At 39.9% G+C, this 72,089-nt stretch overlaps 4 protein-coding genes across 4 annotated transcripts; 1 reads left to right on the top strand and 3 right to left on the bottom strand.

Moving 5' to 3' along the window:
- Positions 1-7,784: 7,784 nt before the first annotated feature.
- LOC104091613 (beta-galactosidase 8) lies at positions 7,785-15,079 on the top strand. Its single transcript, XM_009596989.4, has 19 exons — positions 7,785-8,214; positions 8,403-8,498; positions 8,962-9,074; positions 9,194-9,260; positions 9,341-9,433; positions 9,540-9,689; positions 9,832-9,920; positions 10,047-10,152; positions 10,256-10,343; positions 10,488-10,606; positions 10,694-10,855; positions 11,473-11,669; positions 11,831-11,940; positions 12,316-12,425; positions 12,585-12,698; positions 12,832-12,933; positions 13,929-14,140; positions 14,265-14,601; positions 14,712-15,079. Exons 1-19 carry the CDS (start codon positions 8,047-8,049, stop codon positions 14,817-14,819), a joined length of 2,541 nt encoding a protein of 846 aa, XP_009595284.1. The 5' UTR covers positions 7,785-8,046; the 3' UTR covers positions 14,820-15,079.
- Positions 15,027-16,679, bottom strand: LOC104091612 (uncharacterized). The gene is made up of 2 exons (XM_009596988.4): positions 16,322-16,679; positions 15,027-15,961 (listed from the first exon to the last, which is right to left on the bottom strand). The coding sequence occupies exons 1-2, from the start codon at positions 16,626-16,628 to the stop codon at positions 15,243-15,245; spliced, it is 1,026 nt and encodes a 341-aa protein (XP_009595283.1). The 5' UTR covers positions 16,629-16,679; the 3' UTR covers positions 15,027-15,242.
- A 4,680-nt stretch (positions 16,680-21,359) lies between these two features.
- Positions 21,360-30,915, bottom strand: LOC104100375 (probable pyridoxal 5'-phosphate synthase subunit PDX2). The gene is made up of 7 exons (XM_070188228.1): positions 30,746-30,915; positions 30,513-30,640; positions 29,471-29,558; positions 26,655-26,728; positions 25,910-26,101; positions 21,842-21,939; positions 21,360-21,729 (listed from the first exon to the last, which is right to left on the bottom strand). Exons 1-7 carry the CDS (start codon positions 30,795-30,797, stop codon positions 21,606-21,608), a joined length of 756 nt encoding a protein of 251 aa, XP_070044329.1. The 5' UTR covers positions 30,798-30,915; the 3' UTR covers positions 21,360-21,605.
- A 31,009-nt stretch (positions 30,916-61,924) lies between these two features.
- On the bottom strand, positions 61,925-62,344 carry LOC138902010 (uncharacterized). Its single transcript, XM_070189814.1, has one exon. It carries the CDS (start codon positions 62,342-62,344, stop codon positions 61,925-61,927), a length of 420 nt encoding a protein of 139 aa, XP_070045915.1.
- Positions 62,345-72,089: the final 9,745 nt, after the last annotated feature.

Raw genomic sequence — 72,089 nt, forward strand, 5'->3', positions numbered from 1 at the left:
GAGGTACCACAACCGAAGAGCTAACCTTCGACATTACAAGTCAGGGGCTTGGTGTTAAGGAAAGTAACGCTATACACCAAGAAACTAAAAGACGGGAAACTAGGACCGAACTAGGAAGGACCGTATAGAGTGACTAGAATAGCCGAGAAATGTTCATATAAACTTGAGTCGAGAAACGGTGTACAACTACCGAATAATTGGAAAGTAGCACACTTAAAGCGATACTACTGCTAAGGTACGAGCACAATTCCCTTTTGAAATTTGTTATACTATGGACTAACTTATGCAGGTACTTGGTCGAGGACAAATGTGACAATTAGGTCTGAAAGCACGTATTATACTCTTTTTCCCTTGAAGCATTTTTTCCCGAAGTGGGTTTTATAGCAAGGTTTCTAACAAGGCAACAGTAAATCGTGCTACCTTAGTTTCGAAAGCCGGCCTAAAGCCGGAGTTGCTGATCAAATATACCAGACCAACAATATTCGAGCCCTCACAAGTTCGGTCTCAAATACTGAGGGGCATTACCCTCCAAATTAGGATCCTTAGAAGGTGTTATTATTTAATATTAAAAGTCAAGGCTTCATGATTAGGATTCCTTGTGAGGGTGAAACAATCAAAGGAACCGTACCCATATAGCCACTCTTGCCATGACATAAAGCTTATGCACCTCCGATTATGTACTCTACATGCAAAACAATGAAAGAAATTGGCCCTCTATAATTTATCACTACGCATTTTGCCCCATCGATAAATTCGTTGAGTTAATTAGAACAAATAATGGATCCTAAATCCTAGAGCCTGCGGGCCACCCCGACTCAGGGACTGTCGTCCGATAAAAAGATCGGATAGCTCAGGCTATCGAATCCCGGAGGCACCGAGCCTATTAGGCAAGGCCCGAACATGAAAGGTTACTACCAACTTAAAACGGCTCGGAGATGTCCAAGTCCGTACTCAGAAAGTAAGGCCCTTACATTTGATTAAAACCTATGAAAAAGTTACCCTCGGCAAAACACCGTCGTGTACGACTAAAACAATCAAGTATCTTAGAGGTCTTCATTTTTATCGAGATTTCGAAGCCTAAACAACTCAGAGTTATTATCGAAACCGGGCCTCATTCGGGCTTCCGGAGAACGAGTACTCTAGATTATGTCCAATTCTATGCTAAGGCATTAATGACGATCTTCAAATAAAAAATTGCAAACAAATACTGAAAAAATAAAAGGCACAGTGTTACCGAAGGAAAATTTTTATATATCCCAAAAATATTTACAAAGGAACGATAAATCAGCCTCAAAATAAAAAAAAAAAAATATATACAAAAGAAAACAAAAAAAGAAGCTAAGGCATCTCCGCCTAATCTTCACCAGAGCCCTACTAAGCACTGGAACATTCGGGCTCATATAGCTTTTTTGCCTCGTCCTCAAGCCTCTTGGCCTCTAAAATTTCGGCCGACAGAACAAACCCCCGGTCATGAATCTCCTTGAGGGTGTCCCTCTGGGATAACCACTTTACATACTCGTCCTTTATTATTAAACGGGCCTCGACTATTTCCACATCAGTTTTGTATTGGCATGTATTTCCTCGACCTCAAAGGAATCAATCGAGGCTGCCTCTAACTTGTACTTCAGCACAATATATTCCTAGTCGAGGTCGTCCTGTTCCGAGATGGCTCATTCCAGTTGTGCCCCGAAGCTCGTCATTTAGCCGAGACCAATTGTCAGTCTTATCCTTCGCCACCCGAAGATGGTTCTTGACCGATGCCAACTCCTCTTTTGTAGCCTCCTTTTCCGAGGCCAAAAGGTCCATCCTGCTCCTCAGCGTCTCGACCGATCGGCGCGGAGTTGGTCAATCAGGTCTATCTTCTCTTGGACCCGCGAGGTTGCGTCGTTAGTCACTACGCGTAACCTCTCATTTTTTATCTCAAATATCCTTACCTTCTCGACCAGATCGATAAGATCACGAGGATACACTGAAGTTAAATACGATGCACGAAGGGTACAAGGAAAGGGAAACTTACCCAATTCAGTGTTTATTGTGCCTCGTTGAAGAGGCTTGGTGTGCTCACCTCGTTCATCTTTGCCTGGTCCTCTCCAGTCACCAGGCAACGAAGATAGTTGGCCACGCCCACCAAAGCGGATAGCACCCGGCCTCCATGTTGGAGATCCTTTAGAAATTAAGGGCAAAAATAAAACTTTTTCGTGACGACGGGGATAACATCAAACCAAAAGTTTAATAGGAAATGTTTCTCAATTTCAAATAATATACAACAAATTTTTATCCTTTTTCTAAAAAGAAATTTGACTACTCATTTTAAAACTAGCATCGACGACATATAGTATATTCTTTTGGAAGGATGGGCAGTAAACAAAGGGTATATGGCCAGATTTTAAGACAAAAATTAGTTCAACCGTCACTATATTTATGACAATACTTGCGTTTCGATTTAGTATGAATATACATATTAAAATTTTACAAATATATGTAGATTAAACCTGTCTGCTGCCTTCTATATGCATTTATCATAGCTAGCTGTAAGCCTGTAACTAAAATAAATGGAAGTGAAGAGAGAAGAAATTATTCTTGGCGTAATTTACTATACTAAATTTGTGTGGAGTTAAAAGTTGCAATCCTACGACAAGCTTCATGTCACGGGCCGACTTCCTTACGCTCGCCAGCGGCACCGACTCGCCCGTGCGGCGCCCGTAATTCCCCTCGCTGCGGGCCAGCCTATTTCCTTTCCCAGGTTTTCAAGCACAATCCTGTGCCTGTTGGTGGAACTCGCCCATGAGGCTCGCCCCAACTTGTGCCGCCCGTAAGATGTCTAGGCAGTTGGCCTTAGACATATTGTGGCGCTTCATCTTAGGATCACAATCCATGCGCGCCCTGGGGGATTGGCTTAGGACATGTCTTGTCCCTCACCCAAGACTAAGCATCGTTCCCGCGTGCACAACCCAATCCTCAAGCTTGACACTCGCCTAGTGCATCCGCAACTAGCTCGTGCCTCGCCCGAGTAAGGCAACCTTTAGTCCTTGACCATTTTCATGCACGTCTTTCGTGCCATGCCCATACATAGCCCTCGTGACACGCTTCTATCCCGAATAGTGCAGTGTCGCCCCACAACTGCATATTTAGGCCAACGGACCCTTGCTTGCATGGTTGAACCCAAGCCATGCTCACAAGTCGACACATGATGCCCCTAAGATAGGTGCGTCAAGTATCCAATCGGCACAGAGGTCTTCTTCCAACATTCGGCAGCCCGCGGGACTGGCCGTCCCACACATCGCGTCTCCAGCGCCTACTTGATGCCCAACGCTAGCCCGAAGGCGTTGCGCCGTCCATAGAGTTCCCTAACTCGTATGGATACCTAGGACACTCCTTAGAGTCATCCAGGCAGGCCCTTGAGGTCGCCCCCATGGTAGTTCGTTTGCCCCCAAGGTAACTCGTTCGATACGGCTTGGTGGCGGCATGTATGGGGGAGGCAGGTCGGAGCTTTCATCACCTATACCCCCCATATATATGCTTAAAATTAAAAATCCCAAGTTGCCCGAGTAGACAGATCTACGTCAAACAATCAGAAGAGCCTTTTCTCACTAGTTCTTGGCCGAAGTCACAACCCCAAAGTGCGGGTTGTGACATCCTCCCACACTCATAATATCATCGTCCCCGATGACGCATCATGGCCTAAGACATCCCGGAGTCTGCCCCCTCAGGTATGCCCATTTCGGCTCCCTTTGTCCTGTGGGTTGGACATCCTCGAAGTCCTGTCTCAAAAGGAGTCGTGCCCCATGCACTTCTCCCCCAAGTATCTTCCAAGCATGCCTCTGCACTTCACCTCCTTTCGGTGTTCACTTGGAAAATGCCTCCGCACTTGCACCCTCTGGTGTCTAACTTTGTAGTTGACCCACACTAGTCAACTACACCATAACTCTCGCGGCCTTTATGTCCGTCTGAAGCTTTTCCTTCAAGGGTTAGCACCTCAATGTGCTTTCTGGCGCAGCTCCCGTAGCCTTTCGCTCCCGTAGCCTTAAGATGCCCTCTGGCATGGCTCCCGTAGCCTTTCGCTCCCGTTACTTTCAAACGCCTTTTGGCATAGCTCCCGTAGCCTTTCGCTCCCGTAGCTTTTCCTTGCCCTCAATACCTTTGAAGATGTGTTTGCTTCCAGACCCATGACTTCATCCATATGACTCTTGCATAGGCGGGATCCTCCCACACTTAATGTGGAGGATACATCTTAGTGTTGTCTTCCCACTCGGCATTTGGCCAGCTCTTGGGACGACTCTTGGTGAGTACTACATTCTCAAAGTTATAGCATCGCCACATTTCCGAACAAAGCTCTTTGTTTTCCAATTGTCACTTCCTCAACAAGTACCCAATGCTCCCGGTAGTACTTCAATACTCTCCCTATAGCTAGGTACTCTCTTGGTCATGCTAGCACAACTTCCCGGTTTGGTGTGCCTCGCACTTGGACCCTCAAAGGTCCCCGATCATTCGGCGTACCCCTTTCCAGAATGATGACACCTTCTAACTTGGAAACTAACCCAATTCCGAAGTTTCGCTATACTCTTGAATTCGTCTCCTTACCTTGGCAATGCCCTCAGGCAGCTCACAAGTCTATCCCGAAGGAAAGGCACTCAACTGATGCGTTGCACCCATCCTTGGCAAGATCTCCGCTATGATCATGCCCCAAAGTTTATAGTCCACGGCTCCCACTCTTTTGCAATATGGTTGCACGACCTGGCAAACATGGCCTTCTCTTGACCATCCGACTCATCGGCATATCACCTCATTCAGTAGCGACCTAGACTTTCGAAAGACAATGGAATCACCTATTTCTTTCTTCGACCAGTAGTATCGGGTTCTCGATATCTGGTTGCATATGAACATCAATCTCTGCTTTGACAAGATCTCCGCACTGACATCCAAAATGCACTCGCCATATCCACCCTTGCCGTGACCTTGTGCCATGGCATAGTATGGCCTTAATCAGCTCTGATACCACGAGTCACGGGCCGACTTCCTTACGCTCGCCAGCGGCATCGACTCGCCCGTGCGGTGCCTGCAGTTCCCCTCGCTGCGGGCCAACCTATTTCCTTTCCCAGGTTTTCAAGCACGATCTTGTGCCTGTTGGTGGGACTCACCCATGAGGCTCGCCCCAACTTGTGCCGCCCGTAAAATGTCTAGGCACTTGTCCCTAGACATGTCGTGGCACTTCATCTTAGGATCACAATCCATGCGCGTCCTAGGGGATTGGGCTTAGGACATGTCTTGTCTCTCGCCCAAGACTGAGCTTCGCTCCCGCGTGCACAACCCAATCCTCAAGCTTGACACTCGCCTAGTGCATCCGCAACTAGCTCGTGCCTTGCCCGAGTAAGGCAACCTTTAGTCCTTGGCCATTGTCATACGCATCTTTCGTGCCATGCCCATACATAGCCCTCGCGACACGCTTCCATCCTGAATAGTGCAGTGTCGCCCCACAACTGCACGTTTAGGCCAACAGACCCTTGCTTGCATGGTTGAACCCAAGCCATGCTCACAAGTCGACACATGATGCCCCTAAGATAGGTGCGTCAAGTATCCAATCGGCACGGAGGTCTCCTTCCAACATTCGGCAGCCCGCGGGGCTGGCCGTCCCACACATCTAGCCTCCAGCGCCTACTTGATGCCCAACGCGCCCGAAGGCGTTGCGCCGTCCATAGAGTTCCTTAACTCGTATGAATACCTAGGACACTCCTTAGAGTCATCCAGGCAGGCCCTTGAGGTCGCCCCTAAGGTAGCTCGTTCGATACGGCTTGGTGGCATCACGTATGGGGGAGGCAGGTCAGAGCTTTCATCATCTATACCCCCTTATATATGCTTAAAATTAAAAAGCCCAAGTTGCCCGAGTAGACAGATCTACGTCAGACAATCAGAAGAACCTTTTCTCACCAGTTCTTGGCCGAAGTCACAACCCTCAAGGTTCGGGCTGTGACATTCAGGTCCATAAGTGGGATATAACACTACTATGATTGAAAATGTCAAAAGAGGATGAAGTAATTTAAAATTATTATATAGAGAAAAGTTATCTCAAAAGATATATGATCTGATTGATTTTAGCTAAGGACAAGATACAAGAAAGATAAATGATTTACATGGACGATACTAATTAGTTTAAGTTGATGTTTAGGTAGAATATCATATTTGCAAAATTTGGTGGTGTTTGCAATGAGATTTTTAATCTTGTTAGACACTTGCATGACTGTATGATTTTGAAAACATCTAGGCTCTATGTAAAACGTCTAATATGCCTATTACATTATATTTATAAGTAGATTAGGGTAAATCATATAATATATTCATATAGCCAACTTTAACTTACTAAGCCGTAGAGGATATGATTGATCCAAAATTCATTAAAATCCACAAGTTGCAAAACTTTTTATGTAATTTTATTCAAAACACATGATTTCGACATAGTTCTAATGATTGGAATGCCGATAAGAAAATAACGTAGTTCCCGTGATCAAGGTTCATAGATTAATTAATCTTTTAAATATAAAATTAAGATTCCATTTATATACTTAAGATACTGTTAGTCTGAAGTTTCACATCAAATAATAGAATATAGAGAAGTATTCTCTGTTTTAATACGCAAATTTCGATGTTGCACATTAATCTTTTACTAATATAATAGCTATCTCCATCTGAGTATTTCGAGGATTATATAGTGTAAGGGACATTCACATGTCAATAGAAATTAATGTTGCAAAATGCAAATTTCTAATCTGCCATCTACCCAGTAAAATTTCATTATCTTAGGATTGGAGAGTGTAATTAATGAGATAATTTGAATCTACCTTAACAAGAGGTACCGAGAACAAATCATTGTCCTTTTCACACGTGTCTACCGGTCCCAGAAATGTCAGTCCTGAATTCTCGTCGAATAACCGAAGTGAATTCAAGATTTAAATTTTATATTTAAATTTTATGATTTTTTAGTATTAAAATTATTATATTTTTAAAGTTATAGGTTTGTATCTACTATTTATTATAACTTTAATAGATTTTATACATAAATTTTTGCTCCGCACGAAAATTTATAAATTCAATTGAACCCGTCACTTTAATACTATATACGCCTAACCAATAGTTGGGCAACATTATAGCCAAAGGGTCGCCTTCACCAAAAAAAAAAAATACGATGTAGGTAGGTGAAATTTTTTTGTATTTATGCATATTACTATATGCTGATAGCGGGTTGCTAGTGCACTGTACTACCCTTTTATAATATTATTATTATATACTTAATCCCCTTAATTTTTATAATGTTTATTTTTTTATTTATTATTACCCTTAATAAAAGTCTTGGACTAGTCATTCTGTCGGCACTATCAGCGGTAACATAATTTCCACTTTTCATGCAAAACATTCAGTAATATTATTTCCTAAATAATACCCAGAAATCTAAACGGCAAAAATGCCTACTGTTATAGTGTTTCGAGCCAACGATATTAATAGGAGTACTGTTTTGTATTGAATAAAAAAACAAAAATCTTATCTCTCTAGCCAAATAATGCCATTTTGCATTGAAAGAATTGATATAAGCTCATCCTCTGTGATAATGCTAACTGCTTAAAGCCGTCCCATTTACAGAGAATGATGAACAACACGACGATATTACAACGTCATTATTAATTATATCACAAAACAAATCTTAACGTTAACAGTGTACAGGTGTCGTGTCGTCTCCGGCCTATAATAACTTCATCCTCTTCTCTATATTTTGATTCCCTTTTCAGTTTTCATATAAATTCTTTAAGCAAACTACTACAGTAATAATATACTACTTGAAAAGTGCCTGCTTTTATTTTCTTTTTTCTGTAAGTAAGAAAGAATTTTGATTAAAAGCTTAGTCTGAAGCAACCGTAAAAGCTGCAAAAGCAAAACCCCAAAAATTCTGCTTCTAAGAAACAACTTTTAATACTTACATTGTTAGTTATATATTACGAGTTTGGTTCAGGTGATAAATGAGTTGATCGGAAAACCAATAATTTGGTCGGAAAATCAAGAATGATGGGTTTATCAGTAATGCTAGTATTTGGAGTCGTTTTCTTTCATTGTTTGGTGATGATGTCATTTGCCGCTAATGTGACGTATGATCACCGGGCATTGGTCATCGACGGCCAGCGTAGAGTTCTGATCTCCGGCTCTATACATTACCCTCGCAGTACTCCTGATGTGAGCCTTTCTAGATACTTTTTCTCTCTCCTCTGTGTGTGTGTGGGGGGGGGGGGGGGGGGGGGGGTTAGTTTTCATCTATTGTTTGTGTTTAGAGGTTGCTTTTTCACCAATGTGCATTTTTTTCTTTAAAAAGATTAATTTTTTCCTTAAAAAAGATTCATGTTTTCTTTTGAAATAATATGCAGATGTGGCCAGACCTTATACAGAAATCTAAAGATGGAGGCTTGGATGTAATAGAGACATATGTTTTCTGGAACATACATGAACCTGTTAGAAATCAGGTAATTTAATTTCAGCTTTAGTCTTTATTCTGTTTGCTATTCTTTGCTTCAATATGGACCAACAAGAAAAGAATGAAAGTTCCTACCTTTTCTTACTGTTTCTTTATCTTGAGTGCCAAGTACTTGATTTCATTGAACAAATAAAGTAGTGAATTGTTTTCCTCAGGTTTCTTTTCTTTTTAATAAAATTAGAAATTTTGAACAAAATAATATCTATGTTGCTCGGACTCTTCAAAAATTTTGTCGAACCCGTTGGGTCCTTCCCGAAATGCACTACTCTTGGAGGATCCGACACATATCCCGCGGCATTTTTGAAGAGTCCGAGCAACATAAGACAAAATTGATTGAAAACTTGAGAATTCCATTTTGAGTATCAAGGGGTGTAGCCTAAGATTTTCCTTTTGAAGAAAAGAACATAAAAGGATGGAAAATGGAAGAACTGATAAGATGAGCAAATTTGCAGTATGATTTTGAAGGAAGGAAAGATTTGGTTAAATTTGTGAAGTTGGTGGGTAAAGCTGGCTTATATGCTCATATAAGGATAGGGCCTTATGTTTGTGCAGAATGGAACTATGGGTAACTACTCTTTTTTTTCTATTTTTCAAAACAATGATTGCATTTTTTGTAATTTATTGATTTTGCTTTTTTGTTCTACCTTTACTGATAATCAGTGGTTTTAATCTATTTTGAGACAGTGGGTTTCCTCTTTGGTTGCATTTCATTCCTGGAGTTGAATTTCGAACTGACAATGAACCGTTCAAGGTTTTCCCTTGTACTTATTAATTAATTTCCCTGGGATACTGGTTTGCTAAGTTCATTAACATGAAGGCTTCCTGTTGCAGGCAGAAATGAAGCGATTCACGGCCAAAATTGTTGACATGATCAAGCAAGAAAATCTTTATGCATCCCAAGGGGGACCGGTTATTTTGTCTCAGGTTAGTTTACCATAGTGATTTAGTACACTTCGGAGTACTTAGAAACGATTCGATATTGGTTGCTCTTTGCTATTGTGTGAGTAAAGATGTTTCATGAACCAAGCAGATAGAAAATGAATATGGCAATGGCGATATTGAGTCTCGTTATGGTCCTCGTGCCAAACCTTATGTCAACTGGGCAGCAAAAATGGCTACATCGTTGGATACAGGAGTGCCATGGGTTATGTGCCAGCAACCAGATGCTCCTGATCCAATAGTGAGTTTCCCGTCCTTCACCTTGTAGTTTATTCATAGAAAAAGCACCTCGAGAACCTTTGATGGACTACCAAATAATTTTGAGAATTTGTACAGATCGCCAATAAGGTAAATTAACTTTGTGCATGCTTTGATCATGACAGATAAACACTTGCAATGGATTTTATTGTGACCAATTCAAGCAGAATTCTGATAAGACACCCAAGATGTGGACGGAGAATTGGACTGGATGGTAAGGCATTTGGTTTTTTAGTCCTTTAACATGCAGGCCCAGTACTTGCTGATACTAATTTAAAATGTATCTGAAATTGCCACTTACTGAGTGAGACCTCTCTTTTTGAATTGTTTGGAACATTAGGTTTCTTTCTTTTGGTGGTGCTGTCCCTTATAGACCTGTGGAAGACATTGCTTTTGCCGTGGCTCGATTTTTCCAGAGAGGTGGAACCTTTCAGAATTATTACATGGTATCAGTTTCTAACCAAGTGACTCCGGCTTCTTGATCTGTAGCACTTTGCTGCAATGACAGCTGAACTAAATCTTAAAATGATATTTGTTGCCGTTGAACAGTACCACGGGGGAACTAACTTTGGCCGGACCAGTGGTGGACCCTTTATTTCAACTAGCTATGACTATGATGCTCCTTTAGATGAGTACGGTATGTTTCCTCTCTCTCTTGATGGCTTATCACTTCACTTGCATATGTTCAAGTGTATTCTCCATCGCTTATATCACGATGTCAGACCATTCCATTCATTGATTTTGACACATAGCTAAGGTAAAGATTCATTGAGAAATGCAGGGCTTATAAGACAACCAAAGTGGGGTCACTTGAAAGATCTCCACAAAGCCATAAAGCTGTGTGAGGCTGCAATGGTGGCAACTGATCCAACTATCACTTCTCCAGGCTCTAACTTAGAGGTATATTTAGAATGAGTTGTACAGATAACATTACATTTTCAGGAGAGCTTCACATTATATTTTTACAAACTTCTTTTCCTCTTTCAGGTCAGTGTTTATAAAACTGGATCAGTGTGTGCTGCATTTCTTGCCAACGTGGGTACGCAGTCTGATGCAGCCGTGACGTTCAATGGAAATTCATATCATTTGCCTCCGTGGTCTGTGAGCATCTTACCCGATTGCAAGAATGTGGCATTTAGTACTGCAAAGGTTTGGCTCATAATCTTGTCCACTTTGAAACTTTGAATCTTAGCTATGTGCTTGTTGCCGGTCAATCTGCTACCATGAGTTGTCTTCTTTGCTTCTCGATTTCTTATTGGTGTCCACATGTGAAAGTTGATAAAGTTGCACTTCCCTTCAATTTCTTTCGATATGTTAAAATTAAAGCAAGTACATTCTTTCCTTCCACGTCCTATTGTAAAGTCTTTGTATTCTTTCATTTACTCTTTTCTTTTTAACAGGATATATTAAGGAATTAGAGTGCTTTCCCTCTTAAAAATATTTGACACACATCTTGAATTAAATGAAAAACCATCTCTTTACGATTAGTAATAAGTTGATTGTATTAGGAATTGACTCTGTGCGACATTAAGTGGGAAGAGCAAAAACATAAGACCTTTATCATTATTCAATCAAACCAAGTGTCCTCTGTAAATCTGCAACTAATATGCTACTAATGAGACCTGGTTAATCTCTCAAATGACAAAGAGAAAAATGATACTACGATTATTGGTACAAACCTTATCATTGATAGGGGAAATTCGAATTAGAGAATTACCTTTACGTGTGCTCTTCTAAGCTGATGGTTTTACATTTCTTGGTGACAGATTAACTCGATGTCAACAATCTCAAAGTTTGTTACTCAGTCTACGGAAGCTGACGGTTCTGGCGCATCCTTGTCAGGTTGGACTTGGGTTAATGAGCCTGTAGGTATCTCAAGTGATAACGCGTTCACAAAAATGGGTTTGATGGAGCAGATAAATACTACAGCCGATAAAAGTGATTATCTTTGGTACTCTCTGAGGTAAAAGCAGATAAATACTACAGCTAATTACATCAGATCCACTTTCTTAGTTTCTAGTCAGTAGCATTTCTAGAGAATATCTGGTGTTCTTTGTTTGCACGCATGGTTGTGATCTGCTCTGAAGTTCGCCATTCTTAAATCATTTCCAACTTTACTTCCAGTGTTAATGTAAAAAATGATGAGCCTTTCCTCCAAGATGGATCTCAAACGGTGCTTCACGTGGAATCACTTGGCCATGTTCTTCATGCTTTCATTAATGGAAAGTTATCAGGTAACGAGAATGAATGATGTTTGATGAATATGTACTAGTTACCTAAAACAAAGAAAAGATACTGTAATGAGCTATTTTTATGGACTGATATATGGAGTTCCATACATCCATAAAGAAGCTATTTTAAGTTTGTTGTAACGATTTATAGTAGATTATTCAAGGTACCAAAGTAAAAAATTTGCTGAAGCATATTAGGCGGTGATATCGTATTTAGCATGTGGTTTGTTGAACGTGACAGATGAGTCGTTCTTGTTGCTACTATAGATAGTAGAATAGACACTATAAAAGATTTTCACTGCCCTTAATGTAAGATTTACTTGACCAAGTTGTTTTACAATGCTTAACATTTTGCATGCACTTTCTGATTGTTTGTAGGAAGTGGAAAAGGCAACAGTGGAAATTCTAGAGTTACAATTGATGTTCCTGTCACCCTTGCACCTGGAGAAAACAAAATTGACCTGTTGAGTGTGACTGTGGGTCTTCAGGTGTGAATTTTGGTTTCTCCAATCAGATTGAGTGGAAGATTTGTTATCTGCCACATTTTATTTGCTATTTTGTCCATGATTATTCTATGAATAACTTCACATTGTCGTATGTTCCATTTAAGAAGCATGATCTAATACACACCTGGTATTTGACTCCAGAACTATGGAGCATTCTTTGATCTTAAGGGAGCAGGTATTACCGGTCCTGTGCAATTGAAAGGTTTCAAAAATGGCTCTACTATTGATCTTTCGTCAAAGCAGTGGACATATCAGGTTGAGTTAACTTTCTAAATACCTTAAGATAGGCTCAATAGTATGTTTTCGACAAATCTCTGGTACCATTAGGTTTTGATTCTGAAGGATAATTGCATTGACTTTGCGTGTCATGTTGTACTGTGTTGGTCAGGTTGGATTGAAAGGAGAAGAACTGGGCTTATCTGATGGAAGTTCTTCCCTTTGGAAGTCACAATCTGCATTGCCTACAAACCAACCATTAATATGGTACAAGGTAATATTGTCTTTTATGTGTTTCAGTATTATGCAATTTAAGGATAAATGTGAACATTTGCGACTTAGGCACATCGGGTATGTAACCTTGTTGGAAGATTTGATTTGATGGACTGATCTGATGTGTTTTTCAGATATTTGATAAATAAATTCTGTAAGAGTCCGAAGTTGACTTGAACCTCATAGCATTTACTAATAGGAAATATTTGCAACTCCTAAAGATTACGATTTATTATAGAGAGCTAATATTGATGAAATCAAATCAAAAGAACACATCATGGAGCAATATTACCAAAATAATCATGTCATTAGCTCGTATATTCTGTTTGAAAGTAGGTTGACAATACAGTTAGAAAAATACTTGCGATCATGGACCTTCTTCCTCCAGATTGAATTGGTGATCTGGGTGTCTGTTGTATTTCCTGCCTGAAGTTTCTACCGCTGATGCTACAAAGAATAATCTAATCAACTAAAAACATAGTGAACTATGTTCGCTATGGTTTCATGCATATGTATGATAGTAAGTATATGTTTGTACTATTGATGTAGTTCTAAATAACCAATGGGGATGAAGACGTAACCAATTCCAATTAGAGAATAAAAAGAAAAAGAGAGAGGGGACGAGTATCGGCATAGAAAAAAGAGCAAATGAGCATATATATTAGGATATTTCTATATTTGTAGACAGACACGGAACTTTATGCGAATGTAAATTTTCATCTTTAGCTAGAATTAAATATAAAATAACTGGCTATTCATTCATGACCGTTGTTCTTGTACATTAGCAATATGCCTCTTATGTGGTCTACTGTAATACAACAATAAGTGATAATGTCATTTCACAACCTATGACTATTAGGATCTTGTTTGAAAGGACTGGTATGTCTTATTCTTTGTCTTTTCATATACTTATGCTTGTAATTATCCTAATTTGTGTAACACTTGTCCAAATCTTTTGATAGTGATGCCTAAACCACGACTTTTTTGTTCATTTAGGCAAGTTTTGATGCCCCTGCTGGTGACACCCCACTTTCACTAGATTTTACCGGAATGGGAAAGGGTGAGGCATGGGTGAATGGGCAAAGCATCGGTCGATTTTGGCCTACCTATACTGCATCAAATGGAGGTTGTACTGACTCCTGCAATTATAGAGGATCTTACAATTCTAACAAATGTCTCAAAAATTGTGGAAAACCATCACAGCTGCTGTAAGTCTTTAGTATTATCTTAAACTTTAAGTTAAAAGTTTGCAGCGATGGTATCTAGTGGAACTTAATATCAATTCTAGTTGAGCAATCTTGAAATGAAACTTTGATATATAAACTTTTGCAGATACCACGTTCCTCGTTCATGGCTGCAATCCAGTGGAAATGTCATAGTGTTGTTTGAGGAAATGGGAGGGAATCCAACAAAGCTATCTTTTGCAACAAGAGAGACAAGTAGTATATGCTCACGAGTTTCAGAGGCGCATCCACTTCCTATTGACAAGTGGACGTCGGATGATGATGCACGAAAGAAAGTAGGGCCAACTCTGTCTCTTGAGTGTCCTCGTCCTGATCAAGTCATTTCTTCAATCAAATTTGCAAGCTTTGGCACTCCTCATGGTGCATGTGGAAGCTTTAGCCACGGTCGATGCACGAGCAGCAATGCTCTTTCCCATGTAAAGAAGGTCAGATCCAGATTATTTTACAAAATAAACTGGTTGACCCCCCACCCCTTCTTCTTTTCCTCCAAGTAAAATATTTCTCTGATTAAATTTTAATTGCAACATCTTTACAGGCTTGCATTGGATCAAAACGCTGTAGTCTTGGAGTTTCAATAGATGTATTTGGTGACCCATGTATAGGAGTGACAAAAAGTTTAGCTGTAGAAGCTTCCTGTTCGTGATGCATAGTTGGACCAGGCGAAAGCCTCTTACTAAAGTAAGTGTAGAAGTGGTAGAAGGTCAGATAAACTACAATAAATTTCAACTTCATAAAGAGAAAAAGAGCACTTTGTTTTCTCTTGCCGATTTGATGATATTATGAAAAGAAGAAGAAAAAAAAGATTTGCCTCAATAACTTTTACAAGTCTAAAGATATTGCCTCATTGATGTTTCTATCAAGCAGAATATAAACCACATTCAATATCATTGTAAACTCAGAAAATTTCTGTGTGATTTCCACATCCCTTATTCACATATTCTTAGTAACATATCCAAATACAATGAGATTTATAGGAATAATTTAGTTAACATACAATAAAAAAAACTATCGACTGAACGAATTCCAGTACTACATTCATTCGTTAATATCTTCATCAAGATCATCATCATATTGAGGCAACACCGGCGGATCTTTGGAACCTGCATTTCTTGCAGAGAGCTGAATGCAGTGCCGGTGTCTGATATTTGTCTTCCCCACCCATGATTGGCATTGGTACGCCTCGCTTGACTGGACTTACATAACCTGGCTGGTAAGTCTTGCCAAGAATTCCTTCAACATCTTTGGATAGATTGAAAAACTTAAATTGTGTCTCTAGGTGAGCAAAAGCATCATCTGCTGGTATTTGATAGTTGTGAACCTTATTTTCATTCTCTCCTATTGGTACTACCTTCACATCCAATTGCAACAGTCCGGAAACTGTGACCCTCACACTGTTAACATCATCTGTCCTTTCAACTACCACTGCTCTCTCAGCAGTTTTAACACTCCATTCAGCATCTCCATCTGTCGGGACATTAACTGTCTCACCGTTCCAATGCACGATAAGAGCATCAATCTTGTCATCCCAGTGTGACACTTTCTTTGCTCCTAGGACTAGTGTATGGGCGTCAAACATGACAGACAATGCTTGAACCCATGTAAAGTCGCGCTTCCTTCCGTCTGGTCGAATCCCAATTAGGTGTGCATTAATGTGGAGGTTGTCATCTGAGACAATGGCAAAGTCAGTATCCTTTGCTCCATGGAAGTAGAACATCACCCCATCGCCACCCACAAATCTTGGATCATAGCATAGAGCACCATAACCATCACACCTAGGTAGTCTCCCTGTCAAAAGAAGGAGAAAAGGAGCAAAACTTTGAGTTCATTTAGAGGTACAAGAAAATATTGTCATACTACAGTGTACTACTTTTGTTTCATAATTTTTTTTAGATAGACTTTAAGTTTCATGCATTGACGGTGTAAAAAGTATATACACAATCAGGTCACTTATAAGGTAATTACAGGTGAATCTTTACGATAAGTATTAACTGATAACCTGGTAAAAATGATAACTAGCATGCTATCACAGGTTAAGACTCACTGATAGTGTACACGATCGCTATATTGTCAGTGTATATATCTTAAATCCATTTATATGTATATGTGAACATTGCAAGAGGTGTAATAGTAAATGAGCATGCTTACACTTGCAAGTTGTTTCACACTTGTTGGTGCAATCAATATAGCATCCTTTCTGCTTTTTGTTCTGTTTAGGCTTCCTTTGTGGGCACTCTGTTGGGCAGGTAAGAGTTCTGTAGTAGCAAACTCCCGGAACGGTGCAGAAAGCTCGTTCTTGTCCTGTACCTGGCAATGGATCCAACACAACATAATCAGGATTTTCAGTGACTGCATTTTCCTGCGTGCCGTCGCCTTCGGTTTGAGCAATGGTGGCTTGTGAAAAGATGGATAAGAGGAGGAGAGCTACTATTAGGCACAAGTTTCTCCTGTCCATCTTTGCTACTACTCAAGCTGGAGATGACAAATGTTTTTCTTTTTTCTTATGTCTTTAGACTGAAGTAGTAGTTATGGTAGGAACGGGAGTTGATGGGGTTGATATATATAAGTGTGGAAATTGGACTTGGGACTTGGAGTTCGGCTTAATTCATGGGGTTTTAGCTTCTTTCACGTGATAAAACAACTAATGTTGCACAATATGCAATGGGCTATGAGTTTGCTTAAATAAATAATAGATGTCCTTATCAAACAAGGAAAATAATTTCGGCATTAAAATTTCACATAACTAATACGATTTGTATTATTATTATTAATAGAATAAGAATCTCCACATTATATTCCCTATATTATTATTTATCGCATAACAGTCAAATTTCTATAGAAGTAGTTTGTGCACCAAATGATTTGTGATATATAGAACTAAAGATAAAAAGGCAGTCTGGTGCATAAAGTATCTCGTATTAAAGGGTCATACTCCAAGGGGTGTGATGTAGACAGTCTATCCTAATGCAAGCATTAGTGGCTGCTTCCACGGCTCGAACCATGACATATAGATCACATAGAGATAATTTTACCGTTGCTTCAAGGCTCCCCTTCATGTATCGAACAAAAGATCCAAAAAAAAATTCTTACATTGCAAATCTCTACGTTACAATCTCTGCATTATTAATCCGTACCAGTGTTTTAAAAGACATTTTCGGGGCGAACCCTAGGGCGAGGCGCACCAAAAATGTCCCGAGGCGATGGTATGAGACTAAAGTCTTAAGAGGCGTACGCCCAGCAATTCGAGTTTTGAGGTGCATTTTTGTAGTGAGGCGTAAGTCCCAAAGACTTTTTCAAATTAAAATAAAATTTACTGAATAAGTCCTTCATATAATACCCAAATTCTCAAAAATCAACTTATAATTACTCAAAAATTTTAAAAAGGAACTGACATATTAAATTTAAAAGTCAAGACCCTTTTTATTGATAGAAGCCCTAATTTATGGTTTTTCCTAATTCTTTATCTTGCCCGCTAGTCTGCTATTATCTCCCAAAAGCAACGAACAATCAATTTTTTTTTAATTTTTTTTTTTTGCAAATACAAAGAGAACTACATTTTCCATCATATCAGCAAGTTCAAATTGCAGGTTAGTCATCCTTTTTGTTCCTCTATGTAGAAAACTTTATTCTTTTCAACCCAAGTTAATTGTGCTTGTAAGTAACGTATAATTGATTGTTTTGACTAGTTTTTGTGGGGATGAAGCACATCTATGTATATTTTTCACATGTTTATAGTTTTCTTCAATTTTATGCAATTTTACCTATTTATAAATATTTATTGTAATTATATTATTTTATAAAATATTAAAAATTAAATACTAATGGGGCTTACATCATGTGCCTCGGAGCTTAAGTCTCGCTGAGGCATATGTAAAACGTTTCGCTTTACGTCCGCACATTTTAAAACATTATTCCGTACATTACTTGTCTCTAAACCGAATTGCGCAAGACTCTGACATATCACAGTAGAAAACGAGTAAAGTGTAAAGAGTTAATTTGAAGACAAATCTTTGACAATAGAAACATTCTGAAAAGATGAGCGTACGAGTGCATGGGCGGCACTTGCTTAATATACAATAGTAATTGTATCCCTTTCTACTTTAATTTAAGGTACTTGTTAGTTGTTACATTAAATTTCAATTTGAAATTTATGATACAATGATTCATAACAATCTTAATTTTATCTCATTGTTTCATAAAGGAATTATTAGTAATTAGTCCGGATTTTAAAAGTTTGCCACCCTTTTAATGAATTTCTAATTCGTCAAATATGTTTCTGTTTTCCTCCATTAAGAAGGCATTTACAAATTAAATTCCTAGTTAGGCGTATGGAGGAAAATGTTATCTTTGAAAAATATTTTCTTGAAAAATAAGCGATGTCTTGCTTATTTTCTCGTGTTTGGTTTGGTAGCAAAAAATATTTTTTGAAAAATATATAATTTAGATAAACACTATGAGAGACGAAATGGATAAGAGCGGGAGAGGGTGGTAGGTCGGGGTCTAGTGGCCGGGGTGTGGGTGGGTGGGATGGGGGTGGAGGTGGGAAATAGGGTGGGGAATATTGAAAAAGAGTTTTGGAATATGTTTTCTCTTCCTTTTTGTAGGGAAGTCATTTTCCTCTGATTCAAGGAAAATGAGTTCATGCGAAAAATATTTTCCATTATATTTAAGCCAACCAAACATAAAAAAATTGAAAAATATTTTTCAGATAATAGTTTCCTTCGTACCGAACACACCCTAGAGCTTCAAGCATTTCCAGCCAACCACATATCGAATAGTAGTTTCTAACTGGGAAAACATTTAAAAGAAAAACAAAGTTGTACTCTGTTGGAAAAAAAAATAGATAACCTAAATTATCAAGAAATTTTCTTGAATGTCAAAAGGAGAAAAATAAATGCAACATAGCTTCACATGGACGAAAGTCAAAGGCAGATTATTGTATTACAAATCACGCAGCATCAAATATTATTTTTACAGCATTGGATCTCAAAAATCTAAGTAGTAGTAGGACTGTACTTATTGAAGAATTAATGAACCTATTTATGAAAATTAATATTAAGTTTTAAAACTGAATTAAATAATTAGAAGAAAATATTACTTAAAGATTAGTTTTGAGATCTGAGAAGGCTGTGCTTCAGATCCTAAAAAAACTACCAAAGTCAGCAGCTTAATGCTTGTAAAATTAGTAACATGGTTTGTGCACTCCAACTTTGGCCTTCGTGCTGCTCACTCTACCGATTAATGATTTGCTTGCTTTCAACTTCTTTCTTAAATTAAAAAACTTCCCTCTATACTTCCACCCACGTGAGTACTAATTGCTAGAGTTGTAAAATGTGGGCTTAAATGTCACTACGTAGTCGCTTTTAATTATGTTGTTTAAAATATATTTTCAGTTTATAATGTATTTAAAGATTAGCTAATTTTCGCTCAAATTTCAGGATATAGTGTCCTAGAGTTCAAACCTCAAAGTTCAAACTTCAGGACATTGTATCCTAAAGTTCAAAAATTGTGTCCAAAAGTTCGAATCTTATGTCCTGAATTTTAAATTAGTAGTTCACAAATTCAGGACGCTTAGTCCTGAATTTTAAATTAGCAGCTCAAAAATTCAGTACTTAGAGTCCTGAATTTTCAAATTTAAGATACTTAGTCCTGAAGTTTGGGTGAATTGGCTAATCTTTAAATACATTGTAAATTGTGGATATATTTTAAGTAACGGGCTTAAACTGGCTATTGCTTCACTTCGCCCTAAAAATCATGTGATTTTTTTTTCATCTGTCGGGTGAGGAGGTGTGTTCTAAGCATATACATATAGATAGGTTTAGTTAAGCGATCATCAGCGGTATAGGTAGCAACTACTATCAATACACCAGTCTAAAGCTGTTCGTAGAGGTAGGTCGTAGAGATCTATGAAGGGCTATCTTTAGCATAAATAGCATGGTTAAATATAAAATAACGTGATGGCCGTAAGAAGATCATAAACAAGATAAGTAGTCTAGAGTGGTTATCTAGATTAGGGTGCATCCAGGGGTGGATTTACATGAAGGTGTATGGGTTCACGCGAACCCATGCTCATGTCCCTAGATTGTGTATAACACTATAATTCTTGTGGTAAAATACTTAATATATTTGGTTGAACCCATGCACTAGACACTACTTTCGTCCATCGGTTGTTGTGTGCCCCCTTGATTGTCCAGGTTAAGGGTTTGATCTCTGTCGTCTAATTTTATCTCCCTTTCTGTTTCCCTTTACATTTTATGTTTACTCTTTTTTCCTTTTCTTTTTTGGTTCATTCTTGAGTTTTAAAATCCCTAAAAAAAAATATCAAAATTCGCATCTTCTCCTTACCCCTCTTTTTGTCTCAATATTTTTATGAACAATGGTCACCCTCTAACCAATGTTTTTTTAATCATTTCTCTCTTCTATATTTTCCTTTGGGTGTTTTTTTTTTAATTTATGAAGTAGCTTTTCTAAAAATAATGGTGCTATTATTGATCACTTTTAAAGTATGAAAATTTATTAAGAACAATCGTGAACTGAATGATATTTTCTTGTAATAATAGTACTAATCATGGTTTGCTCAATAAGTTGTACTGGCAAAATTTTGATGGAGTCAAACCAAACGATGATATAGCGTACCTATATTCTTAAAATTTTGGATACGCCTCTGTCAGCATCATATATAGCATGTGTGTCATGAGTGAGAGAGTGGTCGTAGATCATCTAAGTTTTGATAAGCAAGTTACTTGACTCGAGTTGCTAAAAAGTAACAAATACTTGGTAAAATAGTCTTTGCATACAAGTTAATCAGAACACTACCGTAATTTGAAAAAATAACAGTTGGATCAACGATCTCAGAATGGGCAACTTGGCCATTTGTACGTACGTAATAGAATCGAACAGTACTCCATACCAATTGGACAAAAGAGTTAGTTGGTCTTCTTTTCCCTGCTTAGAAAGCCACCCAATTCCAATCTTGAAACTCAGGATGAAAAATGTTATCAACTGTAAAAACAAAATACTAATAATAACGTTTACAACGCAGGAGTTGAATCTATAAAATGCGTAAACAAGTATAACCATTTACTAACTCAAACTAGTCAATTGTAATCAATTCATTATCCATATCAACGATGTTCTTATCATTGCGCTTGGATAATGGGAAAACTGCAGGAATTTGCTAGAAAAGTTTTAGTGCATAAAAACTGCTTTCTGATTAAGATCCTGGAGGCAAACCAAAAGATAATCCTGTACTATTATGAACAACAATGAATAGCATCAATGATATTTTCTGTCCAGTATGGACAGCATTTAGGATGCAAGATTGGTAATAAAGCAAGAATAAAGGAAAACACATAAATTAAGAGAACAATGGCAACGAGCAGTCATTCAACCTTTCTATAAGATTTTCATTTCTTTCAGATTTTTTTTCCTGCTATTGGTATATGGGAAAATCAATTATTGATCGCTCTGTGAAGCTTTGATCTGTGGTGGATGTGGAAATAATAGCAGAAGTTCCTTCTCCAATTTCAGGCAACATCTTCAAGAAATAACTGTGCCTGCAAAAGAAAGTTATGATATAAGATGGCAGTAGATACTGTGGCCCTTCAGGGATATCTGATAAAATTAAGTAGTGTATAACCATTCATGTTAGTTACAGAGGACACTTACCATCGAGTGTCTGCAGTTAATTCGGGATGAAAAGCAGTAGCAAGTAGATTCCCTTGCTTTACAGCAACAATTACTTTCTTTTGAGATTCAGTTGAATCCTGAAGCATCAAAGAAATCATGCTGAGCTGATAATCTAACAACTGGGGAAAGTAAAAGATTATCACAATAGGGTAACTTATGAACGGTGAACAATACATTTTTAATTCACCAGAACCAATTTATTGTAGTCAATATCCTCTTTTACAACGAGTTACTCTCGGTTCAATCAGAGTTTGTAAACTAATTTTTAGTGTGCTAGCACATTCACAGTTTTCCAACGGCAGAACAGGCTCCCAAGTCTTAACCAACAAGTGCAATCTTTTGACAAACGTAGAAGTGGTAGAAAACAAAAATTCTTTACACATGCACCAAGTTTAGTTACTATTAGGAAAATGAGTCCCACCCCGCAAATATCTTATTCAAGTCTAATTGACAAAGTCTTCCCCAAGTGATCAACTTAAGAATAAAATATTGTTAACATTTTCATGGACATTTGAGGCCCTACTTAAATTTGATGTGTATAGAAAACCCCGGAGAAACAGTATCAGGTACACACAAGACAGTTGTGTGATTTAGTAAAGCAAACTTGGTATTATTCAGCCTGAGAAATCCACAATTAATGTGTACATTTCTCATGTAACAACAAATGTAGAAAAGTGCATAATCAAATAGTTTAGACATACAAGTGCATGATCAAATAGTAAGAAAAAAAAAACAGATTCTCCAATAAAAGATATATGTAGCCTTCTTGTGAAACATAGAAATTGGATGAAGAAGTCTAAATTTCTTTGCAAGATAAGTTGCAGCAGGATGGTGACATCTAGAGACATCCAAAGAGTAATGAACAAGGTTTCCGAAAACTTTATATTATCGTAAGCATTTATAAATTATCCAAGTATCAAATGCAAATGAAGCAAGATCGTGCAAACCCAAACTTTCAATCTAATTTTATTTGCCTTTAACAAAATATTATGACAAGCAACTAAGCGAGTAGGCATATTTCCTAGAGTGTACATGTGATGACCCAAAATGTCATCTTTAAAGTTAATAATTAATTCTGTATTCTAAGACCTCGAAAAGCACTATTTATTATTACTCGACTTGCATGCACAGTCCATAAAATTTTCTGAAAATTTTTTATGTGAAAAATGGATTAAAATGTGAATTAGAGCTTTAAAACTCAACTGAGTTGACTTTGGTCAACATTTTGAGCAAATGGACTCGGATCAACGTTTTGACAGTTTCAGTAGGTCCGTATCGTGATTTGGGACTTGGGCGTATGCCTGGAACCAAATTCCGAGGTCCCTAGCCCGAGATATGGATTTTTGATGAAAACTTAAAGGTTTTAAAAGCTTAAGTCAAATAGTGACCGGATGTCGAATTATGTGCAAATGACCCCGGAATAGAATTTTGATGATTCCAACAGCTCCGTATGGTGATTTTGGACTTAGGAGCGTGATCAGAAGTTTATTTGGAAGTCCATAATGAAAATAGGCTTGAAATGGCTAAAATAGGAATTTAAGTTTGGAAGTTTGACCGGGGAGTTGACTTTTTGATATCGGGGTCGGAATCCAGTTCCAAAAATTTTCATAGCTCCGTTATGTCATTTATGACTTGTGTGCAAAATTTGAGATCAATCGGACTTGATTTGATAGGTTTCGACATCGAATGTAGAAGTTGGAAATTCTTAAGTTTCATTAAGCTTGAATTGGGGTGTGATTTTAGAGTTGTTTGATGTGATTCGAGGTTTCATATAAGTTCGTATGATATTTTAGGACTTGTTGGTGTATTTGGTTGAGGCCCCGAAGGCTTCGGGTGAGTTTCAGATGGTTAACTGATCAAGAATTGAAGTTGGGAGACTGTTGAAGTTGAGTTTGCTGGTTTTTTTGGCTGATCTGGTTTTTCCTTTATCTGTCAAAATCGGGGTCCATGACCGAGGTACATGATCGAGGTCCAGGATCGAAGGCAGCCTGGAAATATTTGTAAGTTATAAAACAAGGGACTTTGTCCCATTTGCCATTTTTAACGAATTGGAGCTTGAGGAGAGGCGATTTTGATATATTTTCAAGGAAAAACATTGAGGTAAGTGATTCTAACTCGGATTTGGTCAATATACACGAATATATCATTGTTTTCACCTTTTAATTAATGCTTTGAGATTGAAATTTTGAGAAACATTTAGAAATCTCGTAGAAACGAATTTTTGAGATTTCGGTGTCGATTCAGAGTCGGATTTGAGTGAAACTGGTATGGTTGGACTCGTAATTGAATGGGTTGTCGGATTTTGTGAGTTGTGCCGAATTCCAAGACGTGGGCCCCACGGGCGATTTTTGAGCTAGTTTCGAATTTTATTGAAAAATGTAGTATTTTCTTATGAAATTGATTCTTATGATTTTTGTTGACTGTATCGAATTAATTATGACTAGATTCGAGTCCAACGGAGTCGGAAAATCGAGGAAAAATCATACTAGTTGGTTAAATTGGAGCAAGTCGAGGTAAGTAACTTGTCTAACCTTGTGTGGGGGAAATCTCCCCTAGGATTGGTATTGAAGTGATAAGTTATAATGTGTTGAAAGTCGTGTACACGAGGTGACGAGTGTGTACACGGGCTAAATGTGAAAGATTATGTTTTTAAATTGTGTAGATCACTGTTGCGCATTAATTAAACTATTTTATTCTGATATATTCTTTATCATTGATTTAATGTTTATATTTTAAAGTTGCTTGACCTTTTCCTGCTAATTGTTTTACCTGTTTAGTTGAAACTTGGTTTCTTTTATTCTGTGCATTATTTGAAGCTGATTTTCTTTAAATTAAATATTATTAATATGAAATATTTGACATTTTTAAATTTGGTATTGAAGCAACGTATTAAAGATTTTGAAATATTATTTTGCTGAATTATTTATTCCTGAATATTTTTATAAGATTTTCGTACTCATTGATGATTTATGTTGGCATGAACCGTGAGCTCTTTATTGTGAAAAAATATTGTTGTTGAAGTATTTTGGCAAGTTAAATTATTTGAGCACTTGAGGTGCAAATTGTGATATATTGTGATGTTGATACGCATGCGGTGGTATAAGGTCTGGTATTGAAACGCATGCAGTGAGATAAGGGTGGCTTGATATGCGTGGCTAGTAGGGGGAACTACTAGAAGCCATGCGCTGTGATAAGGATGGTTAAAACGCGGGATGCTATTTCAGGAAAAATGTTTTCTTTAAAATAAATTGTGAAGGCTTAGATAAGGAAATGAGATATTGTGAATTTATTTATGATTTGGGACTACGAGGCGGTACCTCGGGAGTGCCCTTGTTGATATTGATTTATGGCCGCAATTGCCTTTGATTATTTGTTGTGATTTTTTTAAAGTTGAAAGGAATTATGTTTTGATTCCACTAGATATTATTTGCCATTATTTTGTGTAATTAAATGGTGACATGCTAATTGATTCATTTCCATTGTCATTTTATTTTATTATATTGTTAAACATTTTACCATGCAATTATTATTTTTCAGTAGGGCCTGACCTGACCTCGTCACTACTCTACCGAGGTTAGGCTTGGCACTTACTGGGTACCGCTGTGGTGTACTCATACTACGCTTCTGCACATCTTTTTGTGCAGATCCAGGTACTCCTTACCAGCCCCGACATCAGTGAGTTACCTGTACACGGAGATTTCGAGGTATATCTGCCAGCGTCCACAGACTCCGGAGTCCCCTTCTATCATTATTATGTTGCTTCCTTATTTTTCTTTAGACCTTGATATATATATAGAGATATTGAAGATAAAATTCTTAGAAGCTTGTGACTTATTTCTACCAGGTTTTGGGAGTTGCAAATATTTAAAGTTTCAGATTTCTATTTTTATTCCGCATTGATAGGCTTATCTAGCCTTAGAGATTAGGTGTCATCACGACATCCTACGGAGGGAATTTGGGGTCGTGACAGTACATGACTTAGTGAATGCTAATTCTCACATTTATACTGCAGTTGGAACATTTAATGGAAGAAGGACAAAAGCAAACCTCTTCCTTCTGAATAGCATGATTGGAATTAATAGTTTCAACGGCTGAGAGAGGAATGTCTGCCAGCACTTCAACATCTGGTCCTACATCAAGGATTGCAGGAGCACGGATAAAAACAGCACGAAAACTTGGAGGACCACCTTCTTTAGCTACAATTTGAGGAATAGGAAGTTCTGTCTCAAAGCTTTGAATCTGTTCAATTGAAGTATACGGTAGTTAATAACACAAACCAACTTCAACTCATTCATCAAAATTTAGAGCCCTTTTTCCCTCTAGTTTGTAGCAATAACAACTACAGCTACTTCATCATATACAAAAAAATCCTGGGTTGGCTGATTTAGGATCTTGCAAAAGCTCTTAGTTATCGATAGACCGTCACATATGCCAGTTACCGGTTTGGGGTGGGATTTTGGGGGGGGGGGGGGGAACCTTAGGTAGCATATGCCTTTTACTTCATACTAATAAAACAAAAGCATGCTCACAATTCCCTCCCTCCCTCCAGCTAATACAAACATGGTACGAATGCTTGTTTATCTATACAAATGAATTTCCTCCACTATCTATTGAGACCTGGAGGAGGAACCACTCGTTTACCTGGCACTCAAAAAGTTTCGCTGAGCATGCTTACAATTCCATCCCTCCCTCCAACTACATAAAAATGGTATTAATTCTTATTTATCTATACGAATGAATTGCCTACTCCTTGGCTATCTATTGAGACCTGGAGGAGGCACCACTCATTTACCTGGCTCCCAAAAAAGTTTCGGTGGACGGTACAATCGAGGCCTCCAATCAGTTCCTGTCCTCCAGTTTTCTGCCCTGAGAAGAGAAGCCAAAAAATGTGACATGAGATCTTTTTCCCGCAACATGATAAAGAGCGTTAAGAGGGTATTGAAAAAGAATTTCTGATTACCAATCCACACAAAATGAGCTTTATATTATTTTGGCTGAGTGGAGAGGGTGCACATACTCTACAAGTGATTAGAATAACGAAGCAAAATAAATATTAAAAAAGGGACCACAATTTCTCAAAATTTGTGAAACTCAAAGGTGCCTTAGATTAAATTGCTTAATGTTAATGATATCTGGATAAGGCAATGCTTTATTCCTTTATGCATAAAATAGAAAGCTTTTCAAATGCTGCTCTCTATTGAGTCTAGCAATGAAAGAGAACACATAGTAAGGAGGTCTTATTAGACTGCAACAACTGAGCAGTAAAATCCTAGAAAAGTTCTAAGAGGGTAAATTATTTCCTGATACTTTCCTTCTCAGTGTAAATTAGGTTCAAAATGATACTCCCTTCATATTGACTTTATAGGGTGTTCAAAAGGCTAATTTAAGATTTGAACAGTTAAATGAATTTGAATTCTTGAAAGTTGCAGAAGTGGTTTAAAATACTAATATACGAAAGAACAAATAAAAGCAGCAGCCAACCCAAAAAAATGGATGACACGGAAGACATTTCACAACAAGGATTAGACATACGGATTATTTAAATATATGAATACATGACAGCAACAATTAGATAGCTAATTTTCAATGTGAATAAGCACAAATGATGCGAGAATATAAGAGTATGTGATGAATACAATAGGTAATATGCATAATTAGCATACCAACAGATCATGAGGTAACAAAAGACAGCTAATATGTTAACCACAGCAAGCAGCAAATCATTAACATGCTGAGATAGTGAACTCACATGAGAATGATCTTCCCTGGGGTATCTATCAACATAGTTCGAATGGTAGAACAAGGGAAGGTCAAGGCGTTCCTCTTGTTACTCTTTCCATGGCAAAGTCAGCATCTTAGTCCAAAGAGCAAGGATTTCTTCCCCTGCATCTATTGTTATTGATGTGTCCACTCCTTTTCTTTTTTTGGTCAAGACAATCCTCATTGACAGTCTGTTTTTTTGGGGGGGGATGTATCCACTCCTATAGACTCACTTTGGGTAAGAGTAAGATCAGTAGCCGATATCTCACATTTGGCTCCACAGAAGGATCCTTAGAAGACAAAACTCTTGTTTCTTTATAGCCGTGGTATCCGGACCAGCCTGCGTTCACCTCGACTAATTCCACAGGGTACCTACTACACCAGTATAGGTACCGGATAACTCTACCCACCAAGACTTGGATAGATGGGAAAAAATCTCCAAGTGTTTTTGCCTCCGCTATACAATCCATATCGACTTAGCTTATCCGATGAGGCACTTACATGCGAAAAAAATGAGGACCAACGAAGTTCATTGCATGTATGAAATTACACATGGATGGACTAGATTATAATGATTTGCCGCCTACGCAAGGGTCCAATGAGCAAGTATCCAGTAGCTTTTTCCTTCAACAACTACGGCCCGATCCTAAGCTAGTTGAATTCGGTTGTATCATGTATGGATCCTCATCCTCCACGTCGCTTCATTCAGAACAGTCTCAATCCAATAGTTAAACTTTTAGGTTCTCTAACACTAGAAATTTTCCCACATTTTCTACTGGCATACATATCTCTACAAGCTTAATAGACTCCTAGATGAACGTTGGACCTAAAATAACGTACTGACATTACTAAACCATAATCCCAAAATTGGTATCGCCTATGGCTATATGGATATTTTTCTTCCATTGTGCACTATTTTTTGTTGAGTCTACATGGATGTCAAGAGGTTTTAAGTCTTTCAAGACAACTTCCTTCCATGTAATTTTATGTCTATAACGACTCCTTTTAACACCTTGAATCACCGTGGTTTCAATTACAGAACCTCAGTAGCTTTTGTGTTCCAGACAATAAAAGAAAAAGTTTTGTGCTTTATGGTGAAACACCTTTTTGTGAATTGATGTGAATAGTTACTATTTCAGTAGTGAATATCAAAAGAATGAGTCACTATCTTTCTTCTTTGTGTGGAGAATCTAGTTAAGAGACGGTTGAATCCTGGAAAGTCTATCAGAACTGCTGAGAATTATATGCCCCCCTATATTAGAATATTTTTCCCATACTAATATAATTTGTATCAAGCTACACCAAAAGAGTGACATGATAGTCTGTCATTCAATACATTTCAGATTCATTTTTAAAGAAAAATTATATACTATTCTCAACTTTAGAGATATTTAATAAAGTTTAAAATTTCTGTTCAATCTTCAATACCATCTCGTAGTCAAAATAGGATGCTTATCTTATGAATTTCTCACGGTGGAAAGCCAAAGGGTGGTTGAAAGGCTGTCAATCGAGTAGGACTTTGCTGATGAATGAGTTAACCAGATCAACTAGCTTTCATGTGATATTATAACAAAGAATAGCACTAATATAGATCTTTAAAGAGGAGAGAAAAATATCCTCGACTAAAAAGCTTTGTTTACTCATACCGTTAATGTAATTCCTATGGTTTTTGAGCATATGTCAATTTCAAACCTACAGATGCAAATGGCTAATATATAGACCATGAAATAATTTTTTTTTAAATAACGACCCCTTGGCATTATGAGATTAAATCAAGAAGACAAGCAACTTAACAGCTTGCAAAAATTGCCCTACAATGTACATCAAGATATGGAGTTGAACACGCACCAGTTGCTTTATTTGCCAAGAAAATGAGGCCTGCACATGTCCCCCATACTGGCTTCCCCAATTGAACAAACTCGCGCAAAGCAGGGAACTGCAATTAGAGACACGATTAAACTAACATGGAGAAAAATTATACCAAGCTCAATAATTTATACCAATTGGTACAATTATGCACTTATACATCCAAAGATACACTAAGATACCCCAACAAACAATGCAACAACAAACAACTAATAAAATCACAATTTATTCTGTACTGACAGTAGGAACAAGTGTTCTTTTGATAAGGACACGAGGAACAAATATCAGTAATTAACAAACAAAGCCACACTATAAGTAGGTTCAAACACAAATGCAATCCTTTTATTTTACCTTTGTTGAATAAACAACATAAAATTAGTAAAATTCAACCTTTTGTACTCAATACTTCTCAAAATGCTCCAAAATCAAATTCAACAATAATAATTCCTTAGTTTGTCAAGGTTTCATTCAATCCTTCTGCTATTCCCCAATCTCGAACTAGCTGGTGCATGTGATGCGAATTCTCTAAAACTAAAATTTCCCTAAATCTCACCTCTTTTCCCTAAAGAGCCAAAAGATTCTCCATTCCTATGCTGGAGCTTGAAACTACTAGTTAAGGGTGCAAGGAATCGAACAATTCCACCACACCAGGGGCGGAGTACCAGTAACTTTGGTCCAAACTTTGTATTTTTCGTAAGACATTTATTTAATAGGCACAAATGATTAATTTAGAACCCAATTACTTAAAAAGTGCTAAAATACTGAACCCATAAGTGTCAAAATCTGGCTCCGGCTCCACACCACTTTGTCGTCCCTAAATATCACTCTTATTACTACACCAACTTACAATTCTCAACTATGCCGCCCAATTAACCATGGTTCAATAAACACCCAGACAAAACAACGAGACATGTCTTTCACCTATTAATACCAATGTATGACGATGCCAATGCGTTGTCAATAAAAAGAAACTATCACAGACACACACACACACAGAGACAGAGAGAGAGAGAGAGAGAGATACCAGATTGTGGAGCTCGGCCAGCTTAGCCATGGTAGTGCTCTCACCACCAGGGATGATAAGGGAGCTGACATTCTGCAACTGTTCTGGTTTCCTCACCTCCACCCCTTTCACTCCCAATCTTTTCAATGCTACACAAAGAGCAACACGTAAATAAAGTCAGTAACTTTTGCTAAGAAAAACAAACAACCATACAAAATTAACCACAAGGAAAATGAGTTACAGAGAAATGAAACCTGCGATGTGTTCGTTGAAAGATCCCTGTAAAGCAAGAACACCCACAACCATTTTTACAAAAGAGTGGCGGCTGGGGAGATTTTGGGGTAAGGGAGAAAAGGATGGGAGTGTTAACAAGAATGACAACAGTCGTGTCCTGCTTTGCTTCGCTGATATTATATCAAAATTGGGAACATAAAGATATCAGATTCTAATTGACTCCTAAAACGTCAGCATTGCACTTACTCTTATTTCTGTTGGCGGGCAGGAGGCGGCCACCTCTGTTCACTTTTTTAATATCGAGACATTTTATTTTTATTTTTTATATGAAATTCTTGGAGTACTTGAATCACTTTTTTTTAATAAATAATTTAGTAATCGAAAATTCAGTAATTTCATCTTCTTCTTTTTTTTTTTTTTTTAGAATCTGGAAATTTTATTAGGACATACTAAAATCGAATTTCACTAACTTCTACTAAAAATATGTGTAACGACCCGACCACTCATTTTGAGCTCTAGCGCGTCAATCTGCGGTTTGAGGCCTTGAGTAGCACTTCAGGTATTATGACTTATACGTGTGGTCGGAATTGAATTTCAGGAAGTTCGGAGTTGATTTGGAAAGAAAATTCTAAATTCGAAAGTTTTAAGTTAGAAGGGTTAACTAAGGTTTGACTTTTGAGTAAACGACATCGGAATAGGGATCTGAAGGTTCCAATAGGTTCGTATCGTGATTTGTGACCTGTGCGTAAAGTTTGGCGTCATTCCGGAATGCTTAAGTGTAATTCGAACGCGTTCGACGAAGTTTGAAGGTTGAAAAGTTGGAAGAAAGGTTTTTGGCCGTTGATTCAAAATTTTGATGTTGTTTGACGTGATTTGAGGCTTCGACTAAGTTTGTATCGCGTTTTGGGATGTGTTTGTACGTTTGGATGGGGTCCCGAGAGCCTCGGGTTTGAAACAGATTGGAATTCGGATTTGAGGAGATGATGTTGATGCTGAAGACTAGTGTAATCGCACCTGCAGAAGGAGTGGCCGCAGGTGCGGTCACGCAGGTGCGTATGGGGTCGTCGCATGTATGATTTTCGTGAAGAAGATCTGGGGACACAGTTGCGGGAGAAATTCCGCACCTGCGAAGTTGCAGCGAAGAAGGGGTCGCAGAAGCGGTGCTGGGTTAGAGGTTGTGGTTGCGCAGGTGCGGGTTGTTGGTCGCAGAAGCGGGAAGGGGCCTTAGGCTAAAGGAGCGCAGAACCGCAATGATGGCTCGCACCTGCGTTTGCACAGAAGCGGACATTCTGCCGCAGGTGCGATGGAGCAGCCGGGCAGTGCACTTCGCAGAAGCGAGCTTTTCCTCGCAAAAGTGAGATCGCATGTGCGATAAATTCGTCCGTAGGTGCGAAAGTCGTTGGGCAGTGATGTGTTTCTAATCCGAGACTTAGCCCATTTCTCTCACATTTTCATTTGGTTGGGTGATTTTTGGAGCTATTGGAGTGGAGAACTTCATCATCTATTGTGAGGTAAGTTATTCCCACCTATTATAAGTTAAATACATTGATTCTATAAGGATTTAAACATGGAAATTAGTAAATATTTGGGATTTTGGTGGAAAACCTAAAAATTGGTATTTTTGGATTGTGACCACGAAATTGGACATGAAATTTGAAATAAATCATATATTTGAGTTCATGGCGTCATGGGTAAAGTTTATCTTCGAAGATTTTCAAAATTCGGGCACGTGGGCTCGAGGGTTGACTTTTCGAGCGGAGTTGGGAATTACTATAAATTGATTAATTATAAGTATTGGAGTATATTTTGATTGATTTGCACATTGTTTGACTAGTTTTGGGTCATTTGGCTTTGAGTTGAAGAATTTGAGAGGCATTAGAGCCAGTTATGGAACTTCAAAGCGAGGTAAGTCTCCTATCTAACTCTGTGAGGGGGAAACTACTCCCTAGGTGATGTAATTTGTTATGTGCTATTAGTTGTGGGTGCTACGTACGCACGAGGTGACGAGAGTCCGTATGTAGCTAAAGCATGTTTATGTCCGAGTATATATTAGGCCGAGCCTTATTACCTTGAGTTGTTGGCAAGTTATTTGAGAAACGGTAAAGGTTATACTCACCTTGTGTTCATATACTGTATCGTAAGCTCGTGTCTCGTAATTCGATAATTCCTTTCCTTTCTTGTGAAGCGAGTCGAACGCCTCGACGGGATTATGTACCACACTCTCATGGGGGCGGGCCGTTTGCCTCGGTAGTATAATAGATGCATCTAGGGTTCATACCGCTCGACCCTCGGCATTGTACACGTTATGATGGGATCGGGCCGATCGTCTCGGCAGTATCATACTCCTTCTGAGATCTCGCCGTATGACCTCGGCATAATCGTGCGTTATATCGCTAGCAGCCCGAATATTCGCGAGATTTTTCTTCCACTGATGCCTTGCATTTTATATGAAAATTTTTATCCGTTTGTTATTGGCACTTGATATTTCCGAGCTGTTGAGATAGAATACGAGATTGAGAGATTGATATCGTTAAAAGAAATTTTGGAAGATTGTGTTAGTTACAGATTTACCTCACTATTATTGTTGTACTCTTATCTATTTATGATTTACTATATTGATTTATTGGACTACTAGTAAGTGTCAATGTCGACCCCTCGTCACTACTTCTCCGAGGTTAGGCTAGATACTTACTGGGTACGCGTTGATTTACGTACACATGCTGCACTTCTGCACTAAATTTGCAGGATCTGATAGGTTCATTTAATGATCATCTTGGCGCATAGGCGCAGCTGTTGAGGAGACACCAGGCTATGCATCATAGTCCATAGAGTCTCCATCGTCCTATTTATTTTTTTCTGTCTTATTTACATTCTAGACAGAGATTGTATTATTATTGTACTCCTTAATAAATGCTCATGCACTTGTGACACTGAATTTTGGGGGTACCTACTGGGTGTTCATTATTGTAGTTCGCGTAATTATTATCATTTTACATTGTAATTTATACCTTATACGGAAACTAGAAAATAAAATCACGGATTTTCTATGAGTAATAGATTTTACACTACTTATTCAATGGGATTCATGATTTCGAAAATAATAAAATGAGCAACTAAGTTGATTAATCGCCGTTGGCTTCTCTGACGGCGACGTTAGGCGCCATCACGACCTATAGTGGATTTTGGGTCGTGACAGCTTGGTATCAGAGCTCTAGGTTCACTTGGGTCTCAGGAGTCATGAGCAAATCTAGTAGAGTCTTGCGGATCGGTACGGAGACATCTGTACTTATCTTCGAGAGGCTACAGGGCTGTTAGGAGTACTCTCCTTCTTGATTCCTCATTGTGCGATTTGATTCCTTTGAGGCTTATGCCTTTATTTTCTTCCTACTCAATCTTATGCGGTGGGGGTGCTTGTTATCAATTGGTCATCGATGAGTTGTGGTGGTACTGTAGTCGTGGTGCAGGATATTTTTTCCTGCATATTCGAGCGGGCTATTATCGTCACCTTGCGGAATAGTGTTCTGTCGTTTCAGGCCAGTATCTGTATTTCCTATGGTTTCGAGGCTATGTACGGATTATTATGAGGTTCATGCATTGTTATCGCAAAGTATTGGTAATGGTAGGGTGGTTGTTTATGTGTCGAGGCAGTGAATGACTTGAAAGGAAGGTTTCTCAGTGCACGATTTAGAGGTTACACATTTAAATCCAGCGGATGAAAGGCAATCAGACTATGGATGTTCAGGCTATGGGTAATTGAGTAATGTCACGACCCAAACTCCCTTCATATAACGTCGTGATGGCACCTAGTCTCTACGACTAGGTAAGCCTAACAAATTACGGGAAATAAACAAACGAAAGTAAAACTTGGCCACTAACAACAGTGGATAACTGAATAACTAGTAACAATGTCGCTTTGCATGTACAATAACCAATACTCTATAAATACACAATTTTTCCAAAACCTGGAACATCATAAGTCACAAGCTACATAAGAAAATTAACATCTCTATACACCAGAGTCTAATAAAAGGAATACAGAAAGTGTTTGACATAGGGGAGAATAGAGGGGGACTCCTATATTTGCAAACGCGACAGATGTACCTTGAAGTCTCCGTACACCAACAAGCACTCTCAGCTAATAGCGGGGCTGATCAGAAGTACCTGGATCCGCACACAAAAAATGTGTAGAAGAGTAGCATGAGTACACTACGACGGTACCCAGTAAGTGCCAAGCCTAACTTCGGTCGAGTAATGACGAGGCCAAGTCAGGCCCACTGGTAAATAATAAATAAGGCAGGAGAATGTATACAGTATAATAAGAGACTAGAATTTAACAAAAAGAAACACAGCAAGGCAACAATACAACACACAGGGGTAGATAGCAGGGGATCTCCCGAGATACCATCTCATAGTCCCAAAATAAATATGCAGGGAGAACTCCTGAGGTACCGCCTCGTAGTCTCAAAAGTAAATATACAGGGAGAACTCCCGAGGTACTGCCTCGTAGTCTAAAAAGTAAATATACAGGGAGAACTCCCAAGGTACCGCCTCATAGTCTCAAAAGTAAATGTGTAGGGAGAACTCCCGAGGAACCGCCTCGTAGTCTCAAAAGTAAATATACAGCTCAAACCGATAAATACAACAGTTAACAATAAGATTTCTACAGTTATACTGATAATGAACAAGGAAAAATAGGAAATTAACTAGGCATGCTTCACAGAGTTCAAATAAGCAGTTAAAGCACATAAACATGCGATATTAGACTAAGCAGGATAACTACACATACTGGAATAGCTCAATTAAGAATGAAAACAAACTAATACTCATTTAAACGGTATAACTCAAATAAAAGGAAAAATAGGTTGCTACTCAGTAAAATAAATCCGGTTTTACAACAAATAGCCCGTGTACGTACTCGTCACCTCACGTACACATCGCTCACATATCACAACAGTACCAAATCCTAAGGAGATTTCCCCCACACAAGGTTAGGCAAGCCACTTACCTTGAACCAAGCTCAATCAATTAGTAACAATGCCTTTTTCACGAATATCCGACTCCGAATGGCCCAAATCTAGCCAAAATCAATTACATACCATAAATACAACTATAAGAAACTAATCTAATTAACAAAATCAAAGGTAAAGCAAGAAATTAGAAAATCGCCCCAAAAAGTCGACCCGTGCCCACGTCTCGGAATCGGGTAAAAGTCACAAAATATGAACACACATTCACTCACGAGTTCACTCGTACCAAAATTATCCAAATCCGATATCAAAATCTCAATCAAAATCCAAAACCTTAGTTGAAGAACTTCTTCCCATTTTCCCCAAATTTTTCACCCAAATCCGAAATTTAAAGATGAAATTAGTGATAGATTAGTAAAATATAACCATAAATGGGTTAAGAATCGTTATCCAAAAGCTTCCTCTGAAAACCTCCCAAATTATCGCCCAAATCCGAGCTCTCAATGTCCCAAAATTGAAAATGATAGAACCCTCGAACTTGGCCTTTTCTGCCTAGCGATTTTGCATCTGCGGGCCTATAATCGCACCTGCGAAAAATCCATCGCAGGTGCGGACTTAACTTAAGTCCCCTGGGTTCGCATCTGCGAGAGAAGTGCCTCACCTGCGGATGCGCTCCTGCGACCAAGGAACTGCACCTGCGACCCTTACCGCTCCTGCGCACAGACTAACCGCAGAAGCGAGGCCACTTCTGCGCAATTACCTCTGCACCTGCGAACCCAGCTTGGGCTGCCAAATCCCGCATCTGTGCTCCTTCGCAGGTACGAAAACACCAGAAACCAGAAACTTCAGCAAATACACAAGTCCGATTTTTGATCCGTTAAGCATCCGAAATACACTCGAGGCCCCCGGGACCCCAACCAAATATACTAACAAGTCCTAAAACATCAAACGAACTTAGTCGAGCCCTCAAATCACATCAAACAATGCTAAAAATACGAATCACCCTCCGATTCAAACTTAATAAACTTTGAAACTTCAAACTTCTACAACCGATGCCGAAATCTATCAAATCGAGTCCGATTGACCTCAAATTTTGCACACAAGTCATAATTGACATTACTGACTTACTCCAACTTCCAAAATCAGAATCCGACCCTGATATCAAAAAGTCCACTACTTGTCAAAATCTCTAAAAATTCGACTTTCGCCAATTCAAGCTTAAATCAACTACGGACCTCCAATTCACAGTCCTGACTCCTAAGTCCAGAATCACCCAACGGAGCTAACGGAACCTACAAAAATCTATTCCGGAGTCGTCTTCACATAGTTCCAACTACAGTAAAAAAATCTTAAGACTTAAGCTTCCGTTTAGGGACTAAGTGTCCCAAAACACTTCGAAAACATAACCAAAGCCTCCCGACAAGTCACATAAGCAAAAAAAGATACGGGGAAAGCAGTAAACATGGGATCGGGGCTATAACTCTCAAAACGACCGACCGGGTCGTTACATTCTCCCATCTTAAAACAATCATTCGTCCTCGAATGAGCATAGAGACATACCTACAGTGGTGAAAAGATGAGGATCACGACTGCGCATATCATGCTCGGTCTCCCAAGTCGCCTCCTCGTCCGGCTGACACCTCCACTGAACCTTCACTGTAGCTATATTCTTTGACCTCAACTTTCGGACCTGCCTGTCCAAAATCGCCACTGGCTACTCAACATAAGATAACTCCTTGTCCAACTGGACTAAGCTGAAATCCAACACATGAGTCGGATTACCGTGATACTTCTGGAGCATAGAAATATGGAATACCGAATGAACTTCTGCTAGACTGGGTGGTAAGGCAAGCTCATAAGAAACCTCCCCAACATGCCGCAACACCTCAAAGGGACCAATGAACCTTGGGCTCCGCTTGCCCTTCTTCCCGAACCTCATAATGCCTTTCATAGGTGAAACCCGGAGCAAGACCCGCTCTCCAACCATGAATGCAACATCGTGAACCTTCTGATCCGTATAACTCTTCTATTTGGACTGGGTTGTGCGAAGTCGATCCCGAATCACCTTCACCTTATCGAGTGCATCCTGAACCAAGGCTGTACCCAATAATCTAGCCTCGCCCGGCTCGAACCAACCCACTGAAGATCGACACTGCCTACCATATAGAGCCTCATACGGTTCCATCTGGATGCTCAACTGATAACTGTTGTCGTAGGCATTCTCCGCAAGTGGCAAGAACCGATCCCAAGAATCTCCAAAATCTATCACACACACACGGAGCATATCCTCTAATATATGAATAGTATGCTCGGACTGTCCGTCCGTCTGAGGGTGAAATGCTCTGCTCAGCTCCACTCGAGTACCCAACACATGTTGTATGCCCCTCCAGAACTGTGATGTAAATTGTGTACCCCGATCAGAGATGATAGATACCGGTATGCCATGAAGCCTAACGATCTCGCGGATATAAATTCGAGCTAGCTCCTCGGAAGAATAGGTAGTCATCATAGGAAGGAAATGAGCTGACTTGGTCAGCCTATCCACAATCACCCAAACTGCATCAAACCTCTGCTGAGTCCGTGGGAGTCCAACAACGAAATCTATAGTGATCCGCTCCCATTTTCACTGCGGAATATCTAACTTATGAAGCAACCCACCTGGCCGCTGATGCCCATACTTCACCTGCTGACAATTTAGACACCGAGCTACATACTCTACTATGTCCTTCTTTATCCTACTCCACCAGTAATGCTGCCTCAAGTCCTGGTATATCTTCACGGCACCCGGATGAATGGAGTACCACGAGCTGTGAGCCTCTTGGAGAATCGATTCACATAAACCATCTACATTAGGCACACATAGCCTGCCCTGCATCCTCAATGCACCATCATCCCCAATAGTGACCTCCTTAGCATCACCGTGCTAGATCGTATCCTTAAGGACAAGCAGATGGGGGTCATTATACTGGCGTTCCCTAATACGATCATAAAGAGAAGACCGAGAGACCACACAAGCCAATACTCGACTCAGCTAAGAAATATCTAATCTAACAAACTGGCTGGCTAAGGCTTGAGCATCCAACGCCAATGGCCTTTCTGCTACTGGTAGATATGCTAAACTCTCCAAACTCTCTGCCCGATGACTAAAAGCATCAGCCACCACATTGGCCTTCCCCGGATAGTACAAAATGGTGTTATCATAATCCTTAAGCAGCTCCAACTACCTCCGCTGACGCAAGTTAAGATCCTTTTATTTGAATAGATGCTGCAAACTCCGGTGATCAGTGTAGATCTCACAAGGGACACCGTACAAATAGTGCCGCCAAATCTTCAAGGCATGAACAATAGCTGCTAAATCAAGGTCGTAGATAGGATAGTTCTTTTCATGCACCTTTAGCTGTCTGGATGCATAGGCAATCACCCTACCGTCCTACATCAACACCGCACCGAGACCAATCCGCGACGCATCACAATATACAGTATAAGACCCCGAACCTGTAGGCAATACCAATACTAGGGCTGTAGTCAAAGCTGTCTTGGGCTTCTGGAAGCTCTCCTCACACTCCTCTGTCCACCTGAACGGAGCACCCTTCTGGGTCAGCCTGGTCATAGGTGCTGCAATAGATGAGAAAACCTCTATAAAACGACGGTAATACCCCGCCAAACCAAGAAAACTCTGGATCTCCATAGCTGATGATGGTCTAGGACAACTCTACACTGTTTCCACCTTCTTCGGATCTACATTGATCCCATCACTCGATACTATATGACCCAAGAATGCCACTGAGTCTAGCCAAAACTCACACTTTGAAAATTTTGCATATAACTTCTTTTCTCTCAAGGTCTAAAGCACAGTCCTCAGGTGTTGCTCATGATCCTCCCGAGTCCGGGAGTACAGCAGAATGTCGTCAATAAACACGATGATGAAAGAGTCAAGATAGGGCCGAAACACACTGTGCATCAAGTGCATAAAAGTTGCTGGGGCATTGGTCAGCCCAAAAGACATCACAAGGAAATCGTAATGACCATACCGAGTCCTGAAAGTAGTCTTCAGGATATCTGGCTCCCGAATCTTCAATTGATGATAACCGGAATGTAAATCAATCTTGGAAAACACCCTGGCACCCTGCAACTGATCAAATAAATCACCAATACGAGGCAATGGATACCTGTTCTTCACTGTAACTTTGTTCAGCTAGAGATAATCAATGCACATACGCATAGAACCATCCTTCTTCTTCACAAACAAGACGGGAGCACCCCAAGGTGACACACTAGGCCGAATGAAGCCCTTATCAAGCAACTCCTGTAACTGCTCCTTTAACTCCTTCAACTCAGGAGGAGCCATACGATATGGAGGAATAGAGATGGGTTGAGTGGCAATAAATCAATGCCAAAATCAATATCTCTGTCGGGCGGCATGCCCGGAAGATCGGCTGGAAACAAATATGGAAAGTCCCTCACTACTGGGACTGACTCAACTGTAGGGGCATCAATATGACATCTCTCACATAAGCTAGATACGCGTCACACTCCTTCTCAACCATTCGTTGAGCTTTAAGAAATGAAATAACTTTGCTGGGAGTATACTCTTAGGTACCTCTTCACTCTAATCGTGGTAAACCTAGCATAGCCAGCGTCACGGTCTTTGCGTGACAATCAAGAATAGCATAATGGGGCGACAACCAGTCTATGCCCAAGATAACATCAAAGTCTACTATACTGAGCAATAATAAATCGGCTCTGGTCTCAAAACCACTAAGAGTAATCAAACATAATCGATACACGCGGTCCACAATAAGAGAATCTCCCACAGGAGTAGACATATAAACAGGGAAACTCAAGAAATCCCGAGATACGCCCAAATACGGGGAAAAATAAGAGGACACATAGGAATATGTAGATCCTAGATCAAATAAGACTGACGCGTCTCTATGAGAGACAGAAACAATGCTTGTAATGACAGAGTCGGAAGCAATTGCCTCTTTACGAGTCGGAAGAGCATAATATTTGGCCTGGCCTCCTCCTATAGGGCGACCTCTACCTCCCCGACCTCCACCTCGAGCTGACTGAGCAGGTGGGGTGGTAGCTGGTGCTGGAATCTTAGCCTGAAGACCCGGTGGAGCACGTGGTGGCTGCTAAGTCTGTGGAGGTGTACCTCTCCTAAGTCCGGGGTAATCCCTCACCATATGGCGAGTGTCGTTACACTCAAAATAAGCTCTCGGAGGGCGTGGCTGTTGTGACTGGCTCGGGCTAGGTCTGCTGGACTGGCCGCTAAAAGCACCCCGTGCAGGAAGCACACTAGACACTGGAGGTGTATAATAAGGCTCCTAAGGCCTAGAAGGGACCGGGATACCACTGGCGGTTAGAAAAGCTGAATGAACGAGGCGACTCCCATAGCCCCTACCATGGCAAACTGCAGCTGGGGCGCGAGTACCACTATAAGTGCCAAACTCTCTGGACCTCTTGACCTCCCTCTCCTCTCTATCCCGCGTGAGCATGCCCTCCAATCTCCTAGCAGTACTCACAACCTGCTGGTAAGAAGTATCCATCTCCAGCTCCCTGACCATACTAATCCTGATATTGGGGTGGAGTCCCTCAATAAACCGATGAACCCTCTATCGAACTGTGGCAACCAAGGCCGGTGCATGTCCGGCCAAATCACTAAAACGAACTGCATACTCTGACACAGTCATAGCACCTTGGCGTAGCTCCTCAAACTTCGCGCGTCATGCGTCCCTGAGGCTCTGAGGGATATACTCTCTCAAAAATATGTCCGGGAACTAAGTCCATGTAAGTGAAGCTGCCTCAGCCGGACTACTCAACTCATAAGCACGCCACCACTGATAGGATGCTCCTCTAAGCTGGAATGAAGTTAAGGAAACCCCACACAACTCTGCTACACCCATAGTATGGAGAATACGGTGACACTCTTCCAGAAAACCCTGGGCATCCTCTAACGCTAATCCACTGAAGGTAGGAGGGTGGTACTTCTTGTACCTCTCAAGTTTAAGCTACTCCGCCTTAGAAACTGCTACCCTAACCTCGGGCTGAGCTGGAGCTACTGGTTGCATCGGAAAAATCTCCGTAATCTGGTCGATTTGAACCCACTGCTCAAGGGTACGGGCTGCAGGAGCTTGTGCTCCTCCCCCGGCCTGAGATGTGGCAGGAGCAAGTGGAATCAATCCAGCCTGAGCTAAGGTGCAGAAACTGGGCTAGAGTCTCCTGGAGGGCTGGTGCAGCAACAGGTATCTCAGGTGTCTGCCCTCCAGTTGGAGCTACTGGGGGCTCCTCTGTAGCAGCCCGTGCAGGTGCTCTGGATGCACCGCGTGGACGTCCTCGGCCTCTACCTCGGCCCCGGCCTCTACCTCGGCCTCGGCATCTCGCGGCTCTAGCAGGGGGCGTAGGTGTTTGGTCATCAGATCCTCCTGTACGGGTCCTCACCATCTGTGATAAAGAATAGAATACAGAAGCTTAGAATTTTGAAGTCAACAATTTTGCACGACAAGGAATCAAAGAAGTGTAATATTTTTTTCCTTATAGTTCTATAGCCTCCCGAAGATAAGTACAAACGTCTTCATACCGATCCTCGAGACTCTAATAAATCGGCTTGTGACTCACGACTTGTCATGACCCAAACTCCCTCTGTATAACGTCGTGACGGCACCTAGTCTCTACGACTAGGTAAGCCTAATAAATTGCGGCAAATAAATAAACTAAAGTAAAACGTGGAAACTAACAACAGTTGATAACTGAATAACTAATAAGAATGCCGCTCGGCATGTACAATAACCAATACTCTATAAATACACAATCTTCCCAAAACCCGGAACATCATAAGTCACAAGCTACAGAAGGAAATTAGCATCTCTATACACCAAAGTCTAATAAAAGGAATACAGGAAGTGTTTGACGTAGGGGAGAATAGAGGGGGACTCCTAGTACCTTGAAGTCTCCGTACAACAACAAGCACTCTCAGCTAATAGCGGAGCTAATAAGAAGTACCTGGATCCGCACACAAAAAATATGTGCAGAAGAGTAGCATGAGTACACCACGACGGTACCCAGTAAGTGTCAAGCCTAACCTCGGTCGAGTAGTAACGAGATCAGGTCAGGCCCACTGGTAAATAATAAATAAGGCAGGAGAATATATACAGTATAATAAGAGACTAGAATTTAACAAAAGGAAGCACAACAAGGAAACAATACAACACACGCGGGGTAAACAGCATGGAATCTCCCGAGATACTATCTCGTAGTCCCAAAATAAATATGTAGGGGGATCTCCCAAGATACCGTCTCATAGTCCCAAAATAAATATGCAGGGAGAGCTCCCGAGGTACCGCCTCGTAGTCTCAAAAGTAAATAAATAGGGAGAACTCCCGAGGTACTACCTCGTAGTCTAAAAAGTAAATATACAGGGAGAACTCCCGAGGTACCGCCTCGTAGTCTCAAAAGTAAATGTGCAGGGAGAACTCCCGAGGAACCGCCTCGTAGTCTCAAAAGTAAATATACAGCTCAAACCGATAAATACAACAGTTAACAACAAGATTTATACAGTTATACTGATAAGGAATAAGGAAAAACAGGAAATTAACTATACATGCTTCACAGAGTTCAAATATGCAGTTAAAGCACGTAGACATGCGATATTAGACTAAGCAGGATAACTACACATACTGGAATAGCTCAATTAAGAATGAAAACAAACTAATACTCATTTAAACGGTATAACTCAAATAAAAGGGAAAACAGGTTGCTACTCAGTAAAATAAATCGGGTTTTACAATAAATAGTCTGTGTACGTAGTCGTCACCTCACGTACACGGTGCTCACATATCACAACAGTACCAAATCCTAAGGGAATTTCCCCCACACAAGGTTAGGCAAGACACTTACCTCGAACCAAGCTCAATCAATCAGTAACTATGCGTTATCTACGAATATCCGACTCTGAATGGCCCAAATCTAGCCAAAATCAATTACATACCATAAATACAACTATAAGAAACTAATCTAATTAACAAAATCAAAGCTAAAGCAAAAAATTAGAAAATCGCCCCAAAAAGTCGACCCAGGCCCATATCTCGAAATCGGGTAAAAGTAACAAAATATGAACACCCATTCACTCACGAGTTCATTCGTACCAAAATTATCCAAATCCGATATCAAAATCACAATCAAAACCCAAAACCTTAGTTAAAGAACTTCTTCCCATGCTTCCTAAAATTTCCACCCAAATCCGAAATTAAAAGATGCAATTAGTGATAGATTAGTGGAATATAACCATAAATGGGCTAAGAATCGTTACCCAAAAGCTTCCTATAAAAATCTCCCAAATTATCGCCCAAATCCGAGTCCTCAAAGTCCCAAAATTTAAAATGGGATAAAGCCCTCGAACTTGGCCTTTTCTGCCCAGCAATTTCGCATCTGCGGGCCTATAATCGAACCTGTGATGCCGCACCTGTGGAAATTCTATCCTAGGTGCGGACTTAACTTAAGTCCCCTGGGTCCGCATCTTCGAGAGAAGCGTCGCACCTACGAATGCGCTCCTGCGACCAAGGAACTGCACCTGTGACCCTTACCGCTCCTGCACACAGACTAACCGCAAAAGCAAGGCCGCTTCTACGCAATTACCTCTGCACCTGCGAACTCAGCTTGGGCTGCCAAATCCTGCATCTGCGCTGCTTTATCCGCACGTGCGAGTCCACACCTGCAGTCTTCCCACCGCATGTGCGAAAATACCAGAAACTTCAGCAAATACACAAGTCTAATTTTCGATCCATTAAGCATCTGAAATACACCCGAGGCCCCCGGGACCTCAATCAAACATACCAACAAGTCCTAAAACACCATACAAACTTAGTCGAGCCCTCAAATCACATCAAACAATGCTAAAAACACGAATCACCCTCCGATTCAAACTTAATAAACTTTGAAACTTTAAACTTCTACAACCGATGCTGAAACCTATCAAATCGCGTCCGATTCGACCTCAAATTTTGCACACAAGTCATAATTGACATTATGGACTTACTCCAACTTCCGAAATCGGAATCCGACCTCGATATCAAAAAATTCACTACCGGTCAAAATCTCCAAAAATTTAACTTTCTCCAATTCAAGCCTAAATCAGCTACGGACCTCCAATTCACAGTCCAGACATGCTCCTTAGTGAAGAATCACCCAACGGAGCTAACAGAACTAACGAAACTCTATTCCGGAGTCGTCTTCTTATAGTTTCAACTACAGTAAAAAATCTTAAGACTTAAGCTTCTGTTTAGGGACTAAGCATCCCAAAACACTCCGAAAATACAACCAAAGCCTCCCGATATGTCACATAAGCAGAAAGTGATACAGGGAAAGCAGTAAACAGGGGATCAGGGCTATAACTTTCAAAATGACCGGTTGAGTCGTTACAAGTAACGAGACTTGATATTTTCGAGGGAGGTGGAATTCTCATTTGTGAGGTGGTGTCGTAGTCCTTGTTTCAGCACATTAAGGTCCGCCAGTGTTATGGTCTTCTTTGATTTGCCTTGGGGCAGGGTTTTATGAAATGGTGCCTGCGAAGCGGTTGTTAGAGATAGCGGTGTGTAGCAGTTTTGGAATCAAATTGGTGTTTCTAATGTTGATGGCTTGAGAAAGATGAACTTATAGGAGGTTTAGAGTTGGTAGCAATTTATTAGTTCATGTTCTACATGTATAGATTTGATTTGAGGCAATATTAGAGCAATGAAGGATGAGGAAGGACATGTCAGGAGGTGTCTCGCGGTGGTTAAATTATTAGCAGGTCAAGTATGAAGAGCAGAGGTCGAGAAGTTGCTTAAAGGATATAGTTTAACCGAAGTGAGAGTGGCAGAGCAACATATGGATTATGTGGTAGGATAGTCACATACCTTGAGAAAAGTTTAGAGCGATTTGGGAATCGTGGTGGGAAGCGTCTAGGTATACGGATTTTATTTGAGATGGAAGCTACTGCACTGAGCAAGATTGAGTATGGAAAAGAGGAGTTTGCTTGAAATGAAAAGGGGTGTGAAAACTTGATTATCCTTTTTGGATGCAACGTGACTTCGAGTTTGGAACGTATTATCGGACTTTCAGTTAATGTCAATGGGGAAGGAACAAACTTGTACAGCTGGTGGACGAGCATGGGCTCATGAGGGTTTACTGAATGTGTGGTAGTTGTACCCAGTGCAGCGTTGTTGGAAGATGTCGGCATGGAATTCCACAAGTAGGTTATCTCCTGTGAGCAGGTTAGCAGTTGCGTGATGTTGATGAAGCTTCTACGAAGAATTCTACTTGCTACCCGGTAAGAAATCGAATAAGTGATGGTGGCCGATGATTTGGATTGTTCAATAAACTTTTAACAAACGATTTTGAGAAATTTAGCGGGTTAAAGGTGCGAGATCATGGTAATTGAGTAGAAGGAATCCTTGCGGTTTCTAGGTTTATGTAATTGTAGCTTAAAGCTAAGTGGGGGAGCCCCACCGTCTACGATTGGACCATGTGGTTGTCTGCTTGTGCGTTTTCTGGTTATCGGTGTATTGGTGGGTTATTATGACTAAGGAAATAAAACATCAGGGGTAATTCGAGCAAAGAAATTGATAAATATGTGATATATTTTGCCTTATCGATTCATGTACAGGTTTTGGGAAGACTCAAAGTTTATGCTTTTAGTGGATGTGATGTACAAGGAAAAGAATTTAGCCGGTTGCTTCTTTGAGAGGGTGTTCATGTACTAGCAGAGCGTTGGAGTTTGGTTATATTCAGGACCAGGTTAGAGTGGGTGACTCCACATCGGTCCTAGTGGGTTCAATAATTAAAGTGCAGTGCCTAAGGATTTCGGGTCCGTTGTGTGGTTAAGGATCGAGTTGTTGCAGTGGATTATGAAAGGGGCTTGGAGTGTTCTATGTTATCATCGTGTCTGTGGTGCAGTATTAGAGGAAAGGGAGAAATAGCTTCGGATTCGCGGAAGGTCTTACAGATTGGGTGTACCAGTTGGAGATGTTATTGTGCGCTTGAGGAGGGTATGAAATGGTTCATGGGTATTGAGACGATGTGGTCTCATGATTCGGGTCACTCTAGATGAGTGCGGATTGAGTTATTATGTTTTTTAATGGAGCTATTATTATTTCTAAGACAGGTCAAGAGTAAATCGGAGGAAGTTGGGTCGATTGGTAATGGTTTGAATCAATGTGAATGAGGCAATGATCAATTCCTTAGACATGTTAATGTTATACAGGTGATTTGTGGCAATACGTGCGGGCTTGACAGCCACCATAACTTGATGGATTTGGGAGGTATTTGATTCAAATGGCCTTATTGTATAAATGGATTCCGGAGGCGGTATGGCGATTTAGATCATGACTTGAAGTTTGTATTTTCTGCGGTTTGGGAATTCAGTTTCGTGTTGCAATGGTTTTCTGAAATGAGTTAAGTGAAAGGTTTCTAGCCAATAAAGTGTTTATTCTACTAGTAGTTCAGGGGTTGTGATAAATTCTTGTACTCTCGTGTAACGGCTTGATCGGTGCAGCAAGCGGCATGGGAATTGGAAGTTGAATATCAAGGTTGCGGTTCGGTATTGATAAGAATGTCACGAGCTCGGATGAGCAGGAAAGAATTTAGATGTTCAGAGTAATCTGGCATTTCCTTTAGTGTCACCTGAGAAAGGTGTCTTGTGTAAGAGGTTTTATGTACTGATTTGCGGATTCTTGATTTGCTTTACAACATTAGTACAATTGGTGATATGGAGATGCAGACTTTGCTACCCGATGCGGAAGGTCGTGGGAGCGTATCCCACGGGGAAATCTATATAAGTGTGACATGTTAGTCATTTCATTGTTAAAGATTGAAACCAAGCATGGAGATTATGGTACTATCGTTAATGTGAGAGTTTATGCCTGGAAGGCGCTCTATTACTTTGGTTGTGAACTGTGGGAGTTTGTTCTGGATTGGGCTGTTGCCCGGGTGTGTCATGAATAGGGCCATTATGGATCCTTGAAAGGTTGTTGGCCCAGTATGGTATGATCAGAATCGGTTGAGGTCCGTTGGTGGGTCTAATGTGAATGTGTGCTCTACATCTTATCGGAGGTGTTCATTCGTCATAACATCGCGTACGGAGGAGTCGTCGGTCATCTGATGTGATTCCCGTTGTCAGTTCTTCCATGTAATACTCTATTGTGCCATGTGGGTTGTGAGACAGCTTAATTATTCGCACATGTGTTGTGGTCCTGTATAGCTTGTGGTGTTATATGAGCAGGATGGCTCTCGAGATGCAGATCATTTATTTTACCTTAGTCGTGCTTGGAGTTTTGTAGCATATGTCACTATCCGTCTCCCCATGGTTGTATTTTTTGCAATTGGCGTGCTTGTAGTCGATATTCAAGTATTTCATAGGTATAAGCATTATGGCTTGATGTGTATTTGCTTATTTACTGTTATGTGTGGATCGGGTGGCACGCCGCCACGAGTATGTTGTTTAGATCGGGTTGCACGCCGCAACGGTATCATGCGTGAATCGGGTAGTACGCCGCAACAGTGAGATGTTGAGTACGGTTCCATATACTTATTTCTGTGTATTTGGTTTCTCATTCTCTGAGAAAGGTTCATAGCATCTATTCGGCTGTTTTATTCGTTACGCGGGCTGGGTAGTTCTTTTCCAGAGTTCGCTCTTCCTTATGTATTATATTCAAGTAGTAGCTTGTCGGCGCATTGATGGTGTCATATGAGATCTTGGTCAGTGTTTGAGGTAACTTATTGCCTGAGTACCTTGTGCTAGGTGAGAAGAGTTTATTGGACCTGAAATCAGTGCAATCAGATTTATATAAGGTATATTAAAGAGCAAATATCGTTATTCGATTCAAAATGAGGTAATGGTTCTTGTCAGGAAGAGAGACTCTGTGATTTGTTGCGAGAGTTGGAACCGGGCTTACATGTGTTATGAGGTGTATTGCGGGCATTAGATTCGTGAAATTTCAGCTATTGTGGTCGGAGGATGCTATTATGGTTAAACGACTTATGATGTGCATGGCATGATTTCAACGGAGGAGCATGATCATGTTGATACATTGTGTGGTGATTGACGTGGTGTTTGTATATTAGAATTGGGTCTCGTGGAGAATTTCGGATGTTGGAATTTTGTTCTAAAGCTTGTTCGCTAAGGTTATAGGAAGGATCTTCAGTTTGGTTCGATCTCACGTGCTCACATAAGTTGTGGTGGCACGGGTTGGTACACGAGGTGTAAAACAATGATTTTGGACAACTCCAGAGTAGTTCTTGGCACATTCGAAGACAAACATATGTTTAAGTAGGGGAGAATATAACGACCCGACCGGTCGTTTTGAGCTCTAGCGCGTCTATCTGCGGTTTGAGGCCTTGAGTAGCTCCACTTCAGGTATTATGACTTGTACGTATGGTCGGAATTGAATTTCGGGAAGTTCGGAGTTGATTTAGAAAGAAATTCTAAATTTAGAAGCTTTAAGTTGGAAGGGTTGACTAAGGTTTGACTTTTGAGTAAACCACGTTGCAATCGAGATCTGAAGGTTCCAATAGCTTCGTATCGTGATTTGTGACTTGTGCGTAATGTTTGGCGTCATTCCGGAATATTTAAGTGTAATTAGGATGTGTTAGGCAAAGTTTGAAGTTGGAAGAAAGGTTTTTGGCCATCGATTCGTAATTTTGATGTTGTTTGATGTGATTTGAGGCTTCGACTAAGTCTGTATCACGTTTTGGGATATGTTGGTATGTTTGGATGGGGTTCCGGGAGCCTCGGCTTTGAAACAGATTGGAATTCGGCTTTGAGGAGATGTTGTTGTTGCTGAAGACTGGTGTAATCGCACCTGCGGAAGGAGTGGCCACAGATGCGGTCACGCAGGTGCATAGGGGGTCGTCACATGTATGATTTTCGTGAAAAAGGTATGGGGGCGCAGGTGCGAGTCAAATTCTGCACATGCGAAGTCGCTATGCGAAGAAGGGGTCGTAGAAGCGGTGTTGGGTTAGAGGCTATGGTTTCGCAGGTGCGAGGGAATTTCTGCACCTACAAGCTCGCATGTGCTGGCTGTTGGTCGCAGAAGCGGGAATGTGCCTTGGGCTGAAGGAGCACAGAAGCGCAATGGTGGCTCGCACCTACATTTGATTGATTTGCACATTATTTGAGTAGTTTCGGGTCGTTTGGCTTTGAGTTGAAGAATTTGAGAGGCATTGTAGCCGATTATGAAACTTCGGAGCGAGGTAAGTCTCCTGGCTAACTTTGTGAGGGGAAAACTACCCCTAGGTGATGTAATTGTTATGTGCTATTAGTAGTGTATGATACGTACGCACGAGGTGACGAGAGTCCGTACGTAGCTAAAACGTGTTTATGTCCGGGTAGACTTAGGACTTTACCATGTAGTATTTGGAATATTTGAATTCATTCTGCCGGCTTAATTAATTGAAATTATATATATATATATATATATATATATATATATATATATATATATATATATATATATATATATATTAGGCCGAGCTTATTACCTTGAGTTGTTGGCAAGTTATTTGAGAAATGGTAAAGGTTATACTCACCTTGTGTTCATATACTCTATCGTAAGCTCGTGTCTCGTAATTCAATAATTTTCTTCCTTTTTTGTGGAGCGGGTTGAACGCCTTGGCAGGATTATATACCACACTCTCGTGGGAGCAGTCTGTTCGCCTCGACAGTATAATAGATGCATCAATGGTTCGTGCCGCTCGACCCTCGACAATGTACATATTATGATGGGATCAGGCTGATCGCCTCGGCAGTATCATACTCCTTTTGAGATATCGTCGTACGATCTTAGCATAATCATGCGTTATATCGCTAGCAGCTCGATTATTCGCGAGATTTTCCTTCCACCTATGCCTTGCATTTTGTATGGAAAATTTTATCCATTTGTTATTGGCACTTTATATTTCCGAGCTGTCGAGATAGAATACGAGATTGAGAGACTGATATCGTTAAAAGAAATTTTGGAAGATTGTGTTAGTTACAGATTTTCCTCACTATTATTATTGTACTCTTATATTTTTATTATTTACCATATTGATTTATTGGACCGCTAGTAAGTATCGATGTTGACCCCTCGTCACTACTTCTCCGAGGTTAGGATAGATACTTACTGAGTACGCGTTGATTTACGTATTCATGCTGCACTTATGCATTAAATGTGCAGGATCTGACAGGTTCATTTGATGATAATCTTGGCATATTGTAATGACCCGACCGGTTGTTTTGAGAATTTAAGTCCCATTCGACGGCATAAGATCCTAAGTAGCTTCATATTGTGTGTATTGACTTGCGTGCGTGGTTAAATTTAGTTACCGGATGATTCAGATTGGTTTGGGACACTTAGTCCCTAAAACCGAAGCTTAAGTCTTAGGATTTTTCCCGTCGTTATAACTGTGTGAAGACGACTCCGGAATGAAGTTCCGGCGGTTCTGTTAGCTCCGTTGGCTGATTTAGGCTTGAAATGGCGAAAGTCGAATTTTCAGAAATTTTGACCGTTTGATATCGGGGTCAGAATGTGATTCTGAGAGTTGGAACAACTATGTTATGTTATTTGGGACTTGCCTGCAAAATTTGACGTCTTTCCGGGTAGATTTGATAGGTTTCGATGCGAGTTTTAGAAGTTGGAAGATTTGAAAGTTCATAAGTTCGATTCATGGTGTGATTCGTAGTTTCATCGCTGTTTGATGTGATTTGAGACCTCGAGCGAGTCCATGTTAGGTTGTGAAACTTGTTGGTATGCTTGGACGGGGTCCCGAGGGGTCCCGTGTGTGTTTCGAATGAGTTTTAGATGATTTTTATAGTTTTGAACAGGTATGTTTCTTGTGTTTTCGCACCTGCGACACTTTGGAGCACAGGTGCAGCTCCGCTTCTGCGTGATCCTGGTCACTTCTGCGATCATTGAGGCTTGGGACTGTTAGATAACATGCATGTAGGATCGTGCGAAACAATTAAGATCGACTTCCTTCGATATTCATCTAGATACCATGTCTATAAGGCCTTAATTGACTAATTAAATTAATGTTTTTGTTGTTCTTGTCATAGTGTCACGCCCCAAACTCGGGGAGCACGACCGGCGCTCAACCGAGTAAACCCGGCTGAGCAAGCCTGTTAGATTTCATTCTACCCAGATTTAACAATGAATAAAGAGGAGATGTACTCCATTAATCAAACACTAATAAAATTTCATTAGCAACTTCCATTTCATTTCCATTAGAAGCTTCATTCATAATTTCCAAAATGTTACAAGTTTATAGATATAATGAAAAACATGTTTGCCAAATACCAACATTTCTAGTTTTGACTCCCAACATCAACCACCACCCACAACCTCTCAATGGAGCCTCTAAGTACAATAGAAGAGTAATATAGAGATGCCGGCAACAAGGCTCCGACTATACCTCAAAACACAGTACATGAGAAATAAAAGATATATGACCCCGAAATGAAGTGAGGCTCACCAAGTCAGCTGAAGAGAGTGTACCGCTATCACTGATCAATGTCGCTTGCTGTAGAACCACCTGCATCCATTAAAGATGCAGTGTCCCCGGTAAAAAGGACGTTAGTACTGTCGAATAGCACTAATATGTATAGCTAAAAGTCATCTTTCAAAATAGAATGCCCATATGAGAAAAGGAAATATATAGAAACAACAAGTCACAATCAACAATATCTAAATGTCAAGTTAAAACATAATAATTTTCAAAATACGAACTTCATATAGAATTTTGGTTCGGAGATCATTAGAACTGATATACCACTATCTTTTTTAGCACGGAGTCCGATCATGCCCAATTGGCTAGGCCATCTCCCCACGAACAATGTGGTTTGAGATGTGATGCGAAAGAAAGTTGTTACCAAGAGTAGTACAACCATGTGCGCAACATGGCGTTCGATCTCCACCCGATCAGCTAGGTTGCTTTCCCACATATGCCATATGGGTTGACTTTTTCAATTCACAGTTGTTACCAGTTTCATCCCAATTAAGGGAAATAATCACAATTTCACTAATATTTCAATTTCATCCCAAATAAGGGGAATAACCACAATCCACCCCTACACCGGCACATGTAGTTTCTGGTGTGGGCCTTATGACCCACTCTTCCTCGGTTTTGCTAATGATACTCCCCAAAAAAAATTTGAATTGATTTGCACACAAAGGTAACATAAATACAATTGTACTCACCTCCACATCTTTCACTTTGTATAAATTCTCATTAGTATTTTCAGTCACTCACAACAACGATATTCCCTTGGCTCATTTGGCCATTCACAAGATTCTTTATTCCTGGCACGGTGGCCGTATTTCATATTCCATACTTTCACCTTTTTCAATTTCAAAGATCTCCATCAAATATCAATATATAGAATATTTCAGCAATCATATGCCTAAAATTCATTAGTAATGGAAACTTTAAACATAAAAGGTTTCTTCCCAAAGAATGAGGCATACCGACCATCAATAGAATCATGCATCACGATCATACACAATCAATACACCGTTTATTCTTGCAATACTCTTTCCCAGAAATGACAATATACAATTTCAAAGCCTGAGTATATGAGAACTTGAGCCATACTGGATATATTTATAAAGCAAAACATTAGTTAAAATAGCCATCTATGGGCATTAATTGAGTACAAAAGCTTTTACGCAATTCTATTTTTGAAATCATTTTTAAACAGTTGAGTCGAGGCTCATTTCATAATCTTTATCATACCCTCTCATTTCATCGGCACCACTAGCCACAATTATAACTTAAATTCTTGGCACGTTGGCCACACTCTATATCCCCAATTTACCTATTTTATTTTCAAGAATCTTTATAAATTATCAACAACAAGACATTTTCAATCAAGACTTTAGGTACATATATGAGCAATTTAGATTCTTAAACATATCGAGTTTTTCTCAAACAATTTGGCATGCTAGCTTTTATTTGAAACACGACTCAAAGCTATAACATTTTAATATGCAACCCATACTTTGAAACTTACGGGAACATTATGGAATTCGATTCTAAGAGAGAAATTTTAGTCAACATACCTCACTTTGAGCTTTCCTTAAATTACTACAACATTCCGGAAATTCTAGCAATCCCAATCTATTTTGAGACATAACAAAATTGAATACAAATCAGGAAGATATTCATGGTTTTAGCTCATTTGAGCATTTTATCAAACATCTAGTAGGCATGAATCTCTACCTCTCTTAACCATAGAATTAGTCCATCCAAATACTACCATTTACCCATAATTTATCCCACCATCATTATTAAATAATTCTTAACTTCCAACATCATATACATGACCATCCATCCACATCCAACCAACAAAATTCCATCAAATAATCACCTTTCAATCTCTACAATGGTTATGTATTTAAATTGGAAACTTATGGCTTTCAATTACCATACCATAAGTTCCAATACTTAATCCATATTCATATTCCCATAATATATCCATACATGTAAGTCTAAGGGTGTAGGATTACCTTTTGAAAGAAATCTTGCAAAACCCTCCTTTGAGTTCTTGAAGAAAGTTTTTGAAGATTTAAGTATTTTATGTGTAGATTTCATCAATACTAGTGTAAAAATGATAGAATTTCTCACAAAGATAATGGGGATTGCTTACCTTGAAGAAGAGGGAAGTTGGGGGTCTTGAGAGAGTGGAGAGGAGCTCCAAGAATCGGCCAAGAGGAGTGGGGGAAGTGAGCTACCGAAATGCTCTTTAGAAAGGCTTCAGGCCTAGCTTGTCCATCCTTGTGCGTCACGCGAACATGCACGAGCTCTCGTTCAAGTTCACGTGCTGGGGCAATACTTCGTTGTTTTGTCGAAATGGCTGGGGTCATGGCTCGGTCAAACTCGCGCGGCACACGAGTTCAGACGAGCTCCCCAGTTGCATCCTTTCTATATTTCTTGTTTTCCAACTTACCCTCATTCGATACCTTGCTATGATGTAGACCCTAATTCACTTCCAAACTTTTATATAAGTATAAAACCATGATTACACAATGTTACCCTCATCCATAGCCATCTGGGGTACACAAGCGAAAAGTGGAGATCTCGAAGCGCGATATAATGCCTTAAACCCTTAGCAAAACTTTCTTTGTTCCACCTGCCTCATTTTAGTAATTGATCATAACTTTTAGTAGGAATGTCCAAATGACGAACGACTTGATGCGTTAGGAACTAGACTCAAAGGGCTACACTCCAGGGCAACATTCATTGGAAATATATTTGTATTATGAGAGTTATAACCATTCAAAGTCAAGTGTTGTGCAAATTTGGGCACCTATTCCACTTAACATTCCAACTCGTTCCAAACAACTTATTCTCACTTACAAACCTCCTTATTATGTTCCAAAACACTCTCTATATGTATTTTCACGTCAAAATAATATGGTTATATCCCATAGGTATCCTTTAATACTCGAATACATTATTCCCAAATATCGTTGGCGCATTTTAAAATCTTAAATCATTAGGAAATTTTTACGGGGCCTTACAAGGGGTAAACTCTAGAAGAGTATTAAATTGCACATGAATGATTTAATAGGAATTAGAACAGGTTCTAGCATGATACAGAACAAAGCAAGAAGTTGAACTCAGAATGAGCAACAGTAATAAGCACTCGAACACATACAGTAGAGCAAACAGTCCTAAGTAAGCAAGATTAAGTCAACAAGTAGGCAGATTTGATTACTAGAAGGTATATAACCTCAAGAAGAACTTCAGAGCATACAATAACGTGTCGATTCATAAAAAGAATCTCAGAAACATAGATATGCAGAACATGAATTCAAGCGAAAGAGAATGAAATTGCAAGGGTCATAGGTACTTGCCAATTACTAATTGACAAATGAATAAATAAAGAACAATTTCAACAATATCTCGAATGTCAGTAGTAGAAAGAACAGTAGAACCCCAAAATCTCAGTGCGTCAGAGTTTCCAAGGGTTTCGGATAAACCCCGGATAGTGCTCGCACTGAGAAAGGTCGAATAATCGAATTCCGGTGGCCTTGGCTTTCAGTCGGCCAAGAGTTTAAGTTTCAGAATAGTGTAAGGCGAGAATAAGAAAGATGATAGTAAATTTTTTAGCGATTAGAATCCGTTGAAGGGAAAATTGGGAAAGAGGTTTATATAGTAATAAAGACCAACACACAAAATAAGGAAATACAGTCAATCAAACACAAATAAGGAAAGAGGAGCATGCAAAATCACTCAAAATCAATTTAGGAGAAAATCGAACCCTAGCTCAAAAGGAGAATACGGATGGTCGAAATATCATTGAATCGGACCCATATAGCCTGGTAGTGAGTGCATCCAGATGAAATATCGTCTAAGTCTCAAATGTTGAAGGCGATGGCACTTGATTTGGGAGATCGGTACTTGCCAAAAATGGGGCAAGTATTATGTAATACCATAGTTTTATAAGAAACAACGAGATATTGCATAGAAGGTAAGGGGATCATGGATTGATTCTATTTTGGGGTCGGATTTGGAGAAGATTCGGAGATACGGCAGCTAGGGTTTCTCAGCGACAAAGAGAGTTGAGAGGATTTAGGGGCATTTATTAGGCAGAAGTGTCTCTAGGGTTTGGGTGAGGAGGATATAAGGAAAGGGGAAGGGCCATTGTGGGTTGTTGATCATCTAAGATCAACGGCCATGATTAAAGGGGAAGTGGGGCGGGTCAGGAGATAGGTATAGGGTAATGGGCTGCTGATATTGGGTGAAGGGGTATTGGGCCAAGGTTTTGGTCCGAAAATTAGCCCTATATTGGGCTAAGAATTAAATACACCAAAATTGTTTAAAATAATTTATAAAAAACTTAATATATAATAAAAATATTAATTATAAAATAAAATGATTGAAAATAATAACTTAATATTATAAAAATATAAAAATACTATTTTAACATGAATAATGTAATAAATGTAATTATGCGTAGAATATAGGCTATTGCTGCAAAATTATGTAAATAGCTCAAAGAATGCAAATATAATTACATGAAACAAAGTAAAAATATTATAAAACATATATGTGGATGCAAATAATAAATTTGGATGGTTAAGCCATCACAAAATAATTTGAAGGAGTAATAAATATTTTGAACAATTAAAATACAAGATAAATCAATTTTAAAGCTTTAAAAATTATAGCAAAATTACAGAAATTATTTATATAACCCTTGTAAATTAGGTAATGATGCAAAATGATATTTTGAAAGTATATATACTATCTGAAAAAATATGAGGACAATAAAGGGTATTAACAGCTTGCCTCTCTTTTCCTGAGAATGATGAAAGAGTTGTCGGGTAAAGAAAATGATGACCAATTTTGTCCGAAGTGAGTGAGGAATGATGTGACTTGAAAAATGGGGGTTCGAACCCTGGTTCTTGAGTTGCCTACATATCCTTGCTATTACGGGAATCAGGTCGTGTGTAGTTCAGGATCCAACGACGAACGAAACTAATGGAATTGTTATACGAGTGGTCATATGTTTCGAAAAGGGATCTTTTGGGTATGATAGTGTCGTAAATAATAGATAATCTTAGGTGGAGTTATGAATGCGAATTTGAATGTTACGGATATATAAGGCAAGTGTTTAAACGGTTATGGGACAAAAGGTAATCAATTACTAGCCGTCGGTTACGTTTGAGATAGTTAGGGATGTGAGCATTGTGAACGGAAACCGGAGCAAAAATTGCTCCTGTTTGTAGAACAGTTACCTCTTGAGTCACCTGCAGAACTTAAAATATGATGCACGCGAATATATGTAGGTTATTGCAAAAATTTAAACATGATGCAAATTTCCTTCGGACCATGAGGGTTGTCTTCGAACGATGAGGATGACATCCTTAGACCATGACGTCCTGGTCCATGAAGCGCATGATAAGGGATTCGTAGGCCATGAAATGGTGTCCTCGGGCCATGAGGGTGGTACCTCTGGACTATAACGCCTTTGAATAATGATATGCAGTTTCGAGAGATCCTCAGGCCATGGAATGGTGTCTTCAGGCTATGAGGATAGGTGCCTTTGGACTATGACGCCTTTAGACAACGTGGCTATATTTCAGCCCATGAAATGCAATGATGTGGCGGTGTCGATTGTTTGATGGAGAAAACAGGTGATGCTTAGTCATATGCGAGGACGAGACAAAACAAGGCTTAGTCTTGTATGAGATGAGGGCAATGCTTAGCCCTATGCGAAGAAGGGAAACAATGCTTAGTCTTATGCAGAGGATGGAGAGAATGTTTAGTTTCATGCAAAGAAAGGCAATGCTTAGCCTTATGCAATATAAAGACAATGCTTAGTGTCATGCAGAGGATGGAGACAATGTTTAGTCTCATGCAAAGAAGGCAATATTTAGTCGTATGTAATAGTGGAGACAATACTTAGTCTTATGCAAAGAATGGAGACAGTGCTTAGTCTCATGCAAGGAAAGGCAGTGCTTAGCCTTATGCAATAATGGAGGCAATGCTTAGCCTCATGCAGTAATTGAGGCAATGCTTAGCCTTGCAATGTATGGAGACAATGCTTAGTCTCATGCAAAGAAAGGCAGTACTTAGCCTTATGCAGAGGATGGAGACAATGTTTAGTTTCATACAAGGTATGGAGACAATGCTTAGTCTCATGCAAAGAAAGGCAGTGCTTAGCCTTATGTAATAATGGAGGCAATGCTTAACCTCATGCAAGGAAAGGCAATTCTTAGCCTTTTGTAATAATGGAGGAAATGCTTATCCTCATGCAAAGAAAGGCAATGCTTGGCCTTATGCAGTGAAGAGGGCAGTGCTTATCCCTATGCGAGAAAAAGAAATGACTAAGTGCAAGAGGATAAAGCATTTCTTAGCTTGATGCATTTGCGTTTGGCAATTCTTGTTGTTGTAAAGATAGTGATCCTGTTATGTGTACATATTTGCGGACGTTCCTATTATGTTTATTGTGCCTGCATCCAAAGAAAAGTCGTGAGTTTTGCGGGGAAAAAGTTGGTTCGTGCTCTCGACTTCCTTGCTTCGCCTTTTGACTTGAGGCCCTGCTTGAGTCACCCTGGGTATCGTCTGGCATGCCATAGAAACAAAATTTTCGAAAAACATGCATGTATTTGACAAATTATTTGCAGAAATGTAGTTGTTTGAAATATGTGATAATATACGAGATCAAATGATTCTGATAAACTGGTGACTGTGACGCATTTTGAGACGTTGCAACCTCCTTGCTTCGGAATTTTAAGGATCCTCCTCAAAATTCTGCCCTAGTTTAAATGCATACTTCCGGCAACACATTCCTTGGCGGTTCCAAACGTGATGAGATCCGGAGAACTCAAGACCTTGTCCCAATTTCTGACCATAGGGAAAATGAGGATTTTATTGTGATATGACCGAACACACAGGGCTGCCTATGTATCCCCTCTTAAATGGGCATCAGGTCAAGTGTAGTTCAGTTACATCAAATAGAAAGTGCAAACATAATCTTAAACATAGTATCTCTTGATTGTGTCCGAATTGATAGGTTTTGGCCAAATCTCTCCATCCATATCTGCAAGTATAAGTGCTCCTCCTGACAATACCCAGTGAACCATGTAAGGGCCCTGCCAGTTGGGTGAGAATTTCCCCCTTGCTTCATCCTGATGTGGGAAGATTCGCTTTAGTACCAACTGCCCTGGCGTGAATTGCCTCAACCTAACCTTTTGTTGAAAGATCTTGCCATTCTGTTCTGGTAGAGTTAACCATGACATACCGCATTCATTCTTTTTCCATCAATGAGAGCTAGTTGTTCATACCGGTTTCATACCTATTCTGCATCGCTGAGCTCAGCTTCTTGTATGATTCTTAAAGAAGGAATTTCCACTTTGGCGGTAATAATGGCTTCAGTGCCATAAACCAGTAGGTAGGGAGTTGCCCCAGTTAATGTACGAACTATGGTACGATACCGGAGTAAAGCAAATGGTAGCTTCTTGTGCCATTGTTTGTAATTGTCTACCATTTTCCTCAATATCTTCTTGATGTTCTTGTTGGCGGCTTCTACGTCTCCGTTCATTTGCGGCATGTATGTTGTAGAGTTTCGGTGTTTGATCTTAAATGTCTCACACATGGTTTTCATCAAATCGATGTTGAGATTGGCGGCATTGTCAATAATGATTGACTTTGATACCCCAAATCGACAAATAATGGGGTCCCGAACAAAATATGCTACAACCTTCTTAGTTACAGCTTTGTAAGATGCGGCTTCAACCCATTTTGTAAAGTAGTTGATGGCTACCAGAATGAACCTATGTCCGTTTGAAGTAACGGGTTTGATTGTCTGATGGCATCCATACCCCAAGCGGAGAAAGGCCAGGGTAAACTTGTTGCATTAAGTTCGTTGGGTGGTACTCGTATTATGTCAGCATGTATCTGGCATTGGTGACACTTTTGAATGTACTTGATACAGTCTGTTTCTGTAGTCATCCAGAAATACCATGCTCTTAATATCTTCTTGGCCAAAATGAAACCATTCATGTGGGGTCCGTAGGCTCCGGCATGTATTTCCTCGAGTAATCTGGATGCCTCCTTGGCATCGACAGATCGCAGTAATCCCAAGTCAGGAGTCCTTCTATACAGAATTCCTCCACTTTGAAAGAAATGGTTGGCCAATCTTCGAAGTGTGCGCTTCTGAGTGTGGGTAGCGCTCTATGGGTATTCTCATTTTCCCAAGTACTTCTTCATGTCGTGGAACCACGGGTTTCCGTCAATCTCTTCTTCAACATGAGCACAATAAGCTTGCTTGCTTATGAATTCCTATTGGGATAGGATCGATGAAATTCTTATCTGGGTGTTGTATCATGGAAGACAAAGTGGCTAATGCATCTGCAAACTCATTTTGAATTCTTGGAACATGTTTGAACTCTATCTTTGTGAACCTCTTGATCAGCTCTTGTACACAGTGCAAATATGGCAATATTTTGGTGTTCTTTGTAGCTCATTCCCCTGGAACCTGGTGCACCAAAAGATGTGAGTCTCTGATTACCAACAACTCTTGAATGTTCATGTCAATAGCCAATCTGAGTCCCAGGATGCAGGCCTCATACTCCGCCATATTATTGGTATATGGAAACCTGAGTTTTGTGGATACCGGATAGTGTTAACCGGTTTCTGATACTAAGACAGCTCTGATGCCTACTCCTTTTAAGTTTGTTTCTCCATCGAAGAACATCCTCCAACCATCATATGCCTCGGTGATATCTTATCCTACAAATAACACCTCATCGTCGGGAAAATACGTTTTCAATGGTTCGTATTCTCCGTCTACGGGATTTTCCACAAAAATGATCTGCTAATGCTTGCCCCTTGATTGCCTTGTGAGTCACATAGATGATGTCGAACTCACGTAGCAATATCTGCCACTTTGCTACTACCCGTAGGCATGGGTTTCTGAAAGATGTATTTTAGCGGATCCATCCTTGATATGAGATATGTAATGTATGCATAGAAGTAATGTCTCAACTTCTGAGCTATCCATGTTAAAGCACAGCAGGTGCGTTCCAACAAAGAGTACCAGGCTTCATAAGGCATGAATTTCTTGCTCATATAACATCTCGCCTGCTCTTTCCTTCCTGTTTCATCATGTTGTCTTAGAACGCAACAAAAAGCCCCATCTAACACAGACAAATAAAGTAGCAGAGGTCTTCCCGGTTCTGGTGGGACTAGCACGGGCGGTTTAGATAAATACTCCTTGATATTTACGATGACTCTCTGGAATTCTTCAGTCCAGCTTGTCGCAGCATCTTTCCTCAGCATTCTGAAGATTGGCTCACATATCATGGTTGATTGTGCTATAAAGTGGCTGATGTAATTAAGGCGCCCTAGAAGACTTATCACATCTTTCTTATTCTTTGGAGGTGGTAGGTCCTGGGTAGCTTTGATTTTTGACAGGTCTAGCTTAATACCTTGGCGGTTGACGATGAAACCTAACAATTTTCTAGCAGGAACTCCGATGGCACACTTTGCAGGGTTCAACTTCAAGTTGTATTTTCGAAGTCGGGCGAAGAATTTCTTCAGGTCTGCTATGTGATCCGAACTCCTTTTAGATTTGATGATAACGACATCCACATATACCTCTATTTCCTTGTGTATCATGTCATGGAAGATGGTTGGCATGGATCTCATGTAGGTGGATCCAGCATTCTTCAAACCAAACGGCATCATTTTGTAACAGTATATTCCCTATGGTATGATAAAGGCAGTCTTTTCAGCATCATTCTCATCCATCCAGATCTGATGGTATCCTGCGAAGCAATCCACAAAGGATTGGAGTTCATGCTTAGGACTTGCTCTGTTCAGATCTCGGTAATCGACACATACTCTAACTTTCCTATATTTCTTTGGAACTGACACAATGTTGGCCAACCAAGTTGGGTATTCAACCACTCGGAGAACCTTAGCTTTGATTTGCTTGGTGAACTCCTCCTTTATCTTTAAACTCATATCCGGCCTTAACTTTCTGAGCTTCTGCTTTACTGGTGGACAGATAGGATTGGTAGGTAGTTTGTGAGCTACTATAGATGTGCTTAAACCAGTCATATCATCGTAGGACCATGCAAAGATGTATTCATATTCCTTTAGGAATCTGATGTACTCTTCCATCTCTCACGGTGATAGATGAATGCTTATACGTGTTTCCTTGACCGTTTCGGAATCCCCTAAGTTAACGGCCTCAGTTTCTTCCAAATTAGACTTTGGTTTGTTTTCAAAGTCTTCCACTTCTCTGACGATTTCCGCAGGTATTATATCATCTTCCAGATCTTTGAATCACTGTCCTTATGTTGCGTTGTCTCATTATATGTCACAGTCGTAGATTCATCAGGATATGTAATAATTATGCTGAAAAGAAATGTAGAAAGATAATAATAAATATAAAAATAAATAATGCATTAATAAAACTTTTAAAATGCCAACAAGTGTGGCTTGAGTAATTATTTCAAAACAAAATACTGAAAAATATCTCAAATGCTCAAAACTATTTTAAAAACATTCATGCTAATTTGCCAGGCTACCCAGGAACTCGACGGGATCGAGATGGTGTAGCGCTCCAGTTCTTGAGAACAACTCCTTCTTCCATGGTCTGAATGGTAATGTCTTCTTCCTCCTCCTCCTCAACAATTGCACTGCAGTCCATGCCTTCTTCATCTAGAAACAGCTTCCTCATGCCAGCCAAAACCTCATCTTCCTCAAATCCCCACATCATGTTAGCTTGATGGAATGTCTGCTGCAGAGGTGGTACCGGTTGTTCCAGAGGATAATAAAGAGCACGCCATGGTGGTGACCAATCCTGGTATTCTTGCTATTCATACCCGAGTCCAAAAGTCGTACCATGGTACTGTGGTTGTGCGGGTTTGGTTATCCCTTGAAGATTTTTGCTGAGACCCTTACCGGGTTCATACCCTGTCCACAACAGTATGCTTTCTATCTTGTTGCTCCACCATCAATCCTTTTCAATCGCGTTTACTCGTTCAATGCGATAATATATTTCTCCACCTAGTTTCTTTCTGTTTTTGATGACCGGAACAGTCTTATTGGTGTAGATGGGGTTACTTCCATCTCCATGGATGATCATCTCCTGATGATTCCATTCAAACTTCACAGCCTGATGCAAAGTTGAAGCTAGTGCCCAGGCGACATGTATCCATGGTCGTCCTAACAATAGGTTGTAAGTAGCTGATATATCTAGCACTTGGAACTCGACATCAAACCAAGTCGGGCCTATCTGTAGACTGAGGTTGATTTCTCCAATGATGGCTCTCTGAGATCCATCAAATGCCTTCAGATTCATGCTTCTCATTCGTATCTCGTGCAGACCTTTACCTTGTCTCTTTAGATGGTCAATGGACATATATTGAGACTTGAACCTCCATCTATCAAGACCCTGGCAATGAACTTATCTTCAAATTGCACCGTAATGTGTAACATCCTGTTGTGACTCAGTCCTTCTGGTGGTAATTCATTTTTGTGGAAGGTGATTTTGTGGTTTTCCAATACCTGTCCGACCATGTTAGCCATATATCCACCAGTGATGTTGGTGGGCACATAAGCTTCACTTAACACCTTCATCAAAGCATTCATATGCGCGTATGAGTTTTGTAGTAGTGATAAGATGGATATCTGAGCAGGAGTTTTGTTCAGGTGGTCAACAACAGAATACTCCCTTCTTTGTATCTTCCTCTAAAGATCATCAGTGCCAATCTCGACAACAGGCGACTTAGGTGCAGCTTCCTTGCTTGTTCCTCCCAGATTCTCAGGTGTATAAACTCTACCAGTTCTAGTCATAAATTGCGCCGCACATGTTTCCTCCATTTTTTCTTTTCCCTTTCTCCTTGCTTCTGCAACATAATCCCATGGAATGGCATCAAACTTGTAAGATGGCATAGGAGCTACCATCACAGTGAAGGGTGTAGCTACCTCAACTTCAAATGGTGCCTGGGTTTGTACCACAACTAGCGTGAGGGTGACTGGAGATGTTTTAGGAATGTCTCACTCTCGAATGAGTTTTATGGACCCTTCCTGATCCCATTCTTCATCAATTTCTATCACATTCACTCTCTCACCTCTGTGATCCGGGAGAGGTTTGTTACGAACATTCTTCCTTTACCTATATAACCTTAGTGTCGATCAACATCTGAATCTTGTCTTTCAACGTGCGACACTCCTCAATGGTATGACCCTTCATGCCTGAATGATAAGCACATGTTTTGTTGGGGTTGATCCATTGCGAGGGGTTTTCCACAACAACAGCAGGGATAAGAGTAACATAACTAGCTGCCTTCAGTCTTTCATACAATCGGTCTATAGGTTCAGCAATTGGGGTGTATTGTCTAGGAGGTCTGCGGTCAAAATTTTGACGTGGTTTCGAGTAGTTTTGGCGGGCGGTTGGAGGTGAATAGTAATATGCAAGTTGAGTATTATAGGTATGGTAAGTGGTAGCAGGGTGTTGGTATCTTGGGGGTGAGGGTTGATATGTGGGTGGAGGTGTTTGGTATGTGAGGGGAGACTTAGGGCCCTGGGCTACCATCACGGTACCCACTTCTTTCTTCTTCGAAATGCCTCCTCATTGCAAAGCTTTATTTGTGGTTTGCAGTGCCTCGAAATTGTTCACCATCCCATTCTTAATTCCTTCTTCTATTCTTTCTCCTAACTTGATGATGTCGGAGAACTTATGATTTTCAATAACCATCAACCTTTCGTAATACTGCGGGTCTTGAGCTCTAACAAAGAACTTGTTCATTTGTTCTTCTTCAAGTGTTGGCCTTACCTTTGCGGCTTATGATCTCCAATGAGTAGCATATTCGTGGAAGGTTTCTGTTAGCTTCTTCTTGAGGTTTTGAATGTAGAAAACGTCAGACGCGTTTTTCGTGTTGAGTCTGAATCTACCCATGAAGTTTGATGCCATACTCACCCAACTAACCCACTTCTTTGGGTTTTGACTGATATACCAAGACAAGGCGTCTCCTGTAAGGCTTCGCATGAACAGTTTCATGCGGATTTGTTCATTCTTGCCCACTCCTACAAGCTTGTCACAATACGTTCTCAGATGCACCTTCGGGTCACCAGTATCATCGAACATTTCGAACTTGGGAGGTTTGTAACCCTCTGGCATTTCTACATCCGACTGAGTACATAGGTCCTCATAATTTAGACCTTCAACGCCTTTACCACCTTCAACACTCTGAACTCTACCAGTGAGCTTCTTGAGTTCCTCCGCCATGTTTTAATGAGCAGGTCCTTCTCAACTGATTCGAGTATGTATAGGGTTTGCTGCGGGGTGTGGGGTAAGGTTTCCACATATATCGGATTGCTTTGATGGATTCTTGGAATTTAGGTATAAGGGTGGTCATTGGTCAAGTTTTGGGGATCGGGAGTAGGTTGTTGTGCATTCTGGGGAGTGTGATAAGTAGTAGTTTACGGGTATTGAGTTAGGTGATGGTGGTGTTATTGAGGGGTCGGTACTGTGGCGGGTTAAATTTTTGCAGCGGTTTTTGGTTTTGGGTAGTCGGGTTTTGCTAGTTAATGTCGGGAACATTGAGAGTAAGGGAGAGGTTTGCCAAATTCCATACTTGCTCAAGCTCGCTTTATAGTTCCAAGATTTTTTGCTCCAGACGTAAGACCAACTCATTCTGTGTCGGAGTACTTTGGTCATCTAAAGTTTCAACATTTTCTGCTATAGTAGCATTGTCTTTCCTGATGCCACTTAAATCATCCATTTTCCATTTTCATTTGCCTTTGGGGTCGCTTGGTGGAGGAGGAGGTGGAGGACCTCTGGATCTGGTGTGGTATGCTGATGATGTCAGTATGCATGAACCAACCTTTGGGAATGGGAATAATCAAAAAGAAAAGAAAAAGCAAAAGGTAATCAAGTTAGTAAGGTGAAATAAAAGAGTGTTTGCAATATTTAAACATGTTTCACAAAGTCATGCAATAATTCACGTCCTAATTTAGGGACCTCATTGTGCCTGAGGTAGGCCTAAGTGACACACAGAATTAGAGAAAATTGATGCCAACATTTGCGTCATTTCATTAATGCGAAAAATGAGTCAAACCTTTACTAAATCGATAATAATAATAAAGTTACTAATGGCATTTAGCCTTATTACAATCGAAATCTAAAGCTAAGCTAGAAAGCAGTAAAGAACATCATTACCTAGTCTACTTGGTCCCTGAAGGACCTTCTCCATGCTTGGCTCTTTTGACCCCATCAATCAAGTTCCCCGGATCGCGCATATCCAACAGTAGGTAAGCTTTTGCTAGATGTCCTCCTTCACTGCTATCCATGCCTTGGCAATCTGAGAGTCTCTTTCTCATCTTCCCCTCGAGCTCCATCAATCCTTGTCCCAAGTATTCCAATCTTTCTATTCACTTTGTGGCAATCTACTTCCATTCCTTTATCGCCTCCATGTTCACTTTGTGTTGTTCCAGATGTTTTGCTTCAAACTTAAATGCCCTTTTACGTAACCTCTTATACTTAACATGTGCCTCATCCACCTCATCTACAATCCTATCCTTTAGATTGACTCCTGGCTTGATGTCCCCTGCTATGTCGTCCTCCAACCATGATAGGTAGTAATACATATGATCGGCGTGATACATGTCTGGCTTAATGGTTTCTCTTTCCACAATGATCTTTTGGTTCCACATATGTTGCACCTCAAACTTAAATAGGATGACATCTCCTTTGAAATATACCTTGTACTGGACCATGTTGGAAACCCGAGGTATGACCTATTTTCTTCCCGCTTGCCTCATTACCCTTATGAGAGAGTAAGGATAGATGCCTCGCAACCCGATCAGTACCAAATGAGTATTCTCCCTTTACATGATAATAAACTCACTACTAGGAAACCATTCGAACATCCAATGCACCTACTCGTTTGTCAGATTGCTGAAGAAACGCACCCAACTTACAGCATTTCCAGGAATTACAAACCTTTCCGGAATAAACATCATTTTCTTTAGGTGATGGTTGGCTATGTAGTCATTCAATGGCCTTCGCAGAAGCTCTAGACGATACTTTCCCCTCTGAAAGTGTTCCAGCAGCCATACTTGTAGCAATAGATTACAACCCTCAAAGTGTCCAAATCCCTCCTTGCACTGATCTAGAGCATGATGCATCTTAGATAAGATCGTAGGGATGATGGTAAAAGTTTGTCCCTCGATGCCATCCATCAAGGTCCTGGCGACCATGGCTAAGTGAGTATGAATGCTTCCCCATTTCATTGGAAATATCAACAACCTCAAGAAGCAGACGATGAACACATAAACCCGGCGGTGCACCCATCCAAATGAAGTAATGGCTAGTTCATCATGGTGAAGACGATACGACTTGCTATGACCATAACGCTCGTAAAGAAATTCAAAAGGTATGTATGATTTCTTTAGACAGAGCAGCTCATCATTCTTCTTAAAACCAAGCATTTTCAGAAAATCGCGGGGAGTGCGATTCTCTGGTACCAGTAATCCCGGACTATCCCATGGCAACTTGGCGAAGCCCCCTATTTCTTCTAGAAGAGGAGTCATTTCTATATTGCCAAATCGGAAAATAGCTCTATTCTCGTCCCAAAAAATGTTAGCGGCCTCAATCAATTCCCTGTTTGGTTGAATGTTTAGCAAGGATGGCAGGTTACCAAGTACTCTTCTCACATGATTTTTGTAGCAAGGCGCAAGGTCTTTCTACCAGTCAAGTAACAAAGGTGGGATATTTTGAACCATGCCGAACCTGGGGATTTCATGCTTCATTTTCTGCAGACAAACAAAGGTTAGCCCTTCCCCCTCCAGATCTGACTATTTACGCATTAATGATCGACATGTTGGCATATTTCTCCAAGTAATGCAAATAATAGGATAGTGTCAATTGGGATTGTGGAAATTCCGTCAGACTTTGGGCAGGGTTCATCTTAGCGGGTTGTTACGTTAATAACGCTCCAATCCATACTAGGTTTAGCATGATGCATGTACATTTCAAGTCGGAGTAGGGTTTCTAGAATGGTCTAGACCGATACTTCCAAGTGGACAACTTGAGAGGGAAAGGCGCGAAACATTCGATTGCACCGTTAATCGACCAGTCTACTGCAAATAAGCCTTTCCGATTTAAAGGGTGATTTTTAGGAAAGTGCAGACACTCATCAAGCGCCGCTATATTTATAATTGGCACGAGTGGAGTACGATGTGGGGCATGCTTTATACAGAAATAATAACACAATGCCAAGGTGAACATGAAAAGAAGAGAAAAGAAAAGAAAGACAAAAGAAAGAAGTCAGTTTGGCTCATGAAAATGTGCGAGAACGTAATGAAGCTGGTATGGAAATAGGGATAATGTAGCAGTCAAGATGAAAAGAAATGGAGAGCATGTCGAACAAAGGAGAATAAGGAAATGGACATGCATGTCATAGCAAATTTAAATAAATAAAGGTGAATAGGGGAAGGGATGTGCATGTCATAGCAAATTTAAACAAATAAAGGTGAATACGGGAAGGGATGTGCATGTAACAAATAAAGTAATCCACATAAGTCAAGTTCGTTATGGTAAGAGCCTAAGTGAAATCCCCAACAGAGTTGCCATGCTGTCGCGCCTCGTTTTCTCACGAAAGCGGGTTTCGACGTGTGACAACTCTTTTAAATGGAAGTTTAAAGAGAAGAGTCGACACCTAATGATGTTTAAGGTGCGTTAGGGTACATATTTACAAATAACTCTATTTTAACTAGTCAACACCACCAAAGATCGGGTAAAGGCTCAAGTTACCTCAAAGAGAAGGTGTTAGGCACTCTTCGAGGTCCACAACTGTGGGTCCCGGCCGAATTTCAAACTATGTGGAATATATGATTAAACTAGGCGAGCACATAAAGAAAGATGTGAAAGTTGAAAGTCCTATTATAGCATAAACCAGCGAAAGGAAAAATAAAATATATGAATAATTGGTACCGATTTAAGGATCACTAAGGATTAAAAAAGCATCGATCTATTGACTCAACCCTTTAGCAAGCATGTAAGGGAAAAGAGGGGGTCCTAAGTTTTTTAGCCTAAAGGATCACCCCGTGTAACATAAATAATACTTCAAAACTCCCTTTAAGTAGGCGTTGCTCATTTTATTCAGCGGGCACAGACTATCATCTCCTGCTATCCAATTACTATGTTGAAGTTTTTTTTACTTAAAAACGCTCTAATTCAATTCTAAGTCGTGCCCTATGTGTGCACTACCTGTCCCATGCCTATGGTCCAGGAGGCTTTGGATCTACTATTTAGGTAGTTCTAGACTTTACTTAGGTTGATCAAAATGATAAAGCTAGTCGTACATTCAAAACAAGTAGGACTGCACGTAATAGCAACGAGTGGCTCATGTTAGCCTCCACATATAGAAATAAAGGTACGTAAACAGATTTCAAATTATGCAGTGAAGAGTCGTGAGCAATTTTAGAATTAAGATATATGAAAGTCGTTTAAACCTACATGCATGGCATCTATGTGACCACATGGCTTAATAAAATCTCACGGGCAGTGTTGCTACTCAGATTATCGAAATTACAGATTATAAGTGTCATTAAAGTCTATAGACATGATCTATAGGTGATACGCGCCTGGGCAGTGAAGACATTGGTAAAACAACTAAGAATTACTCATTTTGGTCCTATTGGTATATTTTCTAAGCGAGTAGCAATATCCTATAGGCATGCTCTCTAGTAGTTGATATTCGAACACAGATTTGTCATGCTTATTCCTATATGCATGTTGTCTAGGTGGGCAGTATGACAAGAACAACAAAACATCAATTTTATTAGTCAATTAAGGCCCTATAGACATGCTATCTAGATGAATATCTATGGAAGTCGATCTTAATTATTTCACACTATCCTATAGGCATGTTATCTAACAATCGCACAATAATAGCACAAGTTGGGCAAATAATCCATGATATTTGAATCATATAGGCATGCTATCTAATATTGTATAGAAATATAGCGTGCGAACAATGAAAATACTTATATTTTAGACATGTTTCTGATGTTACCAGGTAATGCATTTAAGTTCTTATAGGCATGCTTTGTATCAGTGTATAGAAAATAGGGCATGTCAAACAAAGTAACAAGTAAAGCAATTAAATCCTATAGGCATGCTTTCTACCCATTCATATAAGAATTAAAGTGCCATATCCCCTTTTTACTAATTTCTCATCTGCATTGTTTATAAATTATTACAAGCCCAAAACAATGAATACAAGTGCAAATATTATATACTGAAGGACTACATGCCCAATAAACAGAGCAGGCCCAAAAGAGAAATAACCCAGTACTGCCTGGGCCTTCAACAAGCTCACTTTTCATGCGAATAGTAGACCTAGATCCAAGCACACTCAAATAGGAGAGTGTATCAATTGCACAACTCGGGGACACACACGGGCTCATACTAGGCTTAGATGGAGAAACCAAACATGGCAACTAATTGACAATTCTGAAGTCTATAATACCTCATGGGGACACGATTACATAAATATATAGGCACTTATTTTTTAGAAGCTAAGGGAACAAGATTGATCAAACAAGAGGGCTTGAACATGCCAACTAGGTGGACCAGCAAGAACCAGCTTTAACATAGCAAGTTGACATAGAAAACTAACACCATATTGAGCAATCATTCAACAAAGGAAAGGGTACAGCATGCTAGACACAATCACACATTAGGAGGACTTAAGAAGCAGGTCTATTAGGTTAACAGGGTAAACACACACACACACATGTTAAGTTCCTAGAAATCAAGTTTACCATAAGGTATTCAGCAGAATTAGTCAAAAAGACTTTAGACATATGAGCCTTAATCATAGTAGTTATAGTCAGAGGGATAACAACTTCACATGAAGATTTCTAACATGGGAGCCTAACATGATCACAATCAGTACAACAACAACAACCTAATAGCATGGTCTATAGCAGACCACAACAGTGCCAAAATCCAAAGAACTCATATAAATATAAGAGAAATTGGACAGGCAAGCATAATAACTCATACCAATTACCCAGACATAAGAGAAGAAGCTAACATAGAAATTTTCCCTATAAACAATGCTGAAGACATAGGATTGACAAATCAAACATACATTAGAACATAAATGGCATGGAAACATTCCTTAACTAATCAATACAGCCTCAGAAACTTAGCAGGTTGGACAAGAATAACTTAACAAGGTCTGAAACACATGCATTGATTTATCACAGAGATACAGGACAAGGTGGGGAACACACATTAGTTTACGAGTAGCACGTTTAGGCTAATAATATGATCATGGGTTAACTCGAGAAGAGTATTAAATTGCACATGAATGATTTAACAGGAACTAGAACATGTTTTGGCATGATACAGAACAAAGCAAGAAGTTAAAATCAGAATGAGCAACAGTAATAAGCATTCGAACACATATAGTAGAGCAAACAGTCCTAAGTAAACAGGATTAAGGACACAAGTAGGTAAACTCAATTACTAGAAGGTATATAGCCTCAAGAAGAACTTCAGAGCATACAATTGCGTCTCAATTCATAAAAAGAATATGAGAAACATAGATATGCAGAACAGGAATTCAAGATAAAGAGAATGAAATTGCAAGGGTCATAGGTACTTACCAATTACTAATTGACAAATGAATAAACAAACAACAATTTCAGTAATTTCTCGAACGTCGGTAGCAGAAAGAACAGTAGAACCCCAAAATCTCAGTGCGTCAGAGTTCCCAAGGGTTTCGGATGAACCCCAAGCAGTGCTCGCACTGAGAAAGGTCGAATAATCGAATTCCGGTGCCCTTGGCTTTCAGCTGGCCAAGAGTTTAAGTTTTAGAATAGTGTAAGGCGAGAATAAGAA

This window comes from Nicotiana tomentosiformis, chromosome 11 (genome assembly GCF_000390325.3).
Source record: "Nicotiana tomentosiformis chromosome 11, ASM39032v3, whole genome shotgun sequence".
Classification (NCBI taxonomy): domain Eukaryota; kingdom Viridiplantae; phylum Streptophyta; class Magnoliopsida; order Solanales; family Solanaceae; genus Nicotiana; species Nicotiana tomentosiformis.

Excerpts from the sequence above, each read along its gene's own strand:
- LOC104100375 (XM_070188228.1), bottom strand. The coding sequence starts at position 30,797 with ATGGTTGTGGGTGTTCTTGCTTTACAGGGATCTTTCAACGAACACATC. Across the intron at positions 30,641-30,745 it reads TTTCAACGAACACATCGCAG|CATTGAAAAGATTGGGAGTG; the intron begins GTTTCATTTCTC and ends CTCTTTGTGTAG. Across the intron at positions 26,102-26,654 it reads GAAACTTTTTTGGGAGCCAG|ATTCAAAGCTTTGAGACAGA; the intron begins GTAAATGAGTGG and ends TCAATTGAACAG.
- LOC138902010 (XM_070189814.1), bottom strand. The coding sequence starts at position 62,344 with ATGGAAGAGTACATCAGATTCCTAAAGGAATATGAATACATCTTTGCA.
- LOC104091612 (XM_009596988.4), bottom strand. The coding sequence starts at position 16,628 with ATGGACAGGAGAAACTTGTGCCTAATAGTAGCTCTCCTCCTCTTATCC. Across the intron at positions 15,962-16,321 it reads GTGTGAAACAACTTGCAAGT|GGAGACTACCTAGGTGTGAT; the intron begins GTAAGCATGCTC and ends TTCTTTTGACAG.
- LOC104091613 (XM_009596989.4), top strand. The coding sequence starts at position 8,047 with ATGATGGGTTTATCAGTAATGCTAGTATTTGGAGTCGTTTTCTTTCAT. Across the intron at positions 8,499-8,961 it reads ATGAACCTGTTAGAAATCAG|TATGATTTTGAAGGAAGGAA; the intron begins GTAATTTAATTT and ends GCAAATTTGCAG. Across the intron at positions 10,607-10,693 it reads CTCCAGGCTCTAACTTAGAG|GTCAGTGTTTATAAAACTGG; the intron begins GTATATTTAGAA and ends TTCCTCTTTCAG.